The 60,948-nt window shown below is 44.0% G+C and overlaps 3 protein-coding genes across 7 annotated transcripts; 2 read left to right on the top strand and 1 right to left on the bottom strand.

Moving 5' to 3' along the window:
* Nucleotides 1-4,701: 4,701 nt before the first annotated feature.
* On the top strand, nucleotides 4,702-23,770 carry LOC130608087 (broad substrate specificity ATP-binding cassette transporter ABCG2-like). Of its 3 annotated transcripts, none has more exons than XM_057425739.1 (16): nucleotides 4,702-4,830; nucleotides 7,612-7,895; nucleotides 8,469-8,528; nucleotides 9,802-9,916; nucleotides 11,145-11,297; nucleotides 12,048-12,205; nucleotides 13,310-13,461; nucleotides 14,675-14,791; nucleotides 15,618-15,883; nucleotides 16,435-16,517; nucleotides 16,883-16,972; nucleotides 18,270-18,394; nucleotides 18,764-18,918; nucleotides 20,564-20,653; nucleotides 21,693-21,796; nucleotides 23,366-23,770. In XM_057425739.1, the coding sequence occupies exons 2-16, from the start codon at nucleotides 7,612-7,614 to the stop codon at nucleotides 23,511-23,513; spliced, it is 2,100 nt and encodes a 699-aa protein (XP_057281722.1). In that variant the 5' UTR covers nucleotides 4,702-4,830; the 3' UTR covers nucleotides 23,514-23,770. The 3 variants fall into 3 exon arrangements, with proteins under 3 accessions (XP_057281722.1, XP_057281721.1, XP_057281723.1); XM_057425738.1 differs by lacking the exon at nucleotides 4,702-4,830 and adding an exon at nucleotides 5,178-5,490; XM_057425740.1 differs by lacking the exons at nucleotides 4,702-4,830; nucleotides 11,145-11,297.
* A 1,101-nt stretch (nucleotides 23,771-24,871) lies between these two features.
* BLOC1S2 (biogenesis of lysosomal organelles complex 1 subunit 2) lies at nucleotides 24,872-28,595 on the top strand. 3 transcript variants are annotated; one of them, XM_057425745.1, is made up of 6 exons: nucleotides 24,872-25,009; nucleotides 25,774-25,890; nucleotides 26,750-26,869; nucleotides 27,361-27,466; nucleotides 27,565-27,615; nucleotides 28,006-28,595. In XM_057425745.1, coding segments are annotated over exons 1-6 (447 nt in total). In that variant the 5' UTR covers nucleotides 24,872-24,957; the 3' UTR covers nucleotides 28,007-28,595. The 3 variants fall into 3 exon arrangements, with proteins under 3 accessions (XP_057281728.1, XP_057281730.1, XP_057281729.1); XM_057425746.1 differs by having other exon boundaries at nucleotides 24,878-25,009; nucleotides 25,777-25,890; XM_057425747.1 differs by lacking the exon at nucleotides 27,565-27,615 and having other exon boundaries at nucleotides 27,361-27,465.
* Nucleotides 28,596-43,997: 15,402 nt separating this feature from the next.
* LOC130608077 (cytochrome P450 2H2-like) lies at nucleotides 43,998-53,582 on the bottom strand. The gene is made up of 9 exons (XM_057425717.1): nucleotides 53,346-53,582; nucleotides 52,728-52,890; nucleotides 52,096-52,245; nucleotides 46,758-46,918; nucleotides 46,223-46,399; nucleotides 45,676-45,817; nucleotides 45,207-45,394; nucleotides 44,621-44,762; nucleotides 43,998-44,194 (listed from the first exon to the last, which is right to left on the bottom strand). Exons 1-9 carry the CDS (start codon nucleotides 53,508-53,510, stop codon nucleotides 44,013-44,015), a joined length of 1,470 nt encoding a protein of 489 aa, XP_057281700.1. The 5' UTR covers nucleotides 53,511-53,582; the 3' UTR covers nucleotides 43,998-44,012.
* Between the last annotated feature and the right edge of the window lie 7,366 nt (nucleotides 53,583-60,948).

The following is a 60,948-nucleotide window of genomic DNA, read 5'->3' as shown; positions in this document are numbered from 1 at the left end:
CTGTCCCTCCTCTGTGAGTCATCAAGTTGTTCATTGTCCTTTTTCTCCCAGTTTGAGTGCCTGGAGCAGCTACCCCTAGATGTGTTGATGTCCTAGTGAGCAGCTAAGTTCAATGCCATCAACACCTGCCACTCCTGGTGTTCCACACCCAGACTTTCCTTTACTCACCACCATTCAGACCTACCTTATCTTTTCTATTATGATACTCTGCTCACCTTGCCTTTCCCAAAATACTGTCAACTGTCTAATGTCCTAGGACATCTAGCTGACCTTCAGTGGGTTTTGGGTAGCTCTGGGCTCCCTTTGCCCCTTTGCATGTACTACTCATCTCCACTTGATGGCTTGGCTTCACGAGCGAAGATTTGGGAAGGGCTTTAACCACACTTACTACAAGCACGATGACCAAGGGCATGTGGGATATCCAAATCTGGTTGGAAAAAAAGGCTGCTTAGGCAATCAGGAAGTGTCCAACCATGACTGTCAACTCCTGAGCTAACTCAAGCTACACATGCGCTGGTCCCCCCGCATGCAGCGTTGGATCTGCAGCTTCCCATGCACCTTGTCCCCTGCAGTTTCCACCCTCGCCCGTCCATACAGACAAGTGAGAGCGAGCCCTTCCAGCCTGCGCAGTGGATTTGTTAGGTGAGGCGCAGCTTGCGCAGAACTGGCCCCTCCCTTTACACCTGAGGTTTAACTGCCACGGCCTAGTTAGCTAGGATGGTGACAGCAAAGTCCACAGGTCGTAGGTTTTGTAAGAGTGTTCTTCTCTTTGATGGAAGACCGTACAAGGCGAGCTCCAGCAGCCCAGGTTTGAAGATAGGAGTTTTCCTTCTCCTATGAGGAAGGCCTGTCTTCATCTCCACTTACACAGCAGTTTACAAACTGGGAGAGAAAAAATTAAATCTGGAGAGGAGCAGAACAGCACTGGCAAAGAAAAGTGAAGGTGCCCTGGCCAAGACAAACACCAGGCTTGGTGTTAGCTCTAGTTAAATAGCTAAATATTGAGGTGCTCCTGGCACCTAGTGGAACATAACCAGTCAGGCCATCTGTAAGGTGAGTGCAAAGAGCTCCTTTGCTATGCAACCAGGTAGCTATTTTCTTATCTCTCCTTCTCCAGAATACAAGCTATTTACTGTCACACTATCTCACATTCTGCTGTTGTGCAGTATCCCTTTGGGGAAGGACACTGCGACTCTGGGCGTACAGTATCTACTGCAAAACAGTTTGAATCTTTTGGCATCTGCCACAACAAATACTAATGGCAGCAGCTCAGGCCTTGGGAGTGGATAAAAGTTAAACAGTTTTTAGGAATGGCTGGTGGGGCAGTCTGGACTTTGTTCCTGAGGAAGGAGGTGAAAAGTCTATTGGCATTATGCATCTGTTGGCATTATGCATGCCAACATTCATGTTGGAGGCAGCTAACCTCTGGAGAGCTGAGTTGGGATAGTCCTAGGTTCTCTGTAACATCGCTAGCAACAGCAAGATGTAGCTGTAAATATCTGAGAACATTTATATTTTAGATTTTTAACTACTAAATCATAGAATGGTTTGGGTTGGAAAGGACCTTAGGATCACCTGATTCCAATGCCCCTGCCATGGGCAGGGACACCTCACACTAGACCAAGTTGCTCAAGGTCCCATGGAACCTGGCCTTGAACACTGCCAGGGATGGAGCATTCACAACTTCCCTTGGCAACCTGTTCCAGTGTCTCACCACCCTCACAGTAAGAAGAACTTCTTCCTTATAACTAACCTGCATCTCCTCTGAGATTTAGAACTGATGAACTGCACTGGTGGTTTAGATATGCTAGATACTTTAGAGTACAGTTATTATATCCTTGTCTGATCACTTGTTTTGCCCAAATAACACCCCTGTATTGATCTTACAGTTTGGCTATTCATATTTTCTGTCAGTCAAGCCCATAGTATCTCAGTGTAGCACACTGGTTAAACATTGATATCATTTACTCTAGAATTGTTTTAGATCTTTCTTATCTTTAACCAGTTACTGATTTAGTGCTACCTTGAATTCAGATAATGGACTAAATGATTAACAAAACAAAGTCAGATTTCTTCTACATAATCTTCAAGTCTTGCAAAAGCAACATCCCCAAGGCAAGAAGCACTTTAACCAAGGGAGTTCAGTCAGCATGAGCTTTGACACCGTGAGCAATCAGGGTGAAAAAGGCACGCTGAGATTTTTTTCTTCCACCTAGGGTGGTGAATTTGTGGCGGCAGCAGATCAGCACGTGTACACATCTGTATAGGGTGTGTCTTTTAGAATGGTTTGCTGGAGCTTTTGGAAAAGAAGAGCTACAAAATCTCTCTCACTCATGCACCTTGCCTGATATTTCTGTCTTCTGCATTGATCTTGGAGCTGCTTTTGTGCAGGGAGCTTTGGGATCTGCTTCTTGCTGCATTCAGTAGAAAAGGCAATAGTACTCATCAACATGCAGTTCCTCCTGTACATACTTCTCATGCATTCTCTTGCTGGCTCAAGTCCCTGAAATATTTTACAAGTTTTATGAAATTCAGCACAAGGCAGGATCAAAAAACCACTGTGGATCTCCAGGGCAACGAAAACAGCATCCTGAAGAAAGTGGAGAAACAGATCTGAAACTTTTGGTCTGGTGATTCTGCTAAACAAAGTCATGTCTGACTTGATCAATGGCAGCAAGTCTTGGCTCACATGAAAAACTGGAGTGGAAGGAACCCTCAACACGCCCTTCAAACACATGTTTTTGTGAAGCTGTGCTTCAGGCTGAAGGAAGACTGGAAGAAGGGACCAGAGCCTTCTGTGGAGAGTGGAACTCGTGGTCCTCAGTAGCTCCTTATCCATTCTGTGTGCTGAGGCACATGCAGAACATGTCCAGTGTGACCAGAACCTGTTGGAAAGGGCCAATGCCAGTTGCAGCAAATTGGCTGTAAGTTAGAATTACGCTTTTCAGCAAGACCCCTCGAAGCCCCACTTTTAGCCCAGGACAGTATCATGGTCGCTCCTGCTCTGTGAGCCTGTAAGTGGCAGCCAGATGAGAGGCTCAAGGCAGCAGGAGCTAAGGAGCAAGAGTAAAGACCCCAAACCTGTGCTAAAACCTGCATGAGACCTGCAACATGACCCAGGTTGCTCTTGCCTTGCTACCACAGTGTATCAAGGTAAGGCCTATAGCATTATTTGTTTAACATCACACAGTAAAAGCAACAGGGCTTTGAAACTTGCTGGTTGCTAGGGCTTTAGGGTGGGCTAATGACTTTGTTGTCTTTCTGTAGAGGCCACATCCTTTAATCAGAAGTAAAGGCTGTTTACAAGGCAAATGCTCCTCTTTGTGGATGAGCAGCAAAAAGCAGTGCTGGCACCTACCAATCTAGAGTGGTGCAGTGAAAAGAAAATGGCTCTCCTCAGGCTTGTTACAAGTATTCATTCCTCCTTGAAAAACACGCCCCTGGCTTCTGTTTTCTACTGCTGTAGTGGCAGAAACCTTCCTCAGCAATAGTATGAGCTAGATCAACTGGCTAAGTAAAATGGTACAATACTCCCAACCGGGGTGGGAGACAAACAGGCAGAGGATCAAAAAGCCCTTTAAGAAGCCCAGAAGACTGTTGCTTGAAGAATGGGCTGGAGGAAAGCCAGAGACTCCAGCCAGATGCTATAGTTGACAGATCTGGCTCCTCCTATCTTGGGTCCCTGTCTATTTCTTTGCCATCAGGATGTGCTCAGGCACAGGGGGAAGAGAAGTGGTTTTTTCCATTCCATGAAGTGTGGGAGAAGCAGGACTGTCTCCCAAAATGATCAGCGTGAAGGCATCCATCACTTCTGTCTGAGGAGCAGCTGTGCAATTGAAACTAACTGTCAAGAGTAATCTGAACCTTTAATTGTGTTTCCTTTAGCTCGCTGTTCTTCTGCACCACTGTGCTGGCACTATGTGGAGCAGCAAGTTCATGACTCAGAAAATGCTCACCTCTGTTCCCAGGCACTCAGGCACTTTTTCCTCACTGTGCCATGCACATGATAAGAGGATTGTCACTGCAGCACATTGAGGGGTAGTGAGTAATTAGAGTTGAAATATACTTGGAGACAGAGAGATGTACATGCTTGGTGAAATACTAGGGCAAAAGCTGTCTGTGACTAGGGCAAAATCCTTCTGTGTAGGCAGATCTTCCTCGAAAGAGGAAGTTAAATCACAAATGAAATACGAACTCAAGTCCACTTCTGACCCATAGAGTGACTGAAAGTAACATTCTTATTCAGCAAGCCTGAACCTCGGGTGTACCTATGGCATGGCTTGCTCTCTTGACAGACCTCTAGGGCTATTTCGTCCCACCTGCTGTGGACTCCTGTCAGCCCTGTAGAGCGATGCAGGTGCATGAGATGCAATTGTCTTCTGCCCAGTGCATCAATTGCATTGAGTGCATCAGCATGCCTGGAAGGAGGGAGGTGTTGGGAAGAGGATAGGTCAACCTTTGTAGTCTTTATTCGTATTGATTGGGTAACTAGAGGCAGCTTAGCTGAGCCTTAAATTGATCTAGCAAGAGGTGTTGTTCGACAAAAAAGTAATGTTGCACAAGACTGCAGAGGGTAGTCAAAGCAGAGGCAATTATTATGGTGACTTAACAGCTCTGCTATAAATCATGTTTATAAACCATTTTCCTGCATTCACAACACCAAGGAGTCTGGGGAGAGTCAGCTTATTTATAAAGACAATAGTGCTTGAGAACAGGAGGCTGAGGTGAAGTCTTGACAACAAACTGAAGGAAATCCGACCTTCCTGCTTTCACACATTCTCCTAGCTGGGTACACACGGCGGCACAGAGAGGCAGCCAGATGGACCACAGGTAATCCTGGTGGGCTGGCATGGCCCCATGACACGGCAGGGAACCACCTGCGGAGCACACTGCCCCTCAAGGTGTGAGATCACCGTGGTAGAAGCAGTGTCACCATTGGAGGGGATCCCATGACCAACTCTTGGCTTGATGACCTTTCTAGAGGCTGGGAAAGTGGGAGAGAACGGGTGCTGCCTCCCACTCCCCGCTGTACCCCTCTTTGCCCCGAGTCTGATGCCCGTTCCCCCTTTCAGTGTGGGAGACGGAGAGAGATCAGAGTTGCTCCCCGCCACCTCCTTCAGTGCCCAGCTGTTGGGCGGGGTAACGGCAGGGCGACAGCGCGGGCAGTCCTCAGCATCCCGGCGCACTGGGGCTCCGCGGCGCCGCCGGCCGGGGAAGGGGGATCCGGCGCACGCAGCGCGGCGCACGCAGCCGGGGGCGGCCCGGATCGGCGGCAGCACCGCCCCGGGGGTCGCGCAGCCGGGGCCAGGCCGCGTTGCTTCGAGGAGCGTGGTTCCATCGCTACCGCCTTTGACCGCGTCCCGGCGGAGTTTGCGTGACAGCACCGGGCACTCCCCGCGCCCCGCGCCCCTTTATGTAACCCGCCTCCCAGACCCGGTTATAAAACACCGCCAAGGCAGTGCCGTGGTCAGAACCTCGATTAGACGGGAGGTAACGGCGCGGATCCGGCCCGGCAGGGAGCGGTGCGGCGGGGCCCGCCGGAGCCCTCCGCCGGGCAGCGCTCCCGGCCGGGGCGCGGGGCCGCCGCACTGCCGGGCGGGGGGCTGGGGAGGAAAGCGGAGCGCGGTCGGACGGGTCGGTTCGCGGCTGCGGCTGAGTAGCGGAGCCGTCCGGTGGGGCGAGGGTGGGTGGTCAGGAGGCCGGGAGGGCGCTGCTTGTGAGGCGCGGCTGCTGCCTGGTCCTACCAGCAGCCTCTGCTAAGCTTTTCTCAACCTGCTGTCATCCTTGCACATACCCCCGGAGGTGGTTCGGTTTGCCAGTGCTAATCAGCAGCTTTGCAAAAACCCGCATGGAAGTTTACGGGTGTAATAAACTACAGAACCCATCCAGGACAGATGTGAGTTATACAAAACAGGGAAGTGTTCAAAAGTCTATCAGTTCTTTGCCCCTGGTGTCACTGTCATCCTGACTTTTTTCCCCCCACCCCTTCTGATCTGTTGTGCAACCTTTCATGCGTATAAGCTTTTTCCTGCTGATGTAACCAGCATATGCTTTCTTATTTCCCATAAGCAAGGCTTTCCCAGGGGGAATCAGCTTTAGGGTTCAGGATGTGTCCAAGCTAAACAACCCTTCCTTCTCGCCACCACTTTTATTTTACTTATACAGGAAAAAAAACCTACTGCAACTTCCTGAGCTTTAAATGATAGAAGAGGCAGAGAGGAAAGGGCTATTCCTGTTCCTTTAAATGTGGCTCTTGTAGTTCCAGGTTCTTAAAAGGATGACCATCTCTCTCCCTGAGAAATGTAGTAATCCCTCTCTTCTTTGCTTTGTAGTTTCCTGGAAAGGGGACAGGAAGACTTATGGCTGTGAGGGCACCTGTCTGAAAAGGCAGGGGAAAGGTTATGGCCAGACCTTACACAGGCAGTAGAATTTGGGGACTGTAGGCTTTCCAAGAGTTCTTCACGTGCAATGTCAAGACAAGAACTTGACTTTTCTTTCTTTTTATTTATTTTCATTTGCTTGTTTGGTTGTGTTTTTTTTTTTTTTTTTTGTGGGTGTGTTTGTTTTAATGGGTGAAAGGATCCAAACTTGGTCTCCATCAGGTACAGTAACAGAAAGGGAAGCAGCCCCTTGACAAAAGAGCTCTGCTGCTGTGACTAATAAGTGACCAACATTAATGATTATACCCATATTGATACAGTTCCTATTATGTAGGCTCTAAAGCATGGACAGGGAGAACGCTTCCTTCTCTTTGCTGTTCACATGTTCTCCCTTTCAGGCGCTGAGCTCCAGAGACAGCTTATCTGCTTGAACCAGAATGCTTTATAACTTTGTGATTATAAATAGATAAAATATTTAATTTTCTTTAATGCACCAGTTTGTACCATGTTTCTCCTTACTGTGTCATGTCCCAGATCTCTCCCTGCCGAGGCTGGGGGGGAAGCTCCTACCTTCAGGGTAAATGGTGCCTCCAGACAAATCCAAATTTCTCTTCCTATTTGTAGTTGTGAAGTATCTTGATACTGGTGTGACTGAAACATGATAAGCAGCATGTGTAACTGTTATTTTAGTCACATTGGTATCTTTGAAACAAACTTGTGCCAGCCAACAAGGTGCAGGTGACTGGCCTTCGTAAGCACAACCATCTTCCTTCCCGTGGTTCTTCATACAGGTTCATGAATAGGTTTTCTGTGGCCTCTGTGGCCATGTGAGGAGAGTTAAGCATGTTGTGCCTGAGGGAGGAGAGCTAGAGTCCCTTTAGCTTAAGTGGTAGCAGCTTGAGTTTGTAGTCCCCATTATGTTGAGCAAGAAGGTGGCCACCACAAATGAGCCTGGTTTTTGCCTCATTATATACTCTTTGCGCTAGCATCACTCCAAAACCATACATGTCTTGGTCTTAAAGGCTATGTGTATTGTTCTAAATCCATGGGTTTCTGTGCTTTTGGGGACTACTGGATGTCTTCCAGTGTGGATATCCATCCTTTTGGAAACTTGGCACATGTGAGGATTGGTGTGGTGTGTGTTGAGCTTTCTTTTCCAAGACACTTTCTGCAGGAGTCTTTGCTGGCATGCCTCCTTCCCTGCATATTTTTGTGTTCCTTCTCTCAACAGATGGGAACTGCTCAAAACAACAGTAGCCTCAAAAAACTCCATGCAGCTGAGCTTGACCGACGTAACAGAGACATGATGGCAGACACATCCGATCACAGCATAATTTCTGTTGGAGGAGAGGAAGAAGTGGGCAACTTCCAACGTTCTCTTCCCACACGAGAATCCCTCCGATCCCCCCGAGGCTCTGTTGTGAGTTTCCATAACATCCAGTACTCCATTAAGCAGTCCAGTGGATTCCTTTGTAAACGGAAAACTGTGGAAAAGAAGATCCTTCATAATGTTTAGTAAGTTCTTGCTTATATAAAATACCAGAGGGTAGGAATTAATCTGCTTCTGTGAATCAGTGACCTCAGTGTTACCTTCCAGATCCAGCTGTGCTGGTGAAGAAATGACTACCTTTCTGCCAGTCTGCAGTTCATGTGAGCACTTTCTAGTTTGCTTTTAGGCAAAATAGCTGGGATATAGCTGGAGCAGTTTCAGTGATTGATCTGAACAAATTAGGATCAAACTTGTGTGAACTCTTCTGCAAGAAGATCTAAGGGTTCCCTTAACTGTGGTTCAAGCTGCAGTCAGAGGAAATGAGCAGCAGAGAACAATTGTTTCTTCTTTTCAAGACCCCACTCAGCAGGGAAGACACTTACTTTCTGTCTTTTGTAGATTGCTTTTTATGTCCAGCTCTGGTTCTGTTCTGTCAGTCTGGGACAAGAAAGGAAAAAATGCTTCTTGATTTCAGACTTAAAGAGAAGTTTTAAATAATCTCTAAGTTTTCCTTTTGACAGCATTTTGTACACACATTTTCTACTATGATCCGCATGTGAACAGTCCTCCATTTGGAAATAACTTTTTCCTTCTTCCAGTGGCATTATGAAGCCAGGCTTGAATGCTATCCTGGGGCCAACAGGCAGTGGTAAATCTTCGTGAGTACTTTCTTCTGCTTCTTCAAATGGACATTCAGCTATTTAAAGAGGATTTGGGGTTCTGAGGGTTGGGGGAGATGTGAGGGATCTGCAGGCTCAGACCTTGCATGCCTGCGAGAAATCTGGTGATGCAGTTTGATGTCATGTCCCTCTAGGTGCTCTGCTGCAGTTCTTGCCCTGCAGTGGTGTCACACTCCTCATCTGCTCTGATCTGTGGTCTGTATTACCGCAGTCACCTTTGGTGTTGGCGGCCTGAGTTTTGGTATCAGGCTGAACTGGGGTAAATGGGGCTGAGGTGTAGGCTCTGTCCTAGACCTGTAATGGGATGGCAGGGGGGTTGCAGGTTCCTTCGGGGCAGGAAAGATGTCATCCCCTGCGCAGTCACTGCAGCAAGACTTCCTTGAAGATGCTAGGCTAAACCCCTCTCTGACAACTGACAGGAATGTGATGTAATGTCAGTCTGTAGGATGCTCTGGATCCTCAGCCTCAACTTGGCTGTGGCCTCCTGGCGGGGGTGCACATGTGCTTGAGTTCTTTGGATGAAAGCACAGAGAAATACCATGCAGACTATCTCCAGCTATTGCTGATGCTAGTTTCCATATAACTACGGTGAAAGAACTCTTTGTCACTCTGCCTTTCAGAATATCAGAGACTGGGAAATACGGCCAGGGTTCACATAGGTGTGCCTTTGTGGTGACCCTTGATCTTCCTCTCTTAGGAGACTGCTGGCTAATTGGGATGTTTTCAAGCACTTTGTCACAGCAGTGTTTACATAGCTAGCAGACAGGCTGGCCTCTGCATTGGCAGCAAGGAGAATCTAGTGATATGTTAAAACAAAATTATTTTCTAGAATGAATCTTAACTCTGGTCTTGTTTATACCTATTTGGGTTAATATCCTTGAGATCAAAGTAGATAATTCTGTGCTCTGCTGGCTGGAGAGCAGACTGCAGCTACTTGGCAGGGTAGTTTTCTCTCTGTGCATTTGAGGTTAGCTGTTAATATGGAGGATAAGCTTGTTTCTGTAGGGGGTTGACTGCTGTGAATTGTGAGGACCTGTATACTACAGTACTGCTCTGGCATACCTTGTGCCTGAAAATCCTGACTTTCTGTACAAATTGCTTCTCCAGAGTAGAGGAAGGCCCTTGCTGTGCCCTTTGGCTTGTAGCATGCTTTTAGCATCCTATAACTTCAGTTGTGACTGGTGGTACTTATCCAGTCAAAGGTAAAAAACAGCTATTATGGAAAGAACTAATGCCTGGTGTTTGTTTGAAGTCTCTTAGATGTGCTGGCTGCCAGAAAGGACCCAGCAGGCCTGTCTGGAGAAGTGCTTATAGATGGTATTCCACAGCCTCCAAATTTTAAGTGCATCTCAGGATATGTTGTGCAGGTGAGTAACTGCCTTCAGTGGAGACCTGGAAACCCTTGGGATGGAAGACTGCACAAGATGAGCAAAGCATGACCAACTAGGTTAGGTAATTTTCAGTGATCTCTGCAGAGTCTGGTTTGATAACTCAGATGTTACACTATTTACTATTTTTCTGGGATATGGAAGACAAGAGGATTAAACCATTACTTCAACCAAGTCAAGCATGGAGGTGTTTGTCTTCCCAAAGTCACATGGATGCCCAAACCATTGGACAACTGTGGCTTTGGGCTCTGCCCTGAAGTACTAGCAAGGGTTTAAAAATATAGAAGGGTGAGGAAAAACCCCACAATGCCCAAAATCTCTTGTTGCAAAACTCACAAGGAGTTCTAGCTGGCTGAAGTACCTTCAAGCTATCACACAATAATTCTAGGAAGTAAATAGATCCCTGCTGTTCTTCCTCTGATTCTGGCTGGCTGGGACAGAGCTTCGTTTCACTTGAAGACAGGAAAAGCAGGCTGAATCTGTGGAAGTGGGTGGAGGCTTGGACCAAGAATAGACCCTCAAAGTCCTGGGGGAGCTGAGGAGAAGGAGATTCTTGGCAACTATATGAGCAATCAAATCTGGAAACCATTCAAGCTTCTGACTGCAGACAGATGTGGAACAGGCAGCTTTCCTGAAAGCTGCCACCTGGGGGGCTGTGGGAGCATGCATATGATGAGACTGATGCTGGGTCTTGATCCTGCAGGTCAAATCTCCCCAAAAACTCAGTGTTTTATGAATGGTCAGGAAGTTTCTTGCAAGTGGTCCCAGTTCAAGCCATTTTTCTCTCAGATGACCAAAGCAACCAAATTTAACTATAGGCAGCCAGGTGAGACATTAAGTGGTCTCTCTTCCCTCCCACCCCTGTGCAGTACTCCCTAGATCAATCAGGGTGGCCCATGAACTAAAACCAACACTTAATGCCTAAATACATAAATGCATACACACTTACGGAGTCAGTTTTACGCAAATGAGCATACAGACATGCTAAGTCATGTGTTATCCCTTTAAATCTGCTGGTGTTGCAGTGCTTCTCCCATCATATGGTGACCTTGAATTTTGTGCCATGTAAATTTTGAAGCAGGGCTTGTCCCTCAGTCCAGTTTTCGCTGTCGCCCACAAGCAGCTTACCCAACAACTGCCACTACAGGGACTCTGGTGCCCAGTCAGGTAGCTGAAAAGGAAGCTTTCCAACTGTCCATGTTTTCAGGATGATGTCATCATGGGCACAATGACGGTGAGGGAGAACCTGCACTTCTCTGCTGCCCTGCGACTCCCCAGCTCCATCAGTGTTAAAGAGAAGGAAGAGCGAGTCACTCAGATTATCAGCGAGCTGGGATTAAGTAAAGTGGCTGATGCTAAGGTGAGCAGTGAGAACACCCTTCTCAGAAATCTTGCTACCTCTGGGAACTGAACTGCTTGACTCTGGGCAGTATTGTGCATGTAGTGCAGCTACACTAAGCTAAGAAGTCACCTAATAAAGCATACTGAAAACAAGAAATCAGTCTCCAGCTCAGGAAGTAGCTTGGAAAGAGGTATGCGTATTCGCTACTACAAAGGGAGGATTCTGGACTATGTCCAGCATGTTGTATAAGTTCAGAGGGGAAAAAGTCACCTAGTCATTGCACCTTCGAAAGCTGCACAGTCACTTCCTGGCTTTGTGGAGCAAGAGAGGGAAACTGTTTTTATAGTGCTGAAAGTTGTGAGGGATGGAAAATGGCCCATGATGGAGAAGTTCTCTGCAAAGCTTGTTCCTCCCAGCTGCATCTTTACTCTCACTTTACTTTCACTTTGCTTACCCCACTTTTACTTGAGGAGCAGGCAAGCTACCAACAAAAGGCATCCCTGAACACCAGTGCCACCTCTGACAGCTGTGGCCTCATTCTGGTGCTTCCTTGTCAGTGTCATCCTTGTTCCCTGAAGTCATAAGGTGCTTGGTACCTCTGAATATCATGCTTCGCATCCCGCTACAGTCCCTCACAGTGGGTCAGACCCATCATCTGCTGCTGGCTCTAGGGTTCACTAATGAGGGTGTTGGTTGTGGAAAACCCTGAACTCCACAGCATGTGTTGATCAGGTCTTGTTGTGAATGTTCAATTTCTTGTGCTTGTAGGTAGGAACTGAATTGATCCGAGGAGTGTCTGGAGGGGAACGGAAGAGAACCAACATTGGGATGGAGCTCATCACAGAGCCACCAGTCCTTTTTCTGGATGAACCAACAACTGGCCTTGATGCCAGCACAGCCAATGCAGTCCTCATCCTCTTGAAGAAGTAAGAGTCAGTTCCTAAGGGCTCTACTGCAGTTTTGTTATCAACTCAGTTAAAAAAGGAATGCTGCTATGACTGAGTAGCTACAGTGCTCTTTTAAAATTATAAAAAAAAAAAAAAAGGTAAACAAATAGACTCAGAAGTGGTAGTAAATTATTTATTTGGGTCTTGTCCAAAGCTTTCTGAAGCTGATGGGAATCCTTCCACAGCATGCATTGGACTGGAGCCCAAAAAAGATGTAGCTTAGACAGCTGTCCTTTGCCACAGACGGGGGTGGACTGAGAGGTCAAGCCTTGTAATCATAATTTATTGGCCTTCCAACTGAGTCTATTGCAAAGTCTCTTCCTCCACTCTGGCAACAGCCTTGAACTCAGATCAGACTTCATCTGTAGATTTACTCTGAATGTTTACCTTAATCTCCTATATTTTGGAGATGAACAGTTTTCTGGTACAAAGAGGACCAAACAAGGCTGATTAATGAGAACAGGCTCCGAACCCTCTTCCTGGTTTGTAGCATGTTTGTAGCATTGTTTGATTTTGCCTGGGGGGACTTTTTCCTCTGCTGTTTGTGGATAGAGGTCTTTGATCAGCAAGGATACTTGTTAAGCATCAGGGCTAAAGCACTTGTAAGAGCATCTGAAAAATCCAGAGGAAAACTAGTTTTGACTTGCTTTAGAGAGTAAATCTTCAGCAGAAGAGCTAAGAGAAATCTCAGCTGGCCAGACTTACGCAGGCTGCTATATAAAGCCTGGTACTGATATCGAGTGCAGTAGGACTATTCCAGTTAGGTTGCAGCCTGGTATAGAAAACATGTGAGGAGGGTTTATACACAACTGTGGTCTCAACCTTTGGTAGCTACAGACAACATCATACTTAGTCTACCTGGACTAAGATGATTGTCGTGTGTAATGATAGGTGCTGTCCTGAAGGTCTTGCAGGCAGCATCTCACATAGAGAAGGGGAAACTACAGCTTTTTTTGGTCATTACCTTGTGAAGTTGACAAGTACTTTTCTTGGATTTGGATGCTTATTTTTTGTTCAGGTTGACAAGACCTTCCTGAAATGTGAAGTGTGGTTTATTTGAGAGATGTTTTGTTTCTATTTCAGCCTCTCAAGAAGAGGGCGAACCATCATATTTTCCATCCATCAGCCCCGCTATTCCATATTCAAGCTGTTTGACAGTCTGACATTACTAGCTTTGGGGAAGGTGCTGTACCATGGTCCTGCAAAGCAGGCCCTGGAATATTTCAGTTCTATTGGTAAGTCCACTGTGCCAAGAGGGAAGGCAACTGGCTAATGAGTTTAATCTGTGAGTAGTTTCTGACCCTAGCACTGGATCAGTCCTGTACTGTTTTATCACTGGGATACTGGAGGCTGTACACATGCACTCTGAACAGTGTTATGTTAGAACAGGAAGAGAACAAAAAATAACCCCGGATTTTTTTAGATAGCAGAGTATGGCTCTCTCCCACCTTTGTTTTGCTTTGTATCAGGACAAAAACCCAGAATCACTTGGACATTTAGAAGCATCTTGCACAACAGACAAGATATCTATAATTCTACCAGGCCTAGATATCAGACACAGTGGTTTGCGAACAACAGCCTGATTTGCAGCAATCTGTATGGGCTAATTGAAGTATCTGCTCTAGTTTAAATGCAGGTGGGCAACCAAGAGGATAAAATCATGGTGTGTCTTAACATGGTTTAATTGCACTGTTGGGTGGCTGCTTCCTCTCCAAGAGTGAGGGCTTCTGACTATAATGGACAGACAAGGAATGAGTTTCCAATCTAGTTTAGATGTAGCCATGGAGACACACTAGATTGTAAGCCTTCCCTGGCTTTAAGTGAGATGCTTTAACCAATCTCACTACTTTTGCTCCTCCTCTTGGTATCCCACCTCACTTAGTTTCTCACAGGAATGCTACAGTATAAGCATCCTTGGCTTTTTTTCTCTCCCACCCTTCACTCCTGTCCCTATCCATCCCGTAGCTAGAAACCGTATTAGAAGAAGCTGCTCTTGGATAGCTCTTCCTCTTCCTTGTGACCAAGGAAACACAATCAAGAGCTGAACTTCTACAGCAAGCATCTGAGGCTGTAGAGCAAACATCCAGCAACCTCTAGTGAGAGACTGTGTGTCTCTCAGTGTCGTATGTGGTTGAACAGCACTGGGAAGGAGGAAAGAGCTGTGTATGCTGAGCTAGCTGAGTAGAAGCAACTTACATATTTCTTCTCACCTGAAATCAGTGGAGAATAAGCAACTTTGAAGCTCTATATAGATACCTCAGATTCACTGTCTGCTAAGTCCTGTCCATTGAACTTCTGTAAACTAATGCTCACGGAAAGCAGTAAAGTTCTCTTGTAGGAGGGTTGCAGAAGGGTGATATACTATTAGACCTGATTTTCCAAGTGTAGTCTGTGCAATACGAACAGGTTGCATGTGTGGGTTTGTTTGTTTTGGTTTGTTTTTTTAAGGCTATGAATGTGAACCCTTCAACAATCCAGCTGACTTCTTCCTTGATATCATAAATGGTGATTCAACTGCTGTAGCAGCAAGCAAGGAAGATCACAGTCCTGAGGACACAGGAAAAGGTAAATTGTGAAGGAGAAATCCACTGTTGGCTGGTGTAGAGGTCAAGATATATATATGTTGATGACAAGCTTTTATTCTCTGGGTTTCCTCCAGTCTAAGGGCACATTATCTTTTTATTTTTCCTACTCATAGGTATACTTTGATTTGGACTTCTTTAAAGAGCTCAAACTTTTAAAGGGATTTTTTTTTCTTCCTTCAGTAATAGAGGAGAGCAGTGATAAGTATCAGCAATTCACAAAACCTATGTGGGAAAGACTGAAAAATTAGAATTGCTTAGTCTCAAGAGACAGCTGACGTAAGTTTTCAGTCACATAAGAGACTGCTGCAGGGAAGACAGGGTAGATAGGCTAAGGAGTAATGGATTTACAATCCAGTGAGAAAGTTTGAAACTAGATTAGAGAAAAACTCTGTAACAGTGAGTGAAACGGTAGGAAATGCTTCTTTGAGGATGCTGTAGCATATCCATGACTGAACATAAGAGAACAGTTTTTGTAATGGTGCTTCTTGGGGATGAAGAAATGGATCTGAGCCAACACTGATTTCCCCCAAATTAACAAAGGATTTCTGGTCCCTCATTCCAAGAATAAGACCATTTTTATGCCACAAAGAACTGGCAGATTAGCTAGGTTTGGTTAAAACTGTAGGGACTCTCCCCCCCCCCAAGTTATCCTTGTAAGATCAGAGCTAAGGCTTGAACAATTCAGATTCTCTGGGCATTCCTGCTTTATTTATTCAACTTCAGAAGTCTATGAGCATGTTGATGAGCCATGTCTGAAGGTCGGGTTCATGGGGAATCAGAAGCCATATCTTGTCTTTCTCACTCAGAGGTTAGCAGTGAAAATGGAGTGGCAGAAGGTAATGTGGACAGCAGCTTGGTAGATGTGCTGCACCAGAAATATCTCAAATCCAGCCTGTATCAGAGCACAAAGGAAGCCCTGGGGAACGTGGAGCTTGGACGGGGAAGAAGGCACAAAGCATCCAAGCAGGGGCATGAGATTACCTATGCAAATGGATTCCTCACCCAGCTGTACTGGGTGTCCAAGCGTTCCCTGAAGAACCTCATCAGGAACCCGCAGGCCTCTGTTGCACAAGTAGGTAACAATTGTCTCAGACTCCCACTGCTCTCAGTCACACAATCTGCAATTTGTAAGGTACATTTTTGTTTTGAAAGACAGCTAGGGAAACAGGAAAGTCCTGTGCTGCTGCCACGGAAGTGGAGTGAGATGTACCTTTGTTGCCTTTGAAAAAAGTCTCCATTTTACCTTAGCAGAGAACTACTGCCCTGAAAATTTGGAAGTGGGGGAAATGCTCCATTCTCTGATTTACGTGGGAAGCTTCTCGGGTGATGCTAATTTTGTGCTTCAAATTCTTGGAATTCTAAGCTAGGTTATTCTTTGAGTATGCTTCTGCTAACCTTTTTCCAGCCAAAGAAGATCAGAGAAAGGAGAAGAGTGAAGAGCATAAACTCAGAAAATTTGCCATAAAGCTTTCAATTGTGTGTGTAATTGGTATACATTGACTCACAACAGCAAAGTTCTAGGCAGCTGTGAATCTTAAACTCTGCATATGCCTTAATAATAGCTTTGTCCCTGTTTACTTATCTGAAGGACTCCCTTTTCCCCTTTCTTCTTTCCACTTCTAGATTGCAGTGACCATAATTCTAGCCTTGGTTGTGGGTGCTATCTTTTTTGGTGTAAAACTGGATCGAAGCGGCATTCAGAATCGGTAAGTTGGAAAGCCACAGCTTTGCTCATTTTCTGTCTGTAGCAGAAAGGTTTCAGTGGCAGGGAAGGCCTTGGGATCCACAAAGCAGGGTAGGGTTCACAACTCTCAATGCAGTGCAGCATGGTATTGCTGGAGGTTCTAAAAGGACTGCAGTTCTGTTGGGCTCACACATATGTGCAAAGGAGATGTGAAAGGGAAGATAAAGGAATAAATCTGGTTTTGCAGCAAAGATTTATGGTAGCACAATTAAATATCTGTTCTGTGGACAGAGACAAAAAAGCACTGACTTGACGTTATGCTGATATCTGAGGATGCCAGTGTTGATCTAGGCGCTTTCCTCACTTTTTGACTGTTTTATCTTGTAGGGTTGGGTCCTTGTTTTTTGTCACCACCAACCAGTGTTTTTCCAGTGTCTCTGCGATTGAGCTGTTCATCAGAGACAAGAAACTATTTGTGTAAGTAGTGAGGCACTTAGACCATTTCATACCCTGGACTGAGGCACGGGAAATATCTTAAGGGCTAAACAAAATTATTTCCACCAAAAGCTTGATTGTTCCCTTGCCACATCAGATTGTAATAGTAATGCTAATTGGTCTGTAGAGCAGGGAGATGAAATACTAAGAGATGGGTGCAGGAGGGGAGAAATAAAGTGCTTTTATTTGCATACTGTGTCACAGTTTACCGAAAGTGCTTTTCCTGCTCACTTTCCACTTTTGGTAACAGCTGTTTTTGAAGTCTGCACGTGAATCCTACTGTGAACCCTGTGAATCCTGCCTGCCCTCTTGCTGATGTGGTTGAAACGCTGTTTTGCAGTGGTCCTAAAGTGCAAATATGAAGGGAGAGTTCTTGGAAAAGCTTTGCAAGGGATGCTTAGATGAAGAGGGCTGCTGGCTTGCTCACAACAGCTACCTAATCATCAAGCACATCTCTATATATACATATATAGATGTATGTATGCATATGTATGTGAATGTATGTATATATTATATACACATATGTAAATATTCATGCATGTTGAAAATGGAGTTTGGAATAGCCTCCTGCTAATGGGATGAAAAGTCAAGAGACAGATCCTATGCAGTAAAGAAGAAATTGGAGAGTTGTGTCTGGAATTCATGTCCACCCACAGGTTGCTCAGAGCAGTTTAATTTTGCCCCTAACAGCTGCTCAGGAGTGAGTATTTCCCACAAGGACATTTCTTGCCAGTCTGCCCAGCTTACCAGCTGTAATTTTGGGACCTCACCAATTAAAGGATCTTTTTGTGAGCTCCATTAAGCAGCAAAACAATCATAGTGACATTTAATTGGCCTGTGAACTGGAGGCGAGTGGGTCTCCTTATGGGTGTTTTCCCATTGTTGGGTATCATTCCTTCTTGCCTGGAAGAAGCTGTATGAGTTAGCTGTGGACTAAGCCCTCCTCCAGCTAGTAGCAGCTTAATACTTTCCCATGCTCTTGTGTTAAGGATCTTTCTCTATGAAAAGAGATTCAGGAGCTTTCTCCCAATATGTAACTTAGCAGTCACATAGCTTTTAATTAATTTTCCTCAGGGGCTCTCTATATGACTGCATGGCTGTGAGATAGATGAGCCTTTACAGAGAAGGAAGTGACAGCACAGAGATGATAAGCAACTTGCATATAGAGGAGTCAGTGGCAGAGAAAACAGAAACCACATCAGGATAAACCAGACACACATACTGAGCCTGCTTCCTAGGTAACCTCTAAACCTGTACAACTCCCTTCCTGTCCTTGTAGCCATCAGTACACCAGTGGATATTACCGTGTGTCTGCCTACTTCCTGGCCTTGATGATAGGAGATCTGCTGCCCATGAGAACTGCTCCAGCCATCATATTCTCATGCATCACTTACTGGATGATTGGTAAAGAACTGATTCTTTCATTGAACCTGTCATTTTCCAACACATTTGATTTCTGTCTTAGCCAGAGTTTAGTTCCTCTATGTATAACATGAAACTATTTGAAACTTCAACTGATTTATGTGCTTGGCATCATGACTTCAAAGGACTCTGGGGCAGGGGCAGAGACACCCGCAATCTTAAGACAGTAACCTGCCTGTCCACATCTTTTGGTAATGCTCTTTGGGCCTTCAGAGCATGCATAGTTCCTGCCACCTCCAAACTTGGTCTTTTTTCCTGGTTTCCCTGTCTTGTACAGGAGTCCGAGGGTCCTCTCTGGGATTCATAATGTGGTTGTTTACTGGACTCTTTCCTTTCTGTTTTTTTTGACAGGATACCAAGCTGTTGCAGGCCGGTTCTTCTTCTTCATGCTGAGCCTGATGCTGGTGTCCTACACTGCCACGGCCATGTCTCTGGCCATCAGTGCTGGGATGGATGTGGTGGCTGTGGCCAACCTGCTCATCACTATTTGTTTTGTTCTCATGCTTGTAAGTTCTCATGCTTGCCCAGGGAGGTTGTGAATGCTCCATCCCTGGCAGTGTTCAGGACCAGGCTGGACAAGGCTTTGGGTGATATGGTTTAGTGTGAGGTGTCCCTGCCCATGGCAGGGGGGTTGGAACTAGATGATCTTAAGGTCCTTTCCAAGCTTAACTATTCTATGATTCTATGATTCTAAGTATATAAGTATATAAGGAGGTGTGTGCTCCTTTAGTGGAGGTGAGGAAGTAACTCAGACAGGCTGAGAGGATTGGGTGGAGCCAGCCCTAAGCAGGCTGAAAATCCACAGGCCAGTAGCATCTAGGTCCCATGCCTGTGATTTTATTGTCACTATAGTCAAAAGATGTACTTCTGCCAACTTGTAATCTAAGCATCAAATCATTGCTTGGGTGCAATTCAGTAGACGTGATGCCACCAGAGCTTTGCAGTGTGCCCCCAACAGTGTTGTTTATTGTATTTTTAAAAATTTTCCCTACAAAAATTGAAAAAAAATATTGCATTGCCAGTATTAGAAATTTAAGTTATCAATTAGATAATGTAAAAGGAAAAAAAAATCTTGAAGTAAACTTTAGATTGATTCATTTTATTGAATTAATTTCTGTTACCCAATGGGATTAGCAGGAGCATACTCTCTTTATTTCAATTGAGTATTGTCTTTAAGTTCCAGAAATTACTTCAGTACTTTTCTTCAAGGATTTTTAAGGATGAGAGCAAATGAGAAAGGAAAGAGAGCAAATGAGAAAAGGAAGAGAGCAAATGAGAAAGGAATTTTGACTACTTACAGATGAGGCATGTGAATTCTCTTTCAAAGAGATGATGATGTTAGTAATAAAACTGCTTGACTGTGAGGCCTATCAAGTTAGAGTAGAAAGTACCTCCTGTCAGGTGATTCCTGGTAGCTGCATTCATATCCTGAGCCCAAGGCACATCCCTTATTCTTCGATTTGCAACTTAACTTGCTTTTGCCATAAGCTAAGTGATAGCATATCGCTTCAAATGCATGCTGTGAGTGAGAAATGTGCATGCATAGTGAAGGGCAGCTGATGTACACTGAATTAAGTCACAGTGTGTAAGGAATGGCACATGCACAGTCTGAAAGATAGCAGGGTAAGCACAAAAACACTTTTGCCTGAAGCGTCATGTTTGGCTATGAAATCCAATTGTACTAAGAAGTGAAAAAGCAGATCTTGTTCCAGACAGGAGAGAGTACGCATTAAAGATGTAGGTCAGAGGGGGAAGCTAAACAGTAACAGCCCTTAAGGATCCCCACAGTTTCCTTCTTGTTTCTCTACTTGCTCATCTTCCAGTCATCCTTCTTTAGCCTCTATCTAGCCTACTATAGGAGACAGTCCTCCAGAGTAAAAAGTTGTTAGCATACATGCTTCTTAGCTCACATGAATACAGAAAACCTTTCTGACCTCTTTGCAAGCAGACGAACTTGGAGTGCTGTTGGGCCAGCTGGCTGAGACCACTTCAAGGTTTGACCCTCATGCCTGTAGGCATGGGCATAACAGCAGCAGGAGGTCCATCAATCCCAGTGCACCTCTGCTGGGCAACTGCAGTATCTGTGCAAGAATGGTACTGTTTGCAGTAAACAGAATTTGTGACTCATTAGTCTCTTCTGTTCTGTTTCAGATCTTCTCAGGCCTCCTAGTAAACCTCCCTTCTGTAATGGGCTGGCTGAACTGGCTCAAGTACTTCAGCATTCCCCGATACGGACTCACTGTGAGTAGCAAGCAGCACTGGTCTCCTGTGAGTAATGTAGCCCCACTGCTGCTTCCTTGAGAGGTTTTGAGTATAAATGAAGTTCTTTCAAAAGTCAGATTTGGCATCTTCCCTTGCATGAACATGGTAAAAGAACAACAAATCAGACAACCCCCAGAAGGAAGCAGAAATTAATCTCTGTGTGAGAGGTGGAAGTCTCAGAGACTGAACAAATCTTTTGTGCTGTTTGGACAGCAGCAGAGTGAGCTGTCCAGTGAGGCACTAATTCCTAATCTGAAGAGTCGATCCCTATGGTTTTAGAATAAAATTAAATCTTGTATGGCCTCTCCAGGGTCTGCTGTTTGGGTAGCAAGTTTTATATTAATGACTGCCCAACTGGTTAAAGAATTTAGCACAATGCCAGTGTTTTGTGTGGCTCCCTTTGAAGTGAAATATGACTTACTGCCATTTCTAAACAATAAGGTGCTGGGGTAGCAGAAAGCTAAGGGTGCAGCTGCTTGAAACAAAGTAACTCATGACCCCAGGTACAACTACATGTTGGGCAAGGAAGAGATTCAGAGCAACCCTGTGGAGAAGGACTTGGGGGTGGTGGTCAAAGAGAAACTGAACATGATCCGGCTTCATTGTGTGCTTGCAGCCCAGAAAGCCAACCATATCCTGGGCTGCATCAAAAGGAGCGTGACCAGCAGGTCGAAGGAGGTGATCCCTGATCTACTCTGCTCCCTGCCCCTCAGTAGACTGACTCAGATGAAAGTGGATAAACTGGAACTCATTGCTGGCAAGACCAAAACCCATGACTATATCATTGAAATGTAACTTTGAATCCAAAGACTTATACACCAAACCATCCTGCATGTGAAATTTAGACCAGTTCCTCAGAAAGGCAGTAGTTAAGAGCTTCAAACCAAAAAGGAACATAAACATACAATTCCAAGAATGGTGATGAGTGTCTTCTAATAATCAAGTTAGTTTAAGGTGTTTCAGTTTTAGCTTTCCAAATCACTAACTGTAAAAATGCAATGTCTGCCTCTTTCCCTAGGCTCTTCAAGTGAATGAGTTCAGAAATCTCTACTTCTGTGGGGAGAAGAATCCAAATGTTACAGTGCCTGCAAGCAGTTGTCCCCCTGATATCTCAGGAGAAATGTAAGTCTCTAACTCATGGTGGCCTCAATGGTGATGACTTGCTTAAAGAGAAGTCTGACTGTTCGAAATATTTATATTATTCACAGAATAACCACTCACAGGCCAGTCTCAATAAAAAATCCCAAGATAATGCATTTTAGAATTATGTAGTAAAACTTCATAAATACCCAACAGTGAAGTAAGGATGAAACTTTAGTCCTAAAAGTAGGCAGATGAGCAAAATTAAATTTTGGGGTTTTTAACCTAGCCCTATTTTATCAGTTTTCTTAAACAAATGCAGGGTCACTTAGCAAAGGAAATGCACTGTGTTGACAACTACAAAGTTGTTGGGAAGCAGTAGACCTGTGATCACAAACATGTTTGTAAATATTAACCTCGCTCCAGATAGGAGAGTACCAAGGTATCTATCTCCCAGTGCTGCTGCCCCACTTGGAATACTCTTTGACTATTGATACCTTAAGCTGTAGCAATAAAAGTATTTTGTGACCCTAACTATTCTATGATTCTATGATAGAGAGCTGGCAAACTGAGGTTATTGCAGGGAACAGTGCTGGAGTAGTGTTTCCACAGCTTTTGGACCCCAAACTGATGCTATGGACCTCTACTGTTTGTTCTGTGAAATTAATGCTTTTGTACTTATCATGGTTTAATGTGGTGCTGAGGTTTACTCATAAGTTGCCAGCTATCTATAAACAACAATTAGGATACTAGTGAAAAAAATTATGAGAAACAGAAAACTAGATTTGTCCCTTAAGCTTATTTTTGTAATGATAGGTTATGAAGTTGAGAGACTTAACATGAGCCAGCAGTGTGCGCTCGCAGCCCAGAAAGCCAACCATATCCTGGGCTGCATCAAAAGGAGCGTGACCAGCAGGTCGAAGGAGGTGATTCTTCTCCTCTACTCTGCTCTTGTGAGACCTCACTTGGAGTATTGTGTGCAGTTCTGGTGTCCTCAAAATAAAAAGGACATGGAACTGTTTGAACAAGTCCAGAGGAGGGCCACGAGGATGATCAGGGGACTGGAGCACCTCCTGTATGAAGACAGGCTGAGAAAGTTGGGGCTGTTCAGCCTGGAGAAGAGAAGGCTGCGTGGAGACCTCATAGCAGCCTTCCAGTATCTGAAGGGGGGCTATAGGGATGCTGGGGAGGGACTCTTCATTAGGGACTGTAGTGATAGAACAAGGGGTAATGGGTTAAAACTTAAACAGGGGAAGTTCAGATTGGACATAAGGAAGAAGTTCTTTACTTAAGGGTGGTGAGGCACTGGAATGGGTTGCCCAAGGAAGTTGTGAATGCTCCATCCCTGGCAGTGTTCAAGGCCAGGTTGAACAGAGCCTTGGGTGACACAGTTTAGAGTGAGGTGTCCCTGCCCATGGCAGTGGGATTGGAACTAGATGATGTTAAGGTCCTTTCCAACCCTAACTATTCTATGATTCTATGAAGTTACTCTATTTCTGTCCTGTTTTGCAGTTGAGGTTAAAGGAATCTTTGTGGGACAGGAATAAAAATAACTACCTGAAGACTTGCACCACATAGTATTACTAACTTGTGGCCCATGCTCTTCTGCAGGTGTTCTGGTGAAGCATACCTGTGCAGCCAAGGAATTGTACCTACCAACTGGGCAATGTGGGAAAACCTAGTGGCTCTCTTCTGTATGACTGTTATCTTCCTTATCATTGCCTATGCAAAACTCCGTTTTATGAGAAAGTTCACATAGACTCCTGTGTTGCCTTGCTTGCAGCTTCTCTTGTCTTAAAACTGCAAAGCTTGTTATAGCCTACTGGAAGTTGCCAAAAGATTTCAACTGACTTTACTGAACTTCAGACAGGAACCCAGTCTTCTTGTTTCTGGAGCATGATCTCCACGTGATTATGTGATTTTGGTTTTTAAAAAGAAATGCATCGATGTACATCACATAAATTACTTTTTGTAAGAGAATACAATTCTTGTAATTCCTTATGTACATATCAAACTGTATATTGTAAAGCATTATTCTGCTGTGGCCAACTTAAATAGGAAATGTTCAAAGGGAAATGTGAGCTTCTTCATCACCATATACAGGTGGTATAAGGTGGTGATGGTGTTTATGCATTGATATGCTGCCCCTTGCTAGTGCCCATCACACCTAAGAGCCAGAGACTATTCATAGCATGCTGGAAATGCATTTGAGTTTGAAGTCAATACAGGGAATGAGCACTCCTTGCCAAGCAAAACCAGTTATATTTCTAGTAGCTTCTCACTGGAAGCTACTTGCAGAAACAACTTTTGCTTGGCTAAAAGTTAAACTGCAGTGGTAGACAACATTTTGCCTAAGACGAGTGAGTTTTGTTGTAAACAACAAACCACCCGCCCCCCAACCCAACCCAAACAACCCTCCCTGAAAACCCAACAAAAAAATGTACATTTTCTACTTAAAAGAAGGGAATTCACTTCCATTTTTTTTTTCTTCCAATAAAAATTTATATGCTTGGCAATGGCACATCGTAATGATTACCGACACTGTCTATATATAGTACTACTTACACCATGCACTGAAAAAGCCCATGTAGATACTGCTGTGGCAATCTACAGCAACACTTACTGCAGTCGCCATGGAATAGATTGTAGCACGCCAGCAGTTGTCTCCTCACCACATTATTAGCATCACGGCTCCTTCTAACCTGCAGTAAGACCCTCAGATGCAAGTGAACCAGTTAAGCCAAAAGAAAACATCCTCAAACACAAGGCTAAAGGGCTTGCTTGTGAGGGCTGCACTAGTGCGCAGCGGTGAAAATGCTTCTGGTACTCTTGCTATTGCAGTCATTGTGTTACGAAGAGTGTTATGAAGAAGGAAATGTACTGACAGCACAGCCACGTCGAGCACACGCCATTCTCCTTCTGAGCTGCTTCAACTGCCTTGCGCACCCTCCAAACCGCTCCTGTACGCGGTACTGAAGGCCACCCCTTACGATGCAGCCAGGAGGTGGGACAGCCAGCCCCGGACCTACGCGCTTAGCATCCGCCAAGCACCAGATCCGCGCGGCCGTCTACGCAGCGGGCTGGGCGGTGTAGTACCACCCCCGACAGACGGGGCCGAGCATGCGCCGCGGGGCCTGGCGGCGGGCCGCGGTTTGCGTGGGGTCCAAGGCGGAAGCGGGCGCTGCGTGAGGGGGCCTGTCCCCATGGCGACCGCTGCGGAGGGGCTGCTGGAGGCCGGTGCGCAGCCCGCCAAACGTAAGGGGCTGGGGGAGCCGTCTCCGGGTTCGCCCCTCAGCCGCATGGCGGTGGCCGGGCCCTGCCAGGCCGCGGCCCTGGCCCGGTGAAGCAGCAGGCGCCCCGCGGAGGGAAGGGTTGGGACCGGCTGCGGGGCGGGCTCGCTGTTCGCCATTCTCGGCCCTGGAGCCCTGCGGCTGCGTCCCCCGGGGGGCTCACCGCGTGTGTCTGCCGGCGGACGCTGCGGGGCTCGGGGCTGCCGACCAAAGAAGGAGCAACCTGTCGGGTTGAGGAGGAGGTGCTGAGCTGCTCCCCCGAGGAGGAGCAGAGCAGGGGCAGGTTGTGTAGTAATGGGTTTGGAGAAGAAAAGCAGTGATCGTTGCTTTCTGTAGGTGGGGATCTGTTGTAGGTCTTCGTGAAACGGACTGGGGGGCGCTTTATTCTGATTCAGTGACCAGAAATAAACATCAGTAAGATTGTGCACAAAGTCAGAAGTTATCCACAAATTCTTTTTCTGTTGTATAAGCACAGGAGGGGGCTGCTGCTTGCAAGTTCGGGTGCCTGTCCCTTAAATTCTTCTCAAAGTATTTTGTTGAAATTATCTTGCTGCTACTTCAGGGAAACTGCCTAGGTTTGTTATCCTTTAGTCTGAAGTACACAACTTACATGGTAAGTAGGTATAGCCAGTTTGAAGGGGAAAAAGTATTTAGGACCGTTAGTCTGTATGGTGTGTTTCTGTACCTGCTACCTTTTGCCTAATCTTGCAACGTCTGTACCCTGATCAGAAGAGCCTGCTGTTGAAACAGCGGAAGAAGCTAAGGAACCAGCAGAGGCAGACATCAATGAACTCTGTAAAGACATGTTCAACAAAATGGCCACTTACTTAACAGGTGAACTGACAGGTAAGGCACAGCAGTACTGACCTGCAAGTAAGTTTTTGTTTCTTTTCTTTTAAAGAGATCTGTTGTGTAGTTTGTCTAAAATGTACCTATTTAGATCATAACTTGCAAGACTAGCAGTTTAAGTCTGGCATGTTGCTACAGTACTGACAACGCTAAGATCAGTTATATTAATGAAGTCCCAGAATAGCACAAATATTTTTCAAAAGAATTTAGTAAGATATCGACAACTTAAAAAAATAGTATCTTTTTAGTCTTGGAGAAGATAGTACATGGAAAACCAACCAAACAAAAGAGGTCTGGGTTAAGAAGGACTAGAGGAGGAGCAGAACTGAGAGTGGAATGCATGCATCTATTTTGTTTCGAAGTGAGAGCAAGGGTCACTCACGTTTTCCAACATTCATGGTTTATTCTGAGGTGCTGTGCAACATTAACTGGATGAAGTAAACTGCTCAACAAGTCAGTGGGTTCTATAGGCTCTAATTTTGAAAGCAGGCCACAGAACTAATTTGCCTGGACTTGGAAAAGTATATGGTACAGACTACCAGTCTGTATTTGTGCTCTCAATTTTGTAAATGTACGTTTAGCTGACAGAATAAGAATAGAAATATGATGAATTAGTCTATTTTTCTCCTAAAAATAAAATTGCAAGTGAATAGGTATTTATTAGTCCAGTTGTTTTTTTCAATTAAAAAAATATCATCTCTCTTTCTCTAGAGCATTATACTAATACCCATATTATCATCTAAACTATTTTTTGTTACATTTGGCTATTGGTTTGAAATATCTTGTCCTGTTGAAGAGTCTGCACCCAATTCACACTGCATCAACTTTTAATTAAAATAAACTTTGTTTTTTTAAGCCACCAGTGAAGACTACAAACTCTTGGAAAACATGAATAAGCTGACTAGTTTGAAGTACCTAGAAATGAAAGATATTGCTATAAACATCAGTAGAAATCTGAAGGATTTAAATAAAAAATGTAAGTAAACTGAATAAGGTAAGGGTGTAATAAATAGTACATTTGCTTGGGAAATGAAGCATTTAAGAGTCAGTTCACACTCCATTAAGTGCTGAAGCAAAGAAAACACTGAAATAGACATACTGCTATACAGTGCCAATCTTGTATATTTTTTTACAGCTATAGACTACATAGACTAGCGTAAGAGAAATTTCATCTGATTTTACGTCCTGTTTTATTCCAAGTTTTGGATATGATAGGAAATAATACTTCTCTGATTCATGTTGTATTGTTACTTTTGTTGAGTCTAGCCAATACCCTTAAACTTTCCATACTTTCCTGGAAGAAGGCTGACTGTATCACTGCTTGATTTTGAGGCAGGGGAAGGAAGAAGCTTTTAAATTGTTCTGTCAGAAGAATGTAATAAGAAATTCTTGTGTTTCAAATGTGAAATGTTTCTTGAAAGTGAATTACTTGAGAAATGACAGAAATGATTTTTCTCCTTTTTCAAGATTCTGCTCTTCAGCCATATCTGGAACAGATCAACCTAATTGAGGAACAAGTTGCAGCTCTGGAGCAGGCAGCTTATAAATTGGATGCGTATTCCAAAAAACTTGGTAACTGTTGTCCTCTACTATTACTGTGTAGCAGCATAGTCTCTTGAAAGGGGATTTAAAAAGACAAAGTAAACTCCTCCTCTGTTTAATAAATCTTAGCTGCAGAGTTGACTGTGCTGCTTTTGAGCAACAAACATTGTATGTGAAGTAGTAAGCCTTGGGAAAAGATTAATATAACAAGTTCTATGGAGGTGGACTAATTGTAGGTATTACAGAACTACAGATTATTAGTGAGGCTTGTTTTCTCTTTTACAGTATGCACTGACTGAAATTTTAAAGGCAGATGTTTAATCCTGCAAATAGAGGGATTCATAAAGTTCCACCAAGCACCCAAGTCCTCTTGGTTTAAATCAGTATTAGTTGTCTGACTTAAAAACCTTAAAAATTTTGTTGTATAATTATACTTGCCTAAATGGTTTAGTAATAAATCATCCTGAGTGATACTGTAATTTAACTTGAATTTTAAGATGTTTAACAGCTTACAGGATTCAAAGCTTTTGGTTATCCAGACCTAAATAATTGTTGTCTTTTCTTCTGCAGAAGCCAAGTACAAAAAACTGGAGAAACGGTGAAATTACAACAGTCTTTAAGTTGGAGTTGGGCTATGAGTCAGACTGATTTCTCTCTAAGTTACACAATAGCAATTCTGTATGTTGACAAGGATTTGGTTACAGCTAACATCAAAGCTGATAACTTTTTCTATCTATTGAATACAGTAGGCTGTATTCAGGCTTAAGGCTGAATAATATTTTCCTCTTCTCAAGAGGTTCTGTTGCCTTAGTTGTTCTGCAGTGAAAAGTAGAAGCCTGTTCCTAACCGCTATGTTGATACTGGCTGTGTGTTAGTCCTATGTCCCACATGAAACAGTCTATCTAGGAAAAGCCCTTCATAACCTATAAAGACCTTATCCCTTAGTAACAGCAAGACCTGAACTTCATTTTTAAGTTCACTGAGCTCTGTGTTGAGAAGATACCTGGGCCTTTGGAGTTATGAGGATGGTATTGAGAACACTTCATTTTGGTATCCACCTTTATCTGTTTAAAAGAGAGAGACTAATTATTATAAATTTACAATAAAACAACTTGCTGCATTTGTCTCTCATGAATCACAAATTCCTGTTGGAAAGATTATGTAACGTGTCTTTTTTTTTTTTTTTCCAAAGGATCTGTTAATAAAGACAAACTCCTTCCAGCTACTGGAGATCATAGAAAAGAACATGTTTTAAACTCTGTGTCAAGTATTCCTGCAATTATATTCTTTTACTGTCGGGACCTCAGGTGAAGTGGCAAGGAGTATTGCTTTATCACATGCTCATCTTACTTAGCAGATCTTTACTAATGAATTCTGATCCTAATAGTTTTTGAAGAGGCATGCCCAGCACAGGAAGTTTCTGAACCAGATTAGCAGTGCTCCAGATTGCTAATTTAGAAGAGCCCTTCTTACTGAACAGTTATTTCAAGTGGACTTTTTTATCCATACCTACTACTTCAAGCTGTCTTTTGAGTGAGTTGCAGTGTAGGATAGTACAAATGCTGATATAGGAAAGAAGTAGTTCAAACTTCCTACAGGATGTTGAGAAGAATGTCTGTTCAGGTGCCAGTGTGCAGATCATAATGCTGTCAGCCAGTATACAGCCACTGTAAATAGGCAAGATGGACACTTCCGTAGTGGTGCTTAAAAGCAGTGAAGCAAAGATGACCTTTGAGAGCCTTCACCATCACTTTAAAAATATTTAAAATAGAAAGTACTATTCTGTGTGGCCTTGATGTAGGAATTGAGAGAAGGTTGAGTTCACTTTGAAGAAAGGACTTTTTGGAGTGGGCATCTTTAAAGAACAGGATTGTCTCCCAGTTATCTACCCATTTGCATCTGTATTGCTTTTATCCATAGTTAACTCACAGATAATTTTTCTACCTGTGGAAACAAATTAGTCATTAGTATTACGAAAGCAACATCCTCCAACCCAGCAGGAAAGGGTACTGATAGATGAGTTATCATTTCTGTGTTGGAGGCAACGATACCATGTAGAATGGCAGCCTGTTTTAAAATCTGAGAGATCATCATCTTTCTGAGGATTCATGCTGTGTTTGCAGTTCTGGACAAGAGGATCTAGCCAGCCAGATCTGAAATATTCCTGCCTAGAGACTAGTTTGAATGATAGCCTGATTGGTAATCTCTGATGCTGGAAAGTGGTACCACATGTTAGATAATGTAGAAGTCCTGTTTTTCCAGTGTTTCATGCATCTGTAGGTAATACAAGAGCTAAATGTGACTAAGCCAAACTCACCAGTGTGTTTGATAGTATCATCCTTTCTCTTTGTGAGTGTGGAGGAGAATAACAGATGTTTGGCTGCTGATACAAAAGCTTGAGGGTGCTGCTCAGAGCTCTTCTGTTCCCTGAAAGAATGAGGTTTTTCATTATAGTATGTAGCACCTGCTTGTGGCTGGGAGCTTAGTCCCTGAATCCCTCTAAGTCCCTTTCTGGCCCCTACCTGCCTTTAAGAACAGAAAAGCTGCTGACTCGCATTAGGTTGGAAATGGTTCTGGAGCTGACTGGCCATTGGTTGGTCTAGGACAAGATCACTAATCTTGAAATCAGAGAAAGCCTAGGGAATCTTTGATTCCCAGCTGCTTCTGGGAAGATAGTGCTAGATACACATAGTGGATGCTGGCATACAAAGGAATTATTCTGCACTGCAGGGATGCAGCTGGCCCCGCACTCTTGTCTACATAGAGATGCCCAGATGAAGGGGTGGCAGAGTTGTGTCCCAAGGAATTGCAATGGAGAGCTGGCCATCTGCTGTCTAGAGAACTGTGATCATCTCCATGTGATAAAAATATGAAGCCCTAAGTGCCAGTGTCTTGTCCTGTCACATGGCAGCAGGCCAGTTAAGTTTGAATCACGGCAGATAACCTGCAAATCAAGTATTGAACACAGAGTGGAATGTGGCCTGGACATCTCCATGCTCTAGTGGCAGTATACTGTCACTGCAGTTGAAAGTCACTTCCTTATTGGGTGTGTGCTATATGCTCACTCCATGCTCTAGTGACAGTATACTGCCACTGCAGTTGAAAGTCCACTTCCTTATTGGGTGTGTGCTATATGCTCACTCCATGCTCTAGTGGCAGTATACTGCCACTGCAGTTGAAATTCCACTTCCTTATTGGGTGTGTGCTATATGCTCAGACCTTCAATGAGACACAGACTCTACAGAGCCAAGCTGGGTATGGAACTGGGTGCATGGTAGTCCTGCTGTGTCTTAAGGTAAGTCCCAGTCAGCTTCCCTTTTACTTAACACCTACTGTCCACATTCTAGTTGGGATGCCAAAACTCAGTTCCATAGTAAGAAGGATTTACTGTCACTGGGATCGTAACAGCAGCCTTGCTGTGTAAATTCCTGAAGCGGCCCAGAACAGCAGTCTGGCTCCCCTCTGTGTTAACAGCTTTAGCACTTCCAGCTGACTTGGACCCAGTAGGACCCCTTTTCATCTTGAGGCCATGGGGAGGCACATAATAGTGAAGGTGTTTCAGGGCTGCTCGTCTTTCTTAAAAAGAGGAAACAGTTATGTGCCTCACCCTTCTCAAGCATGGTTTAATATACCAAGCTCATCCTGTGGCAGCAAGACTTTACTTCCATAATGTGTGCCTGGGGCATGCTAGGTTGCTAAAGGCAATTATGGACATCACAGCAGTCCTGTAGGAAGCTTTCCTAACACAAAATTTAGATATAAGAATTGTAAGGGGCAAACAGGCAGAAAGGCAAAAGATAGGCTGGTGCTAGCTAAGCAAGAACATGTTCTCAGAGGCAATAGGGCTAGAGTTTTTTCCTCTGCTCAGGAATGAACTGGTAGTTTGTGATTAAGCAGATTGTGACTGTACAGAACACCACTGGAGAACATGCATACTAGCTGTAAGCCCTAATTACCACTTCTCAGGTCTGAAGGCAGAGGATCCTGTCAGTGTAATAACTAAAATTGGACTGATGCCTTCTAAGATGGCATCCATGCAGCTGTTGTTAACAGGTATTGTGCCTCACCCCTCAAGGCCAAGGGGATTCAGGAGACTGAGTGACTAAGTGGGTTGATAAATACGATCACATGAAGGTAAAACCATTATCTCTCTACTTGCCTCACCTGGAGAATGCTCAGTCTGCATGAAGCTCCCTGGCCTGCCCCATCCCACCTCTTCATAGTCAGAGGTACAGTGTGTGGTTTGTATCTTTATAACAAGCCAAAGAGCAGGCTCAAGAATAGGTGACAATCCTGTTTGGATCTGGTTTTGTAGAACTGCTGGCTTAGCCATATGTTGTTTTAGTCATCTTCTTTGAGGAAGAGGTCCACTCACCACATACCACACAACATGCTGTTGGAAGGTCTAAGAATCTGTGTGATTGGGGCATAGAAAACGTCAAAGAATTTGGTATTTGTCTGCTCATTGTCTTTCTTTGCTAGGATTGCAGGAAGGCCACAGGAGGGCGATGTGTCAGCAGAGAAAACTGCTTCAAGAGAAAGCCATAAAGGCAGATTAAGGACGAAATCCTGCTCCTGTTCAAAAAGTGACTTTTCTGTGTGTAAGAAATACAGCGCTATTTCAAAACTACAAAGATGAAAACCTCCAGGAACTCTGAAGATGGGAATCCATCTAGCCATGCATTGCCATCAAGTGCTTAGTGTTTTCAGGTAAGAGAGCTAAGAAATAGCAAATTCCTTCATGAACTTTTGAGTATCCAACCTCCACGAAGGAGAAATGGGAATGGGAGCTTGTTCCACAAGTGACTATTTACTGGGAGGAAATTTTAGGTACTGAGTACTTGGCTGGTTGGAGGATTGTGTGACAGGGGCATCCCAATCAGGCTGAGAGCTTTCAGCTGTGTTCCCAGTTTTGTCTCTGAGTAAGTATTCCCCTCTCTGCCTGACAGCCCTCTATGTCACTGGTAGAATCCAAATCACAGCAAGGATGGCACGTCCTTTGGATAGCAGCACCACAGAAGAGACATAAGTAGGTGTGTGTGAACAGCATTATATTGAGGAAATATGTAGTCCAAAAGCAGAAGCACAACTTGGTTACTGCTTAGACATTTCACCTGGAGAATCCATGAGAAGTTTCAGAGGAGGTAGAGAGGTATAGGGGGAGGCTAAATCTCTATCATTTCTCTTCTGCAGCATTTTCTGGTGGAAAATATAATAAGAAAGTAGCATGTGCTTGAAGGGAAGAACAAGGGAAAGAATAGAGGAAAGGGAGGGCTGACAGATGAGAATTAAGGGGCAAAGTATCTCATCAAGTGATCTATGCAACTGCTTTTGAGCTGAAGCAGTTCTTGAGGACTTGGCCTGCAGCTGCAAACCAGGGGTGAAAATCTTCTGGTTCAATTCCAGAAGAGGATTTTCCCCCCAGTACCTCAGGACAGTTCTGCCCAGCTGCTTTAACAGGTCATTCTGAAGTCATCCAACTTTCAGAACAGTACTTTGTGGAAATGCCCACAGTCTGCAGAAAGGGCTTTTAAATCACTAGTAGAAACTGCGACATGTCCAACAGCTGAAAAACAGCTCTTCTAGAACGGAGTATACTTTTTAACCTGGAACTCTTTCTGTTCAATAGAAATGTTTAGATACCCAATGGGATGATAATCACAAGTGTATATAATGGCCTGAAGATAAATAAATTGTTGTATGTGTAGCATCCCATCAGAGGACAAACGTACAAACACAATGTAAGTAATAAGTGGAAGACAAGCATAAATGCAAGGTTTATTAAAGATTAATGTTTGTTCTTTCTTTCTGGTACTGCGGTAGACAAGGTTGACCTTAGAAAAGATAACAAAGAGTTAAAAATGAACCAGTTCATCCAAGTTTGTTGGCAGCAAGTGATTTTTTTCTAACCAGTATGTTTTTACTGTAGACTTCATAAAGTAAGCCTTCCAGGATGCAACTTTAGCCCTTCCTAATCCCACATCCCTGTTCTGTGTTGCAATGGAACCCCTGGGAGCCACAGTCATTTTCTTGCTGGTTTGCATTGTCCGCCACCTTGTCTGTTCAGAGGTGTCTGAAACAGGGAAGCTACCTCCTCGGCCATTTCCTTTGCCCCTCATGGGAAACATGCTGCAGCATGAAGCAAGGGGATATAACTTAAAAGCTGTGTTCTTTTTTGGTATACTGTTTCACCTCAGTAAGAAGTATGATTCTGTGTTCACAGTATGTTCAGACTTGGTGTGTCCAGTGGTGTTGTATGGACCTTATGCTGTGAAAGAAGCTCTGACTGATTGACAAAGGCATAGAATTCAGTGGAAAAGAATTTATATCAGTCTTCCAAAAGTTCTCCAGAGGAACGAATACTTTTCTGAGGCTCTTCCTAGGTAGAGGTGTTCTTTGGGAAGGGTGTAACTGAGAAGTCAGAAGTGGGAAAAGCTAATGTTTCATTTAGCATAGGAGCAAAGTCTGGAAGAATCTGGAATTAAATGGTCCTAATCTCAGCTGTTGTAGATGATAGTTGTTTTATCTTTTAAGATCTGGGTTATGACCTAGAGAGCAGATGGCTGTGGGCGAATTCTCACACAGCTTTCCACCCTTCTATGGGTATGTCATCCCAGTGGGACAGGTACATCCTAAGATAGCCAGGATTACTTTTCACTGGGGGCCATTGCACTCCCTCTTTCTCCCTCCCTTCCTGAACAAAGAAAGTTTGGGCAAGCTGCCATAAAGAAAGCAGGCATCTCTCTGATATGATAGCAAGTTAAAGAATTTAACTTAAAGGCATTGCATCACGAGTAGTTAAAGAGAGCAATGCAATGCAGACATGATACAGGAAATCCATACAATAAATTAGTATGGACTGCTTGGAATTTGAAATATAATTAAAAATGAAAATGAGAATCAATGTGAGAAGAGTGAATAACTACAAATTTAAAGTTGCTTTGAAAGATGCTAAAAAGCATTTAACCTGGGAGTTATGGCAAGAAACATTTTCTATCTTACAGAGGTGAAATTTCATCTGAAGGGCAAAAGGCAGTGGAAAGACCAGTTATTTCTGCCTTCTGAAATTTCTTATAATTACTGTTCCCTGGGCTGTATAAGTGTTGAAGCTTAAATGTCCATATTGGTTACTCATGCTTCTAATCTACAGCATATGCAGTCATTTTCATCTATTACCTAGGGGTTATCATATGCAGTTTCCTGTAGAAGAGGCCACATTTTAGCCTATGAAGAGTTCAGATTAGCCTGAATGGCTCTCAGAGTTTATTGGTTCTTGCAGTATGTGAGCATAGGACAGGAAGGTTTAAAGGTCATAGTTTTTAGGGAATTAATCCCCTTGTGCAGGGTTTTGGGGTTTTCCCCTAAGTTTTCAAGTAGTATTTCAGACAGCTGCAAATGAAACACATCAGGAAGATGGAACAGGGAGTCAGCTGGAACAGAAATTAGATGCCACAACCTAGGCAATAAAATGTTTATCTGTCATTTAACACCAGTTCTTGATCTGGAAAATGAGTAACCAAAGTGTCCTCATGTGCGTGAGAGGCTGTTAAGAGAGCCACACATTGCAGCAGAAAAGCTATGCTCCTTGGACTGACAGTCTTCAGTGAAAGAAAGAAGCCAAATGAAGCAGACTCCATATTAGACTTTGAAAAGCTGAAAGCGCAAGTGTTAAATCTCTCCATGAGTACCTTGACTACAAGAAAGTTGGAACCTTTGCTCTGTGTTTCTCTATTGGAGGTGTGTGAGTGTGTATCCAACAGCACGGAAGTATTGAGAATTATGGTTATGACTCATGTGAAAAACATCTCTGGTGCATTTTTGTGCCGAACAGAAGCCCTGTTTAGAAACGTGAGTACCAAAGCAAAAGCTCTTCCATGTTAATCAGTAATCCAAAAGAGAACTTCATCCTGAGTGTAATGCAGCTCTGGTGAGCCTCAGTGCATTCTATGTGATACAAAGTCACTTTAAACTCTTGGGTCTCTTGACAATAACATATATAGCTTAACATGCTACTGCTGAGCACTGACATTACAAGAGGTCAAAATAGAGGCCCTCCTCTAATCTCAAAGCTCACTTCATGTCATGGTGGAGTCCCTGGGAGCTTCAGGTGTTTTCTTGCTGATTTGCAATGCCTGCCTCCTTGTTTTTTCAGCATGGAACAGGAAGGCTGTCCCTGGGCCCATTTCCTTTGCCTATTTTACTCAAGGCACAGCTGAAGAGGAAGTATGGAGTGCCTTCTTCTTTCTATTAGAAAGAAGACTTGGAAAGCTGTAGGGAATGTGATTAAGTAGGAAATGCCAGTCCTGCATCTGTACCTGTATGCTTGGCAACTCATGTAAATTATTTTTCTTTATTTTGCCTGTGTGTAAGATTGCTATAGTGATCTTTACATACTTCATAAAACAATGGGAAGATGCAAGCTGCTGTTCAGCTAGGAAATGGCATTTGGAGGATACAAGTATTTGATTTGCCCTCTCTTGCCACAAAGGTGAGCTCTGTAAGCACAGCTGGGGTTCCGGTAGGTGTTGTAGGGTCAGTCCAGCCTTTGCCCACGTTGTTACTGACAATGGAAGTTTGGTAGGTTGTTGGCCAGCTCAGTCTTCAAGCCATAATATGTTTCATATAAATGAGTGAAATAAAACAGATATGTACAAGACATTTGGGATTATAGGGTTTGTAGAAGCAGGTTTTTCACTAAATGGTGTTCTGTGTTGTGGATTAAGCCCAGCCGGTAGCCCAGAAACCACGCAGCCTCTCGTTCACTCCTGCTTCCTCCCCCTGCTCCCAGAGGGATGGGTGGAGAATCGAAAGAATGTAACTCCCATGGGTTGAGATAAAAACAGTCCAGTAACTAAGGTATAACACAAATCACAACTGCTACCACTAATAATACTAATGAAAAGGGAAATAACAAGGGAACAGAATACAACTGCTCACCACCTGCCGATGGATACCCAGCCTGACTTGAGCTGTGATCTAGCATTTCCAGGTAATGTGGGGAGTGAAGGCAATCAGATTTGCAGGAATAACCCAGACTGTCTTCCCCAGCAAATTCTTCATGTGCACCACAGGAACTTTATCCCCTTCTATAATATGTAAAAGTTCCGACTGGGCTGGGACAACCCTGTTGACAGATCCTCTGGTGTTGACCAGCCAGGTGGCTTTTGGTAAATAAGTATCCCAATGTTTGAAAGTCCCACCACCCATTGCTCTCAGTGTAGTTTTTAACAGCCCATTGTACCGTTCGATTTTCCCAGAGGCTGGTGCATGGTAGAGGATGTGATATACCCACTCAGTGCCATGCTCTTTGGCCCAAGTGCCTATAAGGTTGTTCAGAAATGAGTCCCATTGTCTGACTCAGTTCTCTCTGGGGTGCCGTGTTGCCAAAAAATCTGTTTCTCAAGGCCCAGGATAGTGTTCCGGGCAGTGGCATGGGGCACAGCTATGTTTCCAGCCACCCGGTGGTTGCTTCCACCATGGTAAGCACATGGCACTTGCCTTGGCGTGTTGGTGGGAGTGTGATATAGTCAATCTGCCAGGCCTCCCCATATTTGTACTTCAGCCATTGTCCTCCATACCAAAGAGGCTTTAACCGTTTAGTTTGCTTAATTGCAGCACATGTTTCACACTCATGAATCCACCCCTTGATCATGAGCCCATCTGTATGTTGCATCTCCGCTCTGATGGCCTGAAGTGTCATGGACCCACCAGGCCAAAAATAATTCACCCTTATGTTGCCAATCTAGGTCCATCTGAGCCACTTCAATCTTAGCAGCTTTATCCACTTGTTGGTTGTTCTGGTGTTCCTCAGTGGCCCGACTCTTGGGTACATGAGCATCTATGTGGCATACCTTCACCACCAGGTTCTGCGCCCTGGCAGCGATATCTTTCCACAGTGCAGCAGCCCAGATGGGTTTACCTCTGCATTGCCAGTTGCCCTGCTTCTGTTGCTGCAACCACCTCCAGAGGGCATTTGCCACCATCCATGAGTCGGTATAGAGATAAAGTACTGCCCATGTTTCTTGTTCAGCAATGTCCAAGGCCAGGTGGATGGCTTTCACCTCAGCAAACTGACTCAATTCACCCTCTTGGTCAGCAGTTTCTGCAACTTGTCTTAGGGGACTCCATACAGCTGCCTTCCATCTCCAATGCTTCCAAAGCACTGGAGGGACCCGCTGGACTAGATACTTGCTGGTACTGTCCCACACACCCTGCCACTCATGGCTGTCCATCCTTGGGGAAAATTTCTTTGTGGTCCTCCTATATCGTTGTCTAATCCTAGACAAGACACGAGCAGGAGCCTGCATAGCTTCCATGATGATAGGAGAAGATTGGGCATTCTTAGGGTGGTGTGGCTGTAGGCAAAACATGGGAGAGCCTATGCAGCAACAAGCTGGTTCCCAGAAAAAGGACCAGGGTGCTTTCAAGGGCATTGAAAGGATATTCAGGGTCTTTAAATCTTCCAGAATCTACTCCCACTGTAAACAGTCTGATGGGGGAGCAGAGGGTGTGAGGAAATATCTCCTTCGTAGGCTGACCACCCGAGGAGGGAAAAACAGATGTGTAATTGCTAAACACTTCCATTATATACCTCCCAAAGTATAGAGATGATGACCACACTGGGCACACATACCAGCCCAGATTCATGGTCAATGAGTCTATTGCATTACAAGTCATTGCCACGAAGTAGAGCGAAACAAGAACCTTAGCCCAGGCCCCCCAGCCAATAAACACTAAAACAGCAAATACTGGCTGTAAGTAAGGTACAATATGCTGAAACTCTGAGATCGAGAGCAACAATTTTGAGAGCCAATAAATCAGCATTGTGACAAGTGACAAGTGACAATTAATCCAAAACAATGAATGGTTATGACATATACGATTAGACACACTCTGGTCAGATCTGTTGTTATCTCAACCCTTTGAGCCCCACGTTGTATGCCAGAAAGAACTGTCGTAGTTTAAGCTCAGCTGGCAACCCAGAACCACGCAGCCACTCAATCACTTCCCCCCACCCCTTACTCCCCACACACCTGGAGGAGTAAGAGAATCAAAAGAATGTAACTCCCACGGATTGAGATAAGAACAGTCCAGTAACTAAGGTATAACACAAACCACTGCTGCTACCACCAATAAGAGTAATCATAAGGGAAACAACAAAGGAAGAGAATGTAACCGCTCACCACCCGCCGACTGAGACCCAGCCTGACCTGAACAGTGATCTAGCCCTTCTGGGTAACTGCCCCCAGTTTATATACTGGGCATGACATGCTGTGGTATGGAATACCTCTTTGGTCAGTTTGGGTCAGGTGTCCTGTCTCTGCTACCTCCCGGCTTCCCCTCCTCCCTGGCAGAGCATGAGACTCAGAAAGTCCTTGGTCAGAGTAAACATGACTGAGCAACAACTAAAGACATCAGTGTTATCAGTGCTGTTCCCAGGCTGAAAGTCAAAAACACAGCACTGCACCAGCTACTAAGGAGAAAAATGACTGCTACTGCTGAACCCGGAACACTGCCACAAGACTGTATTGGTAAAACTCTCAGGATTTGTTACCATTACGAAGTACAGACAGTGTCTATTTGCCTGTGTTTCTAGTTGATGCAAAATTACCTGTGTCTAAGAACTCATTTATGAGAACACAAATGCCTAAATTAGACAGTTCTGTCTCATTAAGGGTCTGACTGCACAGGCACCACCTTAGATATTTTGAAGTAAAGCAATCTGTCAAAATCCTCACTGAATTGATGCACCTCTATAACAAACTGTTGGCCCAGCTGCCACTGAAAATATATGGACCCAGTCAGAGATCAGTATGATCAGACAAAAGCCATTTATTACAAAGCCTTAACTACTTATATACTATTTCTTACATGCACTTACAGTGATTTGGCATATTATGATTGGATATGTGTCTTGAAGATCTTTAGTGACTAACAAATAATTGGTTAAGCACAGGTGTGAGAACTTGACCTCGAAATCTTGCCAACAGTCCACAGTTCTCATTAGCTCAGTGAATTCCAGCTTCTTATCTTGCTTGCTTAAGCTTCTTCGGGCCTCTCATGGCCTTGCTGTATCTTTCAGGATTATTCAGAGTTTATGTACCAATTATCCGTTCTCCTGTGAGAACACTGCCTCCGCACCCAGCTTGCACCCTGGGTAGACTGATGGAGGAAGCCTGGATTGATGAAGATAATCTGGCAGAAACTTTCACTAGTATTGTTATCAATGGTTAACATCCCATACTTGAAAATGCCTCTGTCCAAAGCTGTCATTGTCCTCTCCTTCTCCAGGGCCAAATAAACTTCAAAAGAAATTAATCCCATGCTCAAACATGACAAGATCTATAATCTTGCCCTTGTCTATTCCCTGTGATACTATTTGTTTCCTTTTGCTCAGTGGAATGGGTTTTCTATGACAATCTATGGTTTTCTTCATTCAGGGCAAAAGTTGCAGGTTGTTGACTTCTACTGAAAACAACATTGCCATAGATACGACAAAGTAAAGTAATATCAAAAAAAAAGCAGTACAATTCTCAGCTTATCTGCAGTTACAACCATGTATAAAAGAGTTCGGAAGTATTTTTGTAGACAGCTTGTAGACAGCTATAAGTGTAACGGATAATTTTCACAGGTTTCTGCATGGCATGCATGCTGGTATCTCCATCAAGGAAATTCTTGCAACAGCAGTAATCATCCTTCTTCCAAACTTCCACAACCTTCTCGTTAGCTGTCATAATAAAGCTGTCAACAGCTATCTGCTCCTTATTCTTTGGTGCAGGGGCAGATGGGTGTAGAGGTCATAGCAATACATTTCATGACGAGCTCCTTCACCTATTCCAGATGCATTTGGGCAATGTATAAACAGGTATTCGGGTGTGAGTGAAATTCTGTACTTTGAATTAAATGAAAAGATCATAGAACAGGCCAGATCAGAAGGGATCTTGAAAAATCATCTGATGCAAACCTTTGTGGGAAAGTAAGCCTACCCCTGCCTGCAGCAAACATTGATACAAGAGGCACTGACACAATGCCAATCTGAGCAGAGACATTGCCAGCCCAGAGCACAGTTCAGGTTCTGCAAACCCTCCAGTGCTGGAAGAAAACAGATAGATATTTCAGGGTAAGGTGTGACTCAGTGAAGCCATTCCTGCATTTAGTTCTTGTTAAAAACCAGACTGGGTGCATTTGTAAATGTTGCAGTCAAGCCTTTGAGACTCGAATAATCAATGTTTGCTCTAAAGTTCCCAGCTAATAATTTTGGAGAGAATGAACACTTCAAAAGCAATCCTTTTCCCCACCTCCTGTGGGATGTGACCTACCCCACACAACTTGGACAGCAGCAACTTCTTAAGAGGGTGTGTGGGATGTTCCCAGTACAGAGAATGCTCTGAGTCTGCAGACCAGCTGCAGGTTGCAGCCTAGATAGGCTGGTTCTGGAGATCCTTATCACTTCTCATTTATCTAAACTACAGACAGCTTTCTGTCTCTCTGCTGGTATTTACCAGATTTCAGCTCCCCCTAGTTCTTAGTGGGTACTGAATGCTTAACACCCTTTGACAGATGAAACATCCCTGTTCTGCCAGTAGATGAATAAAAAGTTCTGCTCAGAAGCTGACACAACATGGATCATTTCTATAGCATTTTGAGTGCCCACCAGAGAACCTGAGAAAATCTAGGGAACATAAACCATGGGTGCCTGCTCCTTCTCTATGTCTTCAGTATGGATATTACGGACAGAGTAAAATATCCTCCCTGCTTTCTCCCATTGCCAGATCCTTTTCTTTCCTTCTTCCCTGTACAAACCTGGATCTCTCTTATGTCAGCAGCTGCCTAGGAAAGCAGTGGCAAATGCTGGCGTCTGCTAACAAATGTACCAGAGGCTTAGAGCTTGGCATGTATCGCTCTCCTGCCTCAAGAAGAAGTGAACCTGCCATGCAAAACCAAAAGTGCTGAGTGTATCAAGGCAAGAGCTGTGTCTAATGTCACCAAATAGATGGCACAGCCCAGTTTTGTCATTCTTGCTCAATATCAGTAATAGCTGTTCTCTAACAGTGCTGCTGGAGAGCTGAATGTGCTAGGAGGTGGCCAGCAGGAGCAGTGAGAAAGCCTCAGGGAAGAAGGACTCAAACATGAACTTGTGCAGAGGGAGCTTCTTTGTGCCATTCCACCTAAGCATGTATTTAAACCAAGAGGTGACATAATGCAAAGGCAGAAGTACTCAGCACAAACCAGCACACCATATCCAAGTGGCAGACTTTGGTTTGGGATTTGCTTTCATGCAGACAAGGATAAATGAGGGCTGGTTGAAACAAACAAGCAAAAAGACAATTGAAACATTAGTGATATGGTGTTGGTGCCAGCACTCAGAACTGTGATTGCCCGTGATTACCAACTGTGTTGGAAAAGTGGGCCTGGTAGGGGAAACGAGGGCTCATCTTGCTGGTGCTGGTATTGTCCAAATCTGGAAGCAGATAGATTTTAATATCGTATTGCTGCCCTCTAGTGCTTTGGAAAAGAATTTACCCGCAATTACTAGCCCTAAACAGGTGCTGGGTGAGGGAAGCATGCATTCTCCAGGAATGAACAGAAAGCAGCGAAATTATTAGCAAGATCTATAAAGGCAAAGGGTAAATACAGATCTGAGTGGGCATAAATTCATAAAGCCATCAATTATTTCAAATCAGCTGCATCTGTTTAGAATACCCTTAGAATCTTACCCACTTGTGTTTCCAGTATCAACAGACAATCAACAAACAGGACTTCTGCCTTCCCTTTACTGTATCCTGAGGCAAAGGCTGGTAGTCGCTGAAGATAAGGTGGCTATGGCAGATTATCCACAACACTCAAAACTGCTCTTGACACTGAAACTAACAGGTGGTACAGGGACACTCAACATATAGATACTAGATTATCTTCTGACCCCAACGATAACTTCAGGTCAGCAGTCAGAACATCTCTTATGGTCTCTCAAATACACTTCACATACCTCTACATTGCATTGCTGCACCTCTCCTATGGCTAAGGAAAGCTCATTAAAATAAACTACTTGCAAAATAATCTCTACTCACGTGTGCTTAAAAAGACAAAACAAACCAAACCCACATGAACAAACACTTCAAACACTGCTGCTTCTGATCTTACAAGTGATAGCACAGGCCTGTGAGAAGCAGCTGAAAATAATCACAGCTGGGGTTCTGGTAAAGTGTTGTAGGGTCAGTCTACCCTTCCCCAGCCTTGTTACTGACAGTGGAAATTTCCAAGGTTTTTGGCCAGCTCTGACTTCAGTCCATAATATGTTTCATATAAATGAGTGAAATAAAACAGATATGTACAAGACATTTGGGATTATAGGGTTTGTAGAAGCAGGTTTTTCATTGAATGGTATTCTTCTGGGATCATAGATAAACAACATTTCAGCATTCTACGTCTTTATTTTGCAATATATATTGTAATTTCACAAAACTTCATTATAATCACAGAGGAGAGGACTCATCTGCCCAGTCATTGTTAAACTCCATCCCCACCATAGGAGACAATATGTACTGGGGCAAGAATAGAGGAGATGATCATCTTCTAACAGAAAAATTCCCACTGGTTTATGCTTTGCAGTACAAACAAAAACTGAGAATACGGAAGAGAGAGATACCTGAGGCAGGGTCTGTGGAAACCATGGAATAGAAGTGTCTGGTCCTGCTGTGCTGAGAGGATCAAGTGACAGGGACAGCAGCAGCAGTGCTCTCAGAGCACTAGTCCACACACCCTGACTTGTCAGGTTGTCAGAAGCCTCACCCAGGAAAGGTGTGCACAAAGGAGAGCCTCTCTCCTCTTGCACAAGCAGCTGTCTCCTTCCCTATGTAGTTGCTTCCTCTGTCTCTTGTTTAGAGCTGGCCATGATGATTATAAAAGTGTGGCAACTGAGGCACGGACTTCAGTTGTGATGCAATCGAAACCATTTATTGAGCAAGCTTACAGTCTTTTTATAGACCCTTGCCTAGCGGTTTGTAATTGTTAGTGTCTGTTAGTTTCTTTTTAGTACCTTTTGCAACATCATACCCTTTTCTCAACCAATCACATTATTGTTCATGTGCCTTTGCTTGAACAACTTATTTGTTCTCAGATGTATAAGCACATTTTTCTGTTACCACTTTCTGCTACTTTATTACTTTACATTTTCCTTGAACACACATTCTTTTGTCCCCTCAGTCCACATTGGAGACTTTCATTAGCTCCTGGGGAAGTCCCAGGTACAACATTACATCTTTGTCTTCAGTAACTTCTTTGTTTCAATATCTACAGTTCTCGGAGATTTATCTCGGTGTTCTAACTTTGACTTCTCTTGACTCCTGTGGTTTGCAGCTGATGAGGATCAGGATGTTCGTGCTGTCATTGAGGTTTGCTGGCGCAGCTTCTTCTGCAGCATTCCCCACATAAAAGCACCATACAATTTTCTTGATTAAACGTATTTCTTTCTATAAAGTATCTTGCAATGATCTCAGTGTTTCAGTCTCAACAGATTAAGAAATGACTGTCATTCAACCAGGGCTTTCATGAGTGTGGTGACAACAATCTTCACTTAGTTAGCGTGGAATAAAAGAGACCTCATACGGTCGGGGTATACTAGCTGCAGAGGTAATTAATGGGGCAATGTCAATGTCCTTGTGATCCACAACAGGTTTCAAAGTAAAGTTCTGCAGGATGGATGTTAGAAATATGAATAGCTCCATCCGGGCCAGACCTTCTCCTGCACAGATGCGTTTTCCTACAAGTGGAAAACAAGAAAATATGAGGAAGAGTGGGGTACCATTGTTCCATGAAAGTTCAGGCATCTCAGAATGGACATGCAGCATTTTGGGTAAACAAATTAAACTAGGGGCTTAGTGTCAAATACAATGAAAGCGCTCAGTGGGCAAAGGCAGTTTGAAGGCTTTGGTTTCTCATTTTCTGCTTGGAGAGAGAGTTGTGTGGATGAGTCCTACTTTGTACATCTCATCTTGTAGAATGCATTGGAGGAATTTCTGTGATTTTTAAAAAGGAAAGTCACCTGAAACTCTAGTGCAGGGATCAGAGCTGCCAAGAAGTGACTCTAGTGAATCACCAGACATCACTGTACAGGCCATGGTGACAGAGCAACTAAAGAGGTCTTAAGAGAGGATAGCCTAGTATATGAAATAGAAAGAGATCTTACCTGCAGAGAATGGCATGAAGAAGTCACTCTTTTTAAATGTGCCATTTGCATTCAGGAAATGTCCTGGGTCAAATTTTTCCGGATTTGGAAATTCTTTGCTATCATGTAGGACAGGAGTCAGCAGAGGAAATATCATTGTGTCCTGAATTAATAATGAGAGGGATAAAATGTTAAGCTGGAGACATTTTAAAGCAAAGCAGCATTGAGAATTTCCCAGAACTGAGTAGAAGGGTAGTCGAAGTTTAACCACTTTAAAATAAGCATTTAATGACTCAAAATGCATGCCATTAGTATGGTAAAGTTTGGCTTCTTGGGGGAATTTTAATGGTGAGTCTGATTAGATTATTGAATATAATTAGAATTTTGCTTATATCTACATGAAAAATAAAATCAAATAGAAAACCATCTCCCTCTTCACACAGAGGACTAAATGCTTCTTAAATTTTTTTTTCCTTTTTTCAGGTACAAGGCATTAAACTCAATAACATCCAGGATTTCTTTGCAAACAGCGTTATTCGAATTCTGGATTGAATTTCAGTGAATAGAACACACCATTGTTTTCAAAAGATTATGAACTCTTTCAGACCTTTGGAATAAAATAGTTTCTGAACTTGGTGTCTTTGATCACGGCATGTGGGACATTAAGTGGAAGGAAATCAATGAATCTCTGGATTTCATGGATCATAGCATCTGTATACGGCATCTGACTCCGATCTGCCATGCAGGGGCTTCGGTCTCGGCCGATCACACGGTCAATCTCCCTCTGAACTTTCTCTGTTAGGAAATAAGTGTTGAATGGTCAAGTCCCACATCTGTTTGCCTAAACCTCTCCCCATGTTTACAGCAAAACTTGCTTTTAGGGCACCATCAATACAGGAATGTGCTTAGTAGTAGTATCTCTTTTCTGTGAATAGAACTTAGAGTAATACACATGTCTACACTGCAAATGAAGGGTTCCTTAGTCAGGGAACCATTGCCACATGTGGTAGTGACAGGAATTGTCCAAACTGATCCCATGACCTGCTAAAGTTTTTATTTATTTCCGTTTCTATTACCTTGTATCTCTGGGTATTTCTGGAGAATCAGAAGTGCATGTCTCAGAGTTGTGCTGGTGGTCCCTGTTCCTGCAAGGAACAAGTCAAGTGTGGATCTGGTCAGGGACTCAACTGTGAATACTGAGTGACCATTCTCTTTCTCCTGGAGGAAGATTTGGTAGAATGTTTTCAGAATGACAAATGTAAGCATTTTGTTTAAAAAGGAAAGTCCTGTACCCATAATGTATGTTTTTAAACACATCTCATGTCCTTTCACAAATATGACCCTCACTTTTCAGAGCACCAGCATTGATGGTATTTTTAGTAAATAAAAGTATGAATAGGTTTTTAAATATGGGAGGAGCATGGAATTCCATCAACTTTGGACGGCTAGTTGTTAATTTGGTGTTTAAAAGTCCTAGATAAGAAAGTGGAGAGGATAGAATGAAGTTGATGTGCCATGAATAGCAAGTTTCCCCTTGTATTTGCAAAAGCCCAGTGCCCTGCCACAACTGGCAAGAAGTGGGGTTTTTCTTATAAGCCTGTAAATCTCTAGCTCTTACATTACCTGGTCCATTTTGTTAAGAAAAGCATCAATGAAATCTCGAGGACAACTAGGATCCCAGGTTTCCTGATGTTGTGCTATCATTTCTAAAATAAATTTATCAACTTCATCAATATTTTTCAACATTTTTTGATGAGGCCCAGGTAAAAACTCCATGAGAGTTGGGAAGAAATTGTATAGCTGTAAAAAGAAAATGATGGAAAAGCACATTCTGATTAATGTGGAGAGCATAAAATGTTCCCTAACTGTTAACTATGAAAATGAGGTAATTCAACTGTTTCGGAAGAGTTATTTTTCAACTGGAGTTTAATGCCTTTTACTTTATTGTTTCACTATAGTCAAGGACAGATTTCACTTGAGCAACTTTTGCAATTATATCCTTCTTTGGCTTTCAGAAAATTTATCAAATTTGGGAAAATCCAATCCAATTAAAAATAATATCATGAATAATTATCCATTAATAAAATATTATCATCATTAACAAATGTATTTTTTAATTATTATAATTAACAAATGTATTCAATTTAACTGTACACACCTGTGTTTGTATAGCATTCTGGTACTCATTGTTTTCATCTAGCAAATAAATTAAAGTTAAAAATTTCTTGTCCTCATAGTCAAACCTATCCCCAAAGACAATGGAGCAAATGATGTTGGAGACAGCGTGGGTCAGGAATCTGCCAGGGTTGAAGGCTTTCTCTGCAACAACAACAACAAAAAAGAGGTACAGAATCATAGAATCAGAAAATAGTTAGGGTTGGAAAGGACCTTAAGATCATCAAGTTCCAACTCCTCTGCCATGGGTAGGGACACCTCACACTAAACCATGTCACTCAAGGCTCTGTCCAACCTGGCCTTGAAAACCGCCAGGGATGGAGCATTCAAAACTTCCCTGTGCAACCCATTCCACTGCCTCACCACCCTTACAGTAAAGAGCTTCTTCCTCATATCCAGTCTAAACTTCCCCTGTTCAAGATTTAACCCGTTACCACTTGTCCTGTCACTACAGTCCCTAATGAAGGGTCCCTCCGCATCATCCTTATAGGCCCCCTTTAGATACTGGAAGGCTGCTATAAGGTCTCCACACAACCTGCTTTTCTCCAGGCTGAACAACCCCAACATTCTCAGCCTATCTTCATACGGGAGGTGCTCCAGTCCCCTGATCATCCTTGTCTTTTTTTTCAGTATTTCAGGCATCTTCCCCTCTTCTGACACTACTGGGAGCTTTGCATCCTCTTGAGACCCAGAGTTTTGCAGTCCTTTGAAAGGATGGTGAAGGGCTTACTCAATTTTTTCTTCTCTACTGGAAATGAACTCATTTCCCTGTATAAGTCGTTTAAGTATCTCTTTTGACCTGTTTTCAGGAGAGCATTGGTCTGAGTGGCTTGGTTTCTTTCCAGATGACACAAGTTTCTTTCCAGATGACACATTTCCAGATGACACACATCTGTCTTCACACAGTATCACAGTATGTTAGAGATTGGAAGGGACCTCGAAAGATCATCTAGTCCAATCCCCCTGCCGGAGCAGGAACACCTAGATAATGTTACACAGGAATGCGTCCAGGCAGGTTTTGAATGTCTCCAGGGAAGGAGACTCCACAACCTCCCTGGGCAGCCTGTTCCAGTGTTCCGTCACCCTCACTGAGAAGAAGTTTCTTCTCAAGTTTAAGTGGAACCTCTTGTGTTCCAGTTTGTACCCATTACCCCTTGTCCTATCATTGTTTGCCACTGAGTAGAGCCTGGCTCCATCCTCGTGACACTCCCCCTTTATATATTTATATACACTTATAAGGTCATCCCTCAGTCTCCTCCAAACTATAGAGACCCAGCTCCCTCAGTCTTTCCTCATAAGGGAGATGTTCCACTCCCCTAATCATCTTCGTTGCCCTGCGCTGGACTCTCTCCAGCAGGTCCCTGTCCTTCTTGAACTGAGGGGCCCAGAACTGGACACAATACTCCAGATGCGGTCTCACCAGGGCAGAGTAGAGGGGAAGGAGGACCTCTCTCGACCTACTAACCACCCCCCTTCTAATACACCCCAGGATGCCATTGGCCTCCTTAGCCACAAGGGCACAGTGTTGGCTCATGGTCATCCTGTCGTCCACTAGGACCCTGAGGTCCCTCTCCCCTACACTGCTCTCTAACAGGTCGTTCCCCAACCTATACTGGAACCTGGGGTTGTTCCTGCCCAGATGCAGGACTCTACACTTTCCCTTGTTATATTTCATCAAGTTATTCCCTGCCCAACTCTCCAGCCTGTCCAGGTCTCGCTGGATGGCAGCACAGCCTTCTGGCGTGTCAGCCACTCCTCCCAGCTTAGTGTCATCAGCAAACTTGCTGATAGTACACTCAATTCCCTCATCTAAATCATTGATGAATATATTAAATAATACTGGTCCCAGTACTGACCCTTGAGGCACTCCACTAGTTACAGGCCTCCAACTAGACTCAGCCCCATAGACTACAACTCTCTGGCTTCTCTCCTTCAGCCAGTTCGCAGTCCACCTCACTACCTGATCATCCAGTCCACACTTCCTCATTTTAGCCGTGAGGATGCTGTGGGAGACTGTGTCAAATGCTTTGCTGAGGTCAAGGTAGACCACATCCACCGCTCTGCCATCATCCATCCACCGTGTTATTTCCTCATAAAGGCTAAGAGATTGGTCAAACATGATTTCCCCCTGGTGAAGCCATGTTGACTGCCCCTCATAACCTTCTTATCCTTGATATGCCTTAAGATGGCACCAAGGATAAGGTGTTCCATCACTTTCCCAGGGATGGAGGTGAGGCTGACCGGTCTATAGTTACCCGGGTCCTCCTTCTTGCCCTTTTTGAAGACTGGAGTGACATTTGCTTTCGTCCAGTCCTCAGGCACCTCTCCCATTTCCCAAGACTTGGTAAAGATGATGGAGAGTGGTCTAGCAATGACTTCCGCCAGTTCCCTCAGCACCTGCGGGTGCATCCCATCTGGACCCATGGATTTATGGATGTCCAGATTGCTCAACTGGTCTCTAACCCATTCCTCATCGACTAAGGCAAACCGCTCGGTCGACCTGACTTCATCTAAGGTCTCAGGGGTACAGGGCTCTTCAGGACTGCCCGCAGCAGAGTAGACAGAGACAAAGAAGGCATTCAGTAACTCTGCCATCTCTTTATCTTCTGTCACCAGGGCACCCATCTCGTTCATCAGTGGGCCTACATTGCCTCTGGTGTTAGTTTTGTCTGCCATGTATTTGAAAAAGCTCTTTTTGCTGTCCTTGACCCTTCTTGCCAGGTTTAATTCTAAGGATGCCTTAGTCCTCCTAGCTGCTTTCCTACATCCTCTAGCAGCAGCCTTATATTCCTCCCAAGTGGCCAGTCCCTCCTTCCATGACCTGTAAACTCTCCTCTTCCACTTGAGCATACCCAGCAATTCCCTATTTAGCCACGCAGGTCTCTTGGCCCTCTTCCTTGACTTCCTACGTGTCGGGATGCTCCGATCTTGAGCACGGAAAAAGCAGTCCTTGAATGTCAACCAACTATCTTGGGCCCCTTTACCTTCAAGCAGCCCTGCCCATGGGATTTCCCCTAGCAATTGCTTGAAAAGGCCAAAGTTTGCCCTGCTAAAGTCCAGGGTTGCAATTCTACTTGGTATTCTACTAGTCCTGCCACACAAGATCCTGAACTCCACCATCTCGTGGTCGCTGCAACCAAGGCAGCCCTCAACCCTTACTGCTTCGACCAGATCCTCCTTGTTAGTGAGGATGAGATCCAGCAGCGCTCCTCTCCTGGTCGGCTCATCCACCATTTGCAGGAGGAAGTTATCATCCATACACTGGAGGAACCTCCTGGACTGCGGCTGGGTTGCCGAGTGGTCCTTCCAGCAAACATCAGGGAAGTTAAAATCCCCCACGACGACCACGGCCTGTGACTGTGAGGCCGCTCTCAGCTGCCTGTAGAAGGCCTCGTCAACTTCCTCACCCTGATCCAGTGGTCTGTAACAGACACCTACAACAGTATCCCCCCTGCCAGCCTGCCCCTTAATTCTCACCCACAGACTCTCAACTCGCTCATCATCTGTCCCTGGACAGAACTCGGTGCATTGTAGTTCCTCCCGCATATAAAGAGCACCCCCACCACCCCGCCTGGCTGGCCTGTCTTTTCTGAAAAGGACATAGCCCTCCATGACTATATTCCAGTCATGTGAGCTGTCCCACCACGTCTCTGTAATTGCCACCAGATCATAATCTCCTGACTTAACACAGGTTTCCAACTCCTCCTGCTTATTTCCCATGCTGCACGCATTGGTGTACAGGCATTTCAGGGAGCGAGCTGAGCACACCGATTTCACCCTAGGATTGTAGGAGGCCTCCCAGTCTTCATTAATTCTGGAGCTCTGCCCCACTGGGGCAAGCCCAGCTACAAGCCCATCCCCCTTCGAATCTAGTTTAAAGCTCTCCAAATGAGCCCTGCTAATTCGTGCCCCAGCATCCTTTTCCCTCTGTGAGACAAACCTTTCTCACTTGTCATTGTCCAGACTGGTGCCCTATAAAACCAGCCGTTATCAAAAAATCCAAAGCCCTGCCTGTAGCACCAGTCTCGAAGCCAATTGTTCATGAACTGAATCTTCCCATTCCTTCCCACATCAGTGGAAGATGGAAGGAGAGAGGAGAAGATCACTTGAGCCCCAGACTCTTTCACCATCTGCCCCAAGGCCCTGTAGTCTTTCTTCATCCCCCTCAGACTGCGGGAAGCAGCTTCCTCCCCACCTGTCTGGAAGACCAGCAGCGGGTAGTAGTCTGTCGGGTGCACCAGGTTGGGGAGCGCCCTGGTGATATCCCTGATCCGGGCTCCAGGCAGACTACACACTTCCCTATGATGAGGGTCAACTCTGCATATCGGGCCCTCTGTTCCTCTCAGAAGGGAATCCCCTACTACAATGACCCTTCTTTCTTTCTTAACAGAGGCAGTCTTGAGGTGCAAAGTCGACTCCCTTTTCCTATGTGGCCTTGTGGGCTGGCCTTGACCCACATTCTCACCTACCTCTCCTTCAAGATCCAGGGCCTCGAACCTATTACGGAGGGACACCTGGGGAAGCAGGGCAGGAAGGGGGGAGGGTTTCCCACGACGTCGAACTGGAACTCGCTTCCAACCCTCGTCGTCTTTTTGGTCCCCTACCTCTGCGCAACAGCTACCGGGCAGGGGCTGTCTCGGGCCATCCCCCTCTGTGTGAGACATGTCTTGTGTCATCTGAACTTACAGTTTATTAGAAATGGCCTAAAGATTCCCACCAAAACCTAATGAAACCAGAAGGACTTTGACTGAGCCGTGTCTTTAGGTTATTGCACCCTGTTTATGAACTCTATTGGTGTAACACCTACTGTATATCCCTCTCCTAGGGATTTGAATGCCTGTGATCAAAGTCTAGTTTTGATAGCACAGCTATCCAGATGGAGTGGACCCAGACTGAAATATCTGTAAATGAGGTCTCTGATCACCCTTTCCTTCAAGATCCACCAAGAGATTCAGGAGACAAGGCAAAGAAGTGTACGATGTTTAGCTACATGGCAGTCCCCAGCCTTGTCTGCATAGCTGAATTCCACCAAATGGCCTTGGGGCCAAGCCATTCCCTTTGCCACTTCTGGTCTTGTTCTTCAAGAACTGGTTAAAGGATGCTTTCTAACACCAGTCTCCTATATTTATCCCTCCATACTCTCACAGTGTCTTTGACTGACCCACTCCCAGCACTGGTAACACTGGCTTTTGGAACAGGGAGCAGAAACTGCAGCCATATGCCCACTTCTTGGGTCATAGATTTGGTGAAGCAGCACTACACCCTCCTTGTCTTATTGCAGATACGCAGGGTGTCCCAGGAAGCAGAAACCCCAGTCCTACCATGTGTGTTCCTGATCCTCTCCACCAGAAAACGAGCTTCCTCCTGGATTCGCTCCTCAATGCTCCTCTTCCCCATCCCAAAATCCCTCAGGGTGGTGAGTGCAAATCGTCGGAGCTGCTTCCAGGTCTCCCCATTGCTGGTTACAATGCCTGATGAAGGAAAAATAGACCTCCATGAGGAAACAGATACATGTTCAAGGCCAGGTTGGATGAAGCCTGGCATGGCATGGTTTAGTGTGAGGTGCTCCTGCCCATGGCAGGGAGGTTGGAATTTGATGATCTTAAGGTCCTTTCCAAGCCTAACTATTCTATGATTCTATGATTTTCAGAAATGGGAGAATGAACTTAAGTTCTTAGAGGCACATTTGATGAGGAAACTTCTAGCCAGAATTTGAAACATGCTGAATATAGAAAGGCACTCAGTGAAACCAGACTGGGACCTTCGAGAGTTCTCCAGGGGACCACTTTACTCAAGGGTCTAAGTGATGAGTTGGGCTTTTAGTCTTCTGTTGCTAAAAGTACTAAATGAAATCCACCATTCCCTCCTCCACTGCCCTCTCAGCTGTTCCTCTTCAGTGTTGCTGAAGCACTGAAAGCCTTAGCTTTGTGTGCTAACGTGACGGGGGACATACCTGTGCCTTTGAGGAGTCTTTTAAGGAGTGGTAGGCTGCCTCTTCCGCTGAAGTCATCTGCCTGATCAATCAGAGCTTCTTTCACAACATCATAGCCATACAGCACCACAATCTTTTGTGGGCCTAAATGTATTGTGAAGACAGGACCATACTTCTCACTAAGCTGTAGGAAAGAGGAACACAAAGAACAGCATACCACAGCTGTCCCTATAATCTACTGTGCCCCAGACCTCTGGAAAGTGGATGAGTAAATCAGTGGAGAGTCACTTCAGCCTTCTACTGATTAAGAGGTGTTGGGCCCAGGAGGAATGTAGTGAATATAGCAAGAACATCAGCTGCTTGATTGCAAATCCACTGCAAATTGCAGTACTGCCATGGAGTCAGCACAGGACTCATATGATTATTGCAAATATATAGCACTCCATAGACTTAAATATTATAGTATTAGAATACATAGATTTCAGAAGCATGCATTTCTGAGAAACCTTTTGTTTTCTGCTTGAGTCTGACATTTGGTCAATGCAAATTAAGCTGGTGAATTAAATTGAGACAGTCTAGACTTGACTTTGTTTTATATGCAATGGAGACAACATAGGAAAGAAGGAGACAGTCCCTTACCTTTCTCAAGCTCTCAGGCAAGTTCTTCGGGTTCAGCTGGAATATGTTTCCAGCAAGGGGGAGTGCGATGGGACCAGGAGGCTGCTTCCCATTTTGTGACATGTTTCTCCATGTGGCGATGAGAAGAAGGCATGAGATGCAGATCAGCAAGAAAATAGTGGCCATTCCCAGGAGCTCTATGGTGAACTGAGGAAGAGAAGTTAAGTGTCAGAAGAGCCTGATGTTGGACCTGTAAATCCATCCAAATTTGTATGCCATGAATCCAAAGCACATGGATGAAATTATCCAATAGTGCCTTCCTATTCCTTCTGAGATACGAGATTACTTATTAATCAGCTCAAGATAAGAATGAACAAACTATGGATGAACTCCTTGTTTATATAATTTTTTTTACCTCTTCACCTCTGGTTAATCATTCATGCAGGAATAAAGAAGTTACGTTCTAATGCTGTCAAACAAACTCCAAATGCCTAGCTGCTTTATATGTGCTTAAACTCTGTTTGCCCTCATGCCGAGATTGACATCTGTCAGCCCCTCTAGTATCTGAGCACAGTGGAGGCAGGTGTGATTGAAAAAGGGCATCACTCCACGTTTTTCCTAGGCATTCCACCTCCATTTCTAGAATGAAATTCTGCAATTGTAGCCAAGTCACACATGCAGATTTTGAGGAGTACACACCGCTTGTCCTAATTAAATATTTCAACCAGGCAAACCATACTATCTACAACATTTGTATGTTCACAGATTCTCCCCAAACCACAGATTCCTGCAGCAACCTGCAGTCTCCTTTCTGATGCTTCTAGAAACTGGTTGAAGATCCATAGAAGTCATGAAGATCCACAGAAGTTGTGAAGGTAACCGAAATATAAAGGCACCCTGAAAAGAGCTTAAAAGAACCATTGCTTTAATTACTATTATTTGATAGTATGTAAAATTTTAAATAAATACTCTGCTTCCCACTTCTTCTCCAACAGGAATCCAACCCCCTACAAGCAGGGTGAGAACAGTGTATGTTTTCTGGTAGAGAAGTAGAGCAGATTGAGTCACTTGAGACCAAAGAGCTGATCCCAGGACTCAGTTGTCAAATGTTGTCTGTATATCAAGGCCTATTTCTCTCCACACACTGGAGAGGGAGCTCATCCAGACTTTCAGGCAATTAAGTCAGATGAGACAGATCCTCAAGCAAATGACAACATCAGGGACCATTTCAGTTCATCTGAGGCAGGAAAGCAGGCTCTGCCACCTGCTAGCACTCACGGCATCCCACTACATCTTTTATGACACATAAACAAAATTATACTCACCCATTTGGTGGTATGATATTCGTATGAAGTCTTAAAACTTACAAGAAGATATATATATATATATAAAGCAATATATTCTTATATATCATGTCATATCAATCTATCCATCTATCCATCTACATCTTTTTTCTCTCCCAGAAAATGAAAGGCATTTTCTTTCCTGCACCATCTCATTGACTTATATCTTGCATCCACATTGGTTCAATCAGTTGTTTAGTGCTTACATCTGCATTTTCATGTGTACAAAAATAGCCAGATTTTCAGTGAACACCAGACTTTGTTTGCAACTGAGCTGTCAAAATGGGACTTAAAGGATGGGCAGGTTTTATCTTTAGTCCAATTAGCTGAGGACTAACAGATTCTACAGCAGCAAGGAAAGAAACATTTCCCACCTACATTTAGATATTAAAAAGCTAGGTGTACAAATCAGCTAGTCTCCCCTGTTAGCACAGAAGCAGTGATACTTCCAGAGGATGGGTCATCTGACTGTTCTTATCTCCTATGTTAGTGTGAAATGAGTCAGTTGTCACTGAAGGAGTTTATTTGTTGTCCCCTGACTAAAAAGGGAGGCTCAGGAGACTTGTATAAATTTATGTGTCTAATTGCTAGGGATCTGTTTTGAGGCAGATGACACTGATTCACTGTGCATCTCTCCTGGCCCTGATGACGTTCTTTGTCAGTAACAAATTCTGCAATTTCTGGTACAATGGGCACTGCTCTGAATACCGCACGCAAGGTAACTGAAAACCAGAAGTGTTCAGATGAGTGAAATTGAGATGAGCCTTCTAGGCTGTGCATGGAAGAACGACTATGTCACGAAAACAGTCAGTTTTATTGTCATCAAGGAAAACCAAAAATATTTGTATTTCCTTTTCCTTTACTCTTACAGAGAAGGAGCCTTGCATTCCTCTATTGGCAGCCCTGAAATTTCTGTGAAGCCCAAAGCACCAGAAAACCAGGAAATTGCTCCAGCATCACTCCCACATCTGGGCACATCTTTTTTATTGCTCATCTAATTACTTGCATAATCCCTGAAGTGTTTAAAACTGGTGTTGGGATAAAGGCAAAACTCCCTAGAGGGATCTGTGAGTTTCACTGGATAGAGATTTAACTTGCAAAGGTCTTGGGTCACCTCCGATGGCAGAAACATAGGAATTATTTGAGTATGAAAGGCTATTTGAGAATGAAACGATCATCTGAGTTTGAAAGACCCATCCTGATATGGTTCACATTCACAAGAAGCACTTGAAAAACTCTGCTTGCTTCTCATTGAGGTATAAAAGCAGATGCTGGGGCCTCTGCTCTTGCTATGAAATGGCATCATTCTCTGGGTCCACCTGTGAGTTTGAGCTCAGATTGACAGGGTGGGATGCCACTGCATGAACTGATCTTTCAAAATCCAGGCCTTCCTCTCAACATCTCTGGAGGCTGTTGTTTTACTGAGCCTGCCTGAAGGCTTCTTTGGGCCAGCTCCTGGGGTCCCACCCTGTGTTTGTATGTAGCACTTAACCTGGGACCTGCACTTGCTGTTTAATTCACCTGCTTCTGTTCTCTTCCAGATTGGGTCTGTGTGAGAAAGAACACCTTCTTATTGTCAAACAGCTCCAGCACAATCCAAAACATAGACTCATACCAGCTGCTATGAAGAAAATTTACTCTACCCAAGGCAAAACCAGCACAGCAGGTTAGCAGAGTAACCTGTGGAAATCATCCTGCCTGTTCTGCTGTGAATAAAAACCTCTCAGCTACTAAACCCATACTACTTTCAAAGAGGACTTTTGTTTGAGCCTTATAAAAAACCACAGTATCAACCTCTGCCTTACTTCTGGCAGCAATTTGACAAAGGATCTGCTGTGATCAGCAGGAATTAAGGTTCAGTGCTAAGTTCAGCATTCAAGAACTTATGTAACAACGCCCACAATTGTAACATGCTACACAGCTAGTACAAGAGATAAGATGCAAACCACATCATTAGTTTTCAGATCACAGAAATGACATTTGACCAGCTAGCTCAAAAACCTTGGTTAAGTATTAATGTATGAACTTACAGGACCCATAACATAATTCAGCTGGAAAGGATGAAATCACTAAATTTCTTTAGTCATTTGCAATACATGGCAAATTGCTTGTTTAGCCTCCAAAAGATCAAGGAGGTTAACCTGACAGCAGCCTTCATGTGACCTGAACTGTGGCTTCACCATCAGTAAATCACTATGTTGCTGGCATACCCCATCATCTCTGAAGAAAGCCAAGATGCTTAACTCTAGACTGTGGTCAGCATTAAGAAAGAACAGGTGCTCCCCGAAGTCAGTCAGAAAAGGTCAGGAAACAGGAAAAGTCAGTCCCAGTGCTAGACATGGTGATGGGAGGCACCACAGTGAAGGCTGCCAAAATTCAAAGGTGTCTGAGCTTAGCTGAGCTCCTGAGATTGCTGAGGGCAATCCTGATTGCCTGCATAAGCAGTGGGGCCCATCCTTAACCAAGCTGCAGAACTACCCTTGTGTAGAGCAGGTCACTCAAAAGGTCCATGTCCTGGGAGACAAAAGAATTGAAAAGGCAACTTTATCAGCTGTCCCTAACTATAACACCGCCATCATGGGCAGAGTGCCCACTCTGGTATCTGCAGGAGATCTCACTATTGGCTATTCCTCTCATCAGGATAGGCTTCCAGACAAGTTCCCACAGGTGGATTTACACATTTTCTTACCATTTTGGAGGCTCTTTTTTTTGAATGAAGAACATTTCAGAAACCATCAGCATTTTAACTTCAAGTTGCCAGGTATTAGTATCTGTCTGTTGGGCTTTTCTCCGAACTGTGCCAAAATGCAGCAAGTAGTTAAAAGTGTAAATCGTGTTTCTCTACTCCAAATGGTAATGGAGGAAATACAGTATAAATTGAGGAAGAGGGGCTGTGTCAGAAAATGGAAGAAAGTGAAGGAAGTGTGTTTAACATACTACAAGTCAAAGAGAAGTGCAGAGAGCCCAGGACATGGTTGAGGGTACTGCCTCGGAGAGACCTTTCTCTATGGAAGCTAAACTGGTGAGTCTGCAATGGGGCTATGGGGTACGAGGAAAGAGATGGGTGAGCCAGGGAGGACCAGTTTTGCCTTGGCCATAGACCCCAGGTCATTCGCTGTGTGAGGCCCTATATCAGCAACATGGTGACAGAGGGTAAAGGAGAATTTGCAGGGTTGAGGAGGAGTTTCTAGGATGTCTTTTCTACTCATCACAGTGGAAATCAGCCATGAAATGTTCTACCTGCAAATGGTCACCTGAGGCACCATTCATGACCTGGATCCTACAAGGAATAAGAACTTGCATCAACTCACAAGCAGTATTGGATAGCAGATGAACAGCAAGTGCTTTCTGTGCAGGACACAATCACCAATAGCTTGGAAGGTGACGTGAAATATGAACTTGTCAATGCACCAAAGCCAGAATTCACTTGATCAAAGCAAGATGGGTGTGTACTTCTGTCTGAAGTGAGTTTTCCCAAGCTAATCATAGTATTTGTTTTTCATTTAATGTTTAAAAGTGATTGGTTTAGAGCCCACAGGGATCATTATCTTCTGTGTCAGCTGTCCAGAATCACATCTTGATTCTCCTACCCTATCTCCTACCCCAGCCAAAGCATGCAACAAGCTCTTTCAGTCCTTTCCCACTACAGGTTTCATGTGTGGGACCACTGAGTGAACAGGGCCCATGTAAAGCCTCTTCTGCTGCAGCTCTCATCCCTGCCTCCTTTGGCTATGAAGGTGGCTCATCTCCTCCTCCCAGCCACCATCTTCTCCTGCACATATCACCTCGTCTGGAAATTATGGTGCCTAATGCAGTCTCTCTCATAAACATGAAAAATGTCCCCTAGCCTTTGGCTTAAGCTCATTTGGAATAGTGGAAGTGGAGAAAATGAACTGTGAGTTATTTTCCCTACTTAAGAGCTGTGAAATATATGACATTTCAATGAAAATTTGTCAATTAAAAAAAATAAAATCTGTGTATGTACTCCTGCCTTCTTGCTATGCAACTTTCAAATAGAGATAGTAACTGAAGTAAATTGCCCAGTAGTGCTAAAGCAAAAGATGCACAGTAATCTGCCTGTGGTACAGTACAGTTCATTCGGTTAATATTTGATAGTTCTGATGATTACAGCCACTGGAAGCAAAGCAATGTATATGTAAGAACTAGGCAGACATATTGCACAGCCTATCTGATATTTTACAAGGACTTGGTGAGAACTTTATTTGGTTTATCATCAGTGCAGATGGGTTGGTTAAATGTTTCTTAATGAACTCAGTTAATCCAGGCATCAGGTGAAAGGATCCAACATCAGACTTTTCAAATACCTTTCACTGAAAATGAAGAGTGAACTTCCATGACCTCTTTCAATGTACTTTCAATGTACCATGACCTCTTTCGTTGTACCTTTTAATGTAAGGTACATTGACTCTTCAGACTAAAAGCTATTAAAGAAGGACTGTTATTATTTGACCCAGATGTACCTGTGGTGACCTACAGATCAAGTAAGTGTGAAGGCCTGCCTAAACATATTTCAGCCTTAATAAAGGAAAAAGAGAAAAAAAAAGGAACATCATCACCCCCTTTTTTACATAATAAAGAGTTTCCTATGTCTGAATCCAATTTCCCCAAGCCCTAGCCTCAGTACTGGATTCATCCTTATGACATGGTGGATTGTGCCACGATCGGGGGCAGGGAAATTTGTTTCTTTGTTAGTTTTTTTTCATGGTTCCATATTTTGCAGACTGAAGTCTTCTGTCTTTGGGAAAATGAGCCACTGAGTTAGAGAATCACCAGCGCAAATACTAGTTGCATGTCCTGAGTTTTGAATGGCTCACAGGCTATGTAACTGGAGGCCAAGAGGAGAAGAGGGCTGTAGGCAAAATAAGAGCGCAGAAGAGCAGCTCCAAGCTGCACAGGCCCATCATCATCCCTGAAGGAGAGGTCTCAGAGTGCTGCAAGCAGGAAACCTCAGCACAGAACCTTGCCAGAAAGCAAGAGAGTAGCAATGAGAGTAGCAGTGCACCAGCTACTAAGATGGAGAAAAAGTGACTGCTATTGCTGAACCCAGGACACTAGTGTGTGCCACATATTGCCTCAGTGACAGGAAGCTGCTCCGCTGACGGTGTCACACAGAGCATGTGGAAGGTAATGTGGAGCTGTGTACTCCCCCCTTACCTTTGTTCCCCCTGCTCCCAGAGGGAAGGAAAATTGAAAGAATGTAACTCCCATGGGTTGAGATAAGAGCAGTACAGTAACTAAGGTATAACACAAATCACAACTGCTACCACCAATAATAATAATGATAAAGGAAATAACAAGGGAAGAGAATACAATACCACTCACCGACCGATACCGATACCTAGCCCCACCCAGCAGTGATCCAGCCCTTTCGGGTAACTCCCAGTTACATCCTGGGCATGACATGCTGTAGTATGGAATACCTCTTTGGCTAGTTTCGGTCAGGTGTCCTGTCTCTGCTTCCTCCTGGTTTCTCTTCCTCCCTGGCAGAGCATGAGGCTCACAAAGTCCTTGGTCAAACTAAACATTTTAGCAGTAACTAAAAACATCGGCGTTATCAGTGCTGTTCCCAGGCTGAAAGCCAAAAAACACAGCACTGCACCAGCTACTGAGAAGGACAAAAAAAAAAATATGACTGCTACTGCTGAACCCAGGAGAACAGGGACAAGCAAAAATGTCCTTATTGAAACAAAACAGACTCCAAAGGAATGACAGGAGCATTCCAGTCTTCGTAATGGAAAAATATTGCATTTATGATCCTATCAATTTCATTCCTATCAATTTTCATAGCTTTCTGAATGACTGAAGAACAGTTTGATGGTTTGATGTTACACTGGAAGAAACAAGTGAAATTTTCCAGATTTAAGTGCCTGAAGTTTGGAAAACCAAAAATACACATGTAAAATATATTCCAAAATGCCTCAGAATATGTGCTGTGCAAATATCATTTGTTACTAATACAAAACATGTTCCTCATATAAGACCCATTTCTACATATGCTTGTGATCCCAAGAGCTGACTGTACTGGAGGCTGAAATCAGCCTGACTGTGAGGAAGTGGCAAAAGCACCCCATTGTGACTGGTTCAAAGGCTCCATGCATCCTTGGCATAGACTGCCTCAGAAGAAGGTACTTCAAAGACCCAAAAGGGTACCAATAGGCTATTGGTATTGCTGCTTTGGAGACAGAGGAAATTGAGCAGCTGTCCACCTTGCCTGGTCTCTCAGAGGATCCTTCTGTTGCGGGGTTGCCGAAAGTCGAATA

The sequence above is a fragment of the Pezoporus wallicus genome, unplaced genomic scaffold (assembly GCF_028554395.1).
Source record: "Pezoporus wallicus isolate ANWC-B61680 ecotype Strahan unplaced genomic scaffold, APGP_CSIRO_Pwel_v1 contig_7892, whole genome shotgun sequence".
Taxonomy (NCBI): Eukaryota; Metazoa; Chordata; class Aves; order Psittaciformes; family Psittacidae; genus Pezoporus; species Pezoporus wallicus.
This window is presented reverse-complemented; position numbering and strand designations above follow the sequence as displayed.

Excerpts from the sequence above, each read along its gene's own strand:
- LOC130608077 (XM_057425717.1), bottom strand. The coding sequence starts at position 53,510 with ATGGCCACTATTTTCTTGCTGATCTGCATCTCATGCCTTCTTCTCATC. Across the intron at positions 46,400-46,757 it reads AGAATGCTATACAAACACAG|CTATACAATTTCTTCCCAAC; the intron begins GTGTGTACAGTT and ends TTCTTTTTACAG. Across the intron at positions 45,395-45,675 it reads GAAATACCCAGAGATACAAG|AGAAAGTTCAGAGGGAGATT; the intron begins GTAATAGAAACG and ends ATTTCCTAACAG.
- BLOC1S2 (XM_057425745.1), top strand. The coding sequence starts at position 24,958 with ATGGCGACCGCTGCGGAGGGGCTGCTGGAGGCCGGTGCGCAGCCCGCC. Across the intron at positions 25,010-25,773 it reads CGGTGCGCAGCCCGCCAAAC|AAGAGCCTGCTGTTGAAACA; the intron begins GTAAGGGGCTGG and ends TACCCTGATCAG. Across the intron at positions 27,467-27,564 it reads GCGTATTCCAAAAAACTTGG|CTGCAGAGTTGACTGTGCTG; the intron begins TAACTGTTGTCC and ends AATAAATCTTAG.
- LOC130608087 (XM_057425739.1), top strand. The coding sequence starts at position 7,612 with ATGGGAACTGCTCAAAACAACAGTAGCCTCAAAAAACTCCATGCAGCT. Across the intron at positions 7,896-8,468 it reads AAGATCCTTCATAATGTTTA|TGGCATTATGAAGCCAGGCT; the intron begins GTAAGTTCTTGC and ends TCCTTCTTCCAG. Across the intron at positions 21,797-23,365 it reads CCTGATATCTCAGGAGAAAT|GTGTTCTGGTGAAGCATACC; the intron begins GTAAGTCTCTAA and ends GCTCTTCTGCAG.